At 38.5% G+C, this 72,089-nt stretch overlaps 1 protein-coding gene across 2 annotated transcripts; it reads right to left on the bottom strand.

Moving 5' to 3' along the window:
• Positions 1-35,700: 35,700 nt before the first annotated feature.
• Positions 35,701-48,557, bottom strand: KBTBD8 (kelch repeat and BTB domain containing 8). 2 transcript variants are annotated; one of them, XM_005547558.4, is made up of 4 exons: positions 48,493-48,557; positions 47,673-47,883; positions 42,591-43,705; positions 35,701-38,990 (listed from the first exon to the last, which is right to left on the bottom strand). In XM_005547558.4, exons 1-4 carry the CDS (start codon positions 48,506-48,508, stop codon positions 38,527-38,529), a joined length of 1,806 nt encoding a protein of 601 aa, XP_005547615.1. In that variant the 5' UTR covers positions 48,509-48,557; the 3' UTR covers positions 35,701-38,526. The 2 variants fall into 2 exon arrangements, with proteins under 2 accessions (XP_005547615.1, XP_005547618.1); XM_005547561.4 differs by lacking the exon at positions 47,673-47,883.
• Between the last annotated feature and the right edge of the window lie 23,532 nt (positions 48,558-72,089).

The raw sequence follows: 72,089 nt of genomic DNA, 5'->3' as shown, positions 1-72,089 counted from the left end.
AATGGGGTGGGAGCAATGTTCCAGACTCTTTTTTATTTTTATTTTTATTTTATTTTTTCACTAGGCTCTTTTTTGTTCTTATGGGAACTAATAGAACAAGAATTCACACATTATCTCAAGGATAACACCAAGCCATTCATGAGGGATCCACTCCCATGACTCAAACACCTTATTAGGAATCACATTTAATATGAGATTTGGAGGGGGTCAAACATCCAAACCATAGTGAATGACACAAAAATATTCCCCTAACTTCTTTTTTAAAAAACTGCTTAGAAGCTTTGCTTTTCATATGCAGGTCTTTCACCCACCTGAATCATTTTTTTGTATATTGTGTGAAGCAAAATGAGGGAGAAAGAACGGATAAAATCATTAGTGCTCTATACTTCCTGTCAAAGATGAGACAGCCTATGTGCCTTACCTTTGAATAGAATGTCTGATTAACCATGCTAACTCATACCTTCAAATTTTGTGACAGTTTCACCTGCTTCACTTATTTCAGGGCTTTCTAATGTAAATAAATAAGATTTTGTTTTTCTGGAAGTTGCAATATATGGCAAAGTACTTCATTTTTCTTATGTGATAAGTAAGATGGAAAATAGTAAATGGAAGGAAAAAATCAACTCTATCAAGGCTGTTGCTTTGCTGCAGTCAATGGGGAGCTATATTGGAACTGAAGAATTGATCAGCAGAGAAAGAATGGGAAACAGATAAACGTGTTGTCACTTGAGTCAGATAATCATAGTTTGATTACTATTTAAATTCAGTTTAATGTGGCTTAATTTTTTCAAGCAATGTGAGTTTTCAGAATGAAAGTCACACTCAAGTATTTATGTATAAGTATGCTCCAAAAACAAGAATAAATAATTATTTCAATTTTTCCCACTTGGGTAAATGGGCATTCTTCTTACCCTTTATTAGGATAGCACTAAGTAATAATTAGCTCTTCAGCAGAGTCTTCTATTTGTACATTGGTGAAAAATGGGGTTTCTACAATACCAGGAACATGCTAATACAGCTTTTTCCCATATCTGGTTATGTGGATGGATTTACTTAACAGATATTTCATAAGTGTTTTATATCCAGCTAAAATATATCTGAACAAGAAGGCAGAACTTGCCTGACTGAATCTGGCTGTCCAGCAAACCCTTTAGTTGTACGCAACTTTAATGCAGCAGTGTATCACCCTCGCACCTAAGCTAAAGAGTCATCTGAACTACCCTCTTTCTGAAGTCATTTTTGCCTTCCCATGTCACTACCCACCATGCCAGATAGTGCTACACCACTTCAGGAGCCTAGCTTGGTCACTAGAATACAGAAACAAAAAAAAAAAAAAAGAAAAGAAAAGAAAAGAGAAAATACAACATCGTACCTATTGTAACTATAATTGTACACTTAAAATTTTGTTAAGAGGGTAGATCTCATGTGAAGTATTTTTACCAGAATTAAATAAAATTTTTAAAGGATTTATGCCCATTAGTTCTTTCACAGATTAACATAAGGACAAAACAGGAAGAAGGTGGGAGAGTGCAAATACAGCTCTCACAACAAGCCTATAATTAGGGGAAGTGAGAGTTGTGATATTATCTTTCACAGATTGCTTGAAAAATTATCATAATGAGGAAAACCTAAGTAAAGGTCAAGATGAGGAAGGCTAAAATCATTTATATGAATGCTTTAGAAGAAGCTGACTTATTTTACATTGCCTACTTTTGGAAAGGAGTTGCTAACTAGAGTTTATTGTTCTTCTAAAGTACAGTAACAGGAAGTAGAACAAACAGATATGAAGACAATTTTTTCAAATGGATTTCATTTCATGAAATTGACACAGGAAGTGAAAGCTGTAATCAGGCTATGATTATAGACCCTGGTAATTTGCCTATTAAGTGAATTCAGTAATGTAAAGGATACATGTGTTAATGTTTTTTATGCTTCTGACAGATTACCAGCCTCCTAAGGTACTATATCTTTTTCAGTAATTATTACTATTCATGACATCTTAAATAAAATACCTTTAGTTGATACAGACCAAAGGTTAAATTAACTAAAGACCAAACCAGAAAAATACACTGTGAGACAGCTTTAGAAAATGCCCTATTATTTACTTATAGAAGGTTTACCTTTACTTTTTTTTTTAGAAAAGAAATTCAGCCTTTTTGTGATAACAATATGAAGACATAATGTCATAGCATGGCATTCTGAAGAAATGAATTTAGCACAATTATAATATTATACAAGCTTGAGATTCATATTGATTTATTAGAAGTATATGAAACCTATCCTCTGAAGAGCTCCAACATGCCCTAATTGAACTCCAAGAATTACTTTGATAACTCTCTCTTGGGGAAATTAGATGAAAGCTTGCTCTAGGAGTGATTAAGAGATTTATGGGATTTATAAACCAACATGAAAGCTCAAGATTTTAGGCTTGTAGTAATTGTTTCCAACCTAAGTCCCAAAACTCTGACCCTACTATTGAGATATCTTAAAAGCTATTTCAAAATGTGCTTCAGGAGTCATACAATTGTTTAATTCAAACATTACTTTATACTTTTTTAGATGTGATTTATACTGTAACACACAAACACACAAACTAATTTGTTCAAAAGTGCTAAATACAAAATGTTAACACATTAGAAAGCATTAACGCCTGATCTTTTGCTGTCAGGTGAAATCAGTTAGGCACAAATTTCAAAATAGTATTTGCTTGGACATCTCTTTCCATATAATTGAACCTCTTATAAATGCAATATTAATTTCTTAAAATACATGTAGCTTTTCATACATGGCTTTTTACTGATTATTCAGGAGTGTGATGTCTGTCACATTTGATTATACATTTTACATCAGTTTCTGTGTCATGTCAGTAATTTTTACAACATAAATAACATTTATAAGGCTGTTCAGGTTGTAGTTATACCATCCTTAGTAATGAATCAAAATTTTGGAATTAATATGCAAAGCAAAATCTATTTTACTATTTGAAATTTTAAGTGACTCTATATTCTATAGACAAACATTGAAGTATACAAAAGATTTTTGTCTGTTTGTTTGTTTGTTTGTTTGAGACGGAGTCTCGCTCTGTAGCCCATGCTGGAGTGCAGTGGCCGGATCTCAGCTCACTGTAAGCTCCGCCTCCCGGGTTTACGCCATTCTCCTGCCTCAGCCTCCAGAGTAGCTGAGACTACAGGCGCCCGCCACCTTGCCAGCTAGTTTTTTGTATTTTTTAGTAGAGACGGGATTTCACTGGGTTAGCCAGGATGGTCTCGATCTCCTGACCTCGTGATCCGCCCATCTCGGCCTCCCAAAGTGCTGGGATTACAGGCTTGAGCCACCGCGTCCGACCAAAAGATTTTTTTAAAACACCACCAAGCATCACATTATAAGATACAGTTTAAAAGCATTTTCTACCAAAAGAATTGATTATATCTTTTTATCATCTTCTCTGAAAATTTAACACTTACTCAATTATGTGAACAGTAGTTAGAAATATTAATGAATAAATGTAGGAAAACAATCTACCATTCTTTGTGGTGTTTCAAAATCAGTTTAATAATCCAGTACCCAACTAATGCAAAATGAGTGATTTACAATTTAGTGAATTAAGATTTTTCTCCTTATTGTGCAAACAAAATAACATACAAAAATCAGTTGCGTCTTGAAGCTAACAAAGGACTACAACTGTCGTAATTACTATTATAATGATAGCTTCTGTTTTCAAATTATCAACTTGTCAACAGTCTATTTTTAAGTAAAAATTGTAAAAAATGTGAATTTACAGGTTAAAACTAATACATTTCTAGTTTTTGGTTTGTTTTATGTATGTAAGATTCTACAGAAGATAAATTTGCAAACAGCTCCAATGTCATTTAAAACTTTTGAAAATTACTTTATTAAAATATGTAAAGACAAAAATCACTAGCTTTTGACCAGGCACAGTGGTTCACACATGTAATCCCAGCACTTTGGGAGGCCGAGACGGGCAGATTACCTGAGGTCAGGAGTTTGAGACCAGCCTAGCCCATATGGTGAAACCCCATCTCTACTAAAAATACAAGAATTAGTCGGGCATGGTGGGGCGTGCCTGTAACCCCGGCTACTCAAGAGGCTAAGGCAGGAAAATCGTCTGAACCCGGGAGGCCGAGATTGCAGTGAGCCGAGATTGCGCCACTGCACTCCAGCCTAGGCGACAGACGGAGACTCCATCTAAAGAAAAAAAAAAAATCACTAGCTTTCAAGTTGCACAAGTAAAACATTAAATATATTTCAACAATCATCTCTAAGTTTTGTTTGCTTTTCTTGTTTTTTAGACTCTGAAGACCTAAAATCTAATTCTTGTTTTGAAAGCTGCACCTGCCTGAAGAGCCAATTTTAGTGCTGTCCTCTGAGCAACAGATACAGGATGGTATATATCTGTTGCTTGCAAACATGCAAATCTGCAAAATAACCTTGGCAAAATACCAAGGTTATTTTGCAGATTTGCATGTTTATGCTAACACTTCAGTGGCCTTTAAGTTTCTCTCAATACTCTACCCACTATTTGAATTCTTTATTTGGGGGCAGATGCCGTCATCCTATTCATAATGATGTCTAAGTTATAGCTTCAAGGCCTGAATAGCTAGTCTTCCCAAAGGCATGATTAAGTCAGTCACCAAATTTAACAAAATTTTCTACTCAGGCTTCCTCCAAAGTAGAATTCTCCTTTAAGCAAAAAATCCAGAAATATGAAGAAATACCCTCTTTAAACAAGATACTAAATTTTAGAGAAAAACCTAGGGTAATTACGCGGTAAAATCGGGTATTTTTCTTTTTCTTTTTTTTGAGACGGAGTCTCCCTCTGTCGCCCAGGCTGGAGTGCGGTGGCGCCATCTCAGCTCGCTGCAAGTTCCGCCTCCCGGGTTCATGCCATTCTCCTGCCTCAGCCTCCCGAGTAGCTGGGACTACAGGCGCCCGCCACCACGCCCTGCTAATTTTTTGTACTTTTAGTAGAGATGGGGTTTCACTGTGTTAGCCAGGATGGTCTCAAACTCCTGACCTCATGATCCGCCTGCCTCGGCCTCCCAAAGTGCTGGGATTACAGGCATGAGCCACCACGCCCGGCCGAATCGGGTATTTTCCTAACTCATTATCAAGCTCTTAATGTGCCTTGTTAATTTTAACCTTAGGTTTCCTTTCAAAGCTTGAGTGATTCTCTTTCCACCTGATTCTTTTTTAAGGTTTTCTAGGATTTCTTTAAAGAATTAAAATCTTATCCACCATGGTCAGTTATCAAAACCACTGTTGCCTTTGTTCTTTTCAGGCCATTTATATAGTAATCTCATCTCAATTTCAGCCAGCCTCTTTATGCTTAAAAATTATAAAGAAAAAAGAAAGCTTTATGTGGTTTCTCAAGTAACTGGCCTTCCTTATTTCTCTGATTTCTTTATGTGCCTCTCACCCAATAGAAAAGAAGAGATTAAAACATCAACAGGCATCACAGTAATTCTAGCTTGCTGGAGGTGCTTCTGAGACTCCTCGTTTAATTGGAATGGAATCTCATTTATTCTAAGCTTGCCTGCCCCCTTCCGTTTTCTGCCCTCTGCATGCAGGTAATTGGTCTTCATCCACAACTTGCCCTATTTGAAAGGATCTGGGCCTCTTTTCCTAGAATTTAACTTTTCAAAGAAAGATAAACCTAAAAATAAAAAAATGGTTTTAATGAAAGTGTCTCCAAAACATATCATTAATTAAAAATACCACTCATGTATGTAGTATCTGCAAATGGCAATTTTCTCTCTCTCAGTCTGACTTCCTCCCTATTTCTCTCTTTTGACCCTTACACGATGTCAGCGCTCATAGAAGTCTAGAGAGGTAAGCGGTCAGGGTAGATCATCAAGGACAGGGGAAGAGAGAAAGAAATTCAGAGTGGGAATCCTGGCCAATCCCTTATTTGCTAACTCTGTATCCTAGTCATGGATGACTTGCCCAATTCTTGACCCCGAGTAGCCTGGCTCACCAGATCCCTGGAGTTTCATAGCCTAGTACGTGGATTCAGAGAGTTACAAGGTTATAACTGACTATTCTGAAGTGGCTATGAGAGCCAGAGAGGCCCAAAACCCAAAAGGACTTTACCTTTGTCAAACTGAGTATTACCTAGACCCTTTTGTATTTTGGCACCATGTGGGACCATATTCTAGGCCAATTACTTTTAAGTCAATATTGTACAATTCTGATGCCAGAAAAGAATTCTGGGCTTGGCACATAGTCCCTATGATGACTTAATAAAACAAGAACTGATGGAATGAATTACAGCTGCCTAGAAAAAGCGAGGTATTTGCCAGATCTTATTTCGGGGGTAAGTTTTTGAATCAGTAGTATAAAATAAAATAATATGAAAAGGGATTCAGAGAAAAATCTTACTCTCACCTGTGACCATCCGTACTCACTTTCCCAACCTTTGTGAACAAATAAGCACTATTACTGGTTTCTTAGGTACACTTCCAAAGTGTCTGCATCCATACACTGTCAGGCCTCTGAATCCAAGCTAAGCCATTGTGTCATCCCCTGTGTCCAGCACGTATACATCCAGATGGCTGGAAGCAAGTGAAGAATTACAAAAGAAGTGAAAATGGCCGGTTCCTGCCTTAACTGATGACATTCCACCATTGTGATTTGTTTCTGCCCCACCTTAACTAAAGAGATTAACCTTGTGAAATTCCTTCTCCTGGCTCAGAAGCTCCACTACTGAGCACCTTGTCCCTGCCTGCAAGAGAACAACCCCCTTTGACTGTAATTTTCCACTACCCACCCAACTCCTATAAAACAGCCCCACCCCATCTCCCTTCGCTGACTCTCTTTTCAGACTCAGCCTTCCTGCACCCAGGTGATTAAAAAGCTTTATTGCTCACACAAAGCTTGTTTGGTGGTCTCTTCACACGGACGCATGTGACATTCAGTGCCGTGATTTGGACCTCCCTTGGAGATCAATCCCCTGTCCTCCTGCTCTTTGCTCTGTCAGAAACATCCACCTACAACCTCTGGTCCTCAGACCAACCAGCCCAAGGAACATCCCACCAACTTTAAATCGGGTAAACGGCCTCTTTTTACTCTCTTCTCCAACCTCTCTCACTATCCCTCAGTCTCTTTCTCCTTTCAATCTTGGAGCCATCCTTCAATCTCTCCCTTCTCTTAATTTCAGTTCCTTTCCTTTTCTGGTAGAGATGGAGGAGACACCTTTTATCCATGACCCCAAAACTCCGGCACTGGTCATGGACTCAGGAAAACAGTCTTCCCTTGGTGTTTAATCACTGCAGGGATGCCTACCTGATTATTCATCCAAATTTCAGAGGTGTCCGATCACTGTGGGGATGCCTGCCTTGATCCTTCACCCTTAGTGGCAAGCACCACTTTCCTGGGGGGCAAGCACCCCCCACGCCTTCTCTCCGTGCCTCTACCCTCTCTTTTCTCTGGGCTTGCCTCCTTCACTATAGGCAACCTTTCACCCTCTATTCCTCCTTCTTCTCCCTTAGCCTGTGTTCTCAAGAACTTAAAACCTCTTCAATTCACACCAGACCTAAAACCTAAATGCCTTATTTTCTTCTGTAATGCCGCTTAACCCCAATACAAACTCGACAGTGGTTCCAAATAGCCAGAAAACGGCACTTTTGATTTTTTCCATCCTACAAGATCTAGATAATTCCTGTCATAAAATGGGCAAATAGTCTGAGGTGCCTGACGTCCAGGCATTCTTTTACACATCAGTCCCTCCCTAGTATCTATTCCCAATGCAACTCGTCCCAAAACCTCCTTCTTTCCCTCCTGCCTATCCCCTCAGTCCCAACCCCAAGCATCACTGAGTCCTTTCAATCTTCCTTTTCTACCAACCCATCTGACCTCTCCCCTCGTCCCCAGACTGCTCCTCCTCAGGTTGCTCCCTGCCAGGCTGAATCAGCCTCCAATTCTTCCTCAGCCTCTGCTCCCCAACCTTATACTCCTTCTATCACCTCACCTCCTCACACCTGGTCTGGCTTACAGGTTCATGCTGTGACTAGCCCTTCCCAATCTGCCCAACAATTTCCTCTTAAAGAGGTGACTGGAGCTAAAGGTATAGTCAAGGTTAATGCTCCTTTTTCTTTATCCAACCTCTCCCAAATCGGTTAGCGTTTAGGCTCTTTTTCATCAAATATAAAAACCCAGCCCAGTTCATGACTCATTTGGCAGCAACCCTGAGATGCTTTACAGCCCTAGACCCTGAAAGGTCAGAAGGCCGTCTTATTCTCAATATGAATTTTATTACCCAATCCACTCCCAACATTAAATACAGCTCCAAATATTAGATTCTGGCCCTCAAACCCCACAACAGGACTTAATTAACCTTGCCTTCAAGGTGTACAATAATAGAGTAGAGGCAGCCAAGTAGCAACATATTTCTGAGTTGCAATTCCTTGCCTCCACTGTGAGAAAAACCCCAGCCATATCTCCAGCACACAAGAACTTCAAAATGCCTAAGCCACAGTGGTCAAGCATTCCTTCAGGACCTCCTCCCCCAGGATCTTACTTCAGTGTTGGAAATCTGGCCACTGGGCCAAGGAATGCCTGTAGCCTGGGATTCCTCCTAAGCTGTGTCCCATCTGAGCAGGACCCCACTGGAATCTAAAATGCCTTCTGGTCTTGGTAGACACTTTCACTGGACGGGTAGAAGCCTTTCCCACAGGGTCTGAGAAGGCCACCATGGTCATTTCTTCCCTTCTGTCAGACATAATTCCTCGGTTTGGCCTTCCCACCTCTACACAGTCCAATAATGGACAGGACTTTACTAGTCAAATCCGCCAAGCAGTTTCTCAGGCTCTTGGTATTCAGTGGAATCTTCAGACCCCTTACTGTCCTCAATCTTCAGGAAGGTAAAACAGACTAATGGTCTTTTAAAAACATAGCCTCCAACTAAACGGACTGGACAATACTTTTACCACTTGACCTTCCCAGAATTCGGGCCTGCCCTCAGGATGCTGCAGGGTACAGTGCATTTGAGCTCCTGTATGGACGCTCCTTTTTATTAGGCCCCAGTCTCATTCCAGACACCAGCCCAACTTGGACTGCACCCCAAAAACTTGTCATCCCTACTATCTTCTGTCTAGTCATACTCCTATTCACCATTCTCAACTACTCATAAATGCCCTGCTCTTGTTTACACTGCCAGTTTACACTGTTTCTCCAAGCCATCACTGCTAATATCTCCTGAGCTATCCCCAAACCGCCACTCTTAACTCCCTCTTAGAGTGGATAGATGATCTTTGCTGACAGGGTACACTCCAATACTTTCACCCTGATGAAATCCTATTCTTTACTTTTATACTCACTCTTATTCTCTTTCCTGTTCTTATACCACCCTCTACCTCTCCCCAGCTATCTCCACCACACTATCAATCTCACTCACTGTCTCCTAGCTGTTTCTCATCCTTCTTTAATAGACAATCGCTGGCTTTGCATTTATCTTTCCTCCAAAATCGCCAAGGCCTTGACTTACTCACTGCTAAATAAAAAAGGGGGGCTCTGTATATTTTTAAATGAAAAGTGTTGTTTTTACCTAAATCAATCTGGCCTGGTCTATGACAACATAAAAAAAGTCAAGGATAGAGCCCAAAAACTCACCAACCAAGCAAGTAATTACACTGAACCTCCTTGGGCACTCTCTTATTGGATGTCCTGGGAACTCTCAAATCTTAGTCCTTTAATACCTGTTTTTCTCCTTCTCTTATTCAGACCTTGTGTCTTCCATTTAGTTTCTCAATTCATACAAAACCGTATCCAGGCCATCACCAATCATTCTATATGACAAATGCTCCTTCTAACAACCCTACAATATCACCCCTTGCCACAAAATCTTCCTTCAGCTTAATCTCTCCCATTCTAGGTTCCCACGCCGCCCCTAATCCTGCTTGAAGCAGCCCTGAGAAACATCGCCCATTATCTCTCCATACCACTCCCCAAAAATGTTCGCTGCCCCAACACTTCAATACTATTTTATGTTACTTTTCTTATTAATATAAGAAGACAGGAATGTCAGGCCTCTGAGCCCTAGCTAAGCCATTGTATCGCCTGTGATCTGCACATATACATCTAGATGGCCTAAAGCAAGTGAAGAATCACAAAAGAAGTGACAATGGCCAGTTCCTACCTTAACTGATGACATTCCACCATTGTGATTTGTTTCTGCCCCACCTTAACTAAAGAGATTAACCTTGTGAAATTCCTTCTCCTGGCTCAGAAGCTCCCCTACTGAGCACCTTGTGACCCCCGCCCCTGCCCACCAGAGAACAACCCCCTTTGACTTTAACTTTCCACTACCCACCCAAATCCTATAAAACGGCCCCACCCCTATTTCCCTCCGTTGACTCTCTTTTCAGACTCAGCCCGACTGCACCCAGGTGATTAAAAAGCTTTGTTGCTCACACAAAGCCTGTTTGGTGGTCTCTTCATACAGATGCACGTGACATATAGAAGCACATATAAATATGTCTTTAATGTCCTCCTTTTTATACACAAGGTGGCATACTAAGACAATATTTTACGCTTTGCTGTTTTCACTCCATAACATATCTTAGAGTTCTTCCTATGTCAATACAAAGGGAACTCCCTTATTTTTTTTCATAGCATCATAGCATTTCATTATATGATTCAAACATGATTTATCAACTAACTGATCCCTACAGATGAAATTTAAAGTGTTCCTTTTTTTTTTTTTTGCTATTTCAAATATTGCTTTAAATATTTTCATCAATGTGTTAGCCTATTTTGACTTAGCTTATGTTGCTTTTAGTCATGAAAAAATTGTTAAAATCATTATATATACCTTTGGTTTTATCGCTTCTGATCTTCTAAGATCATAAAGGAATTTTCTTTTTTATTCTTCTAATGTTTTTATGATTTTACTTTTTACATTGATATTTTCGATCCACTTGGAGTTTATTCTGTAGACTGGAATTCTGTATTCTGTAGATACAATTTTTTTTCTAGATAGCTAGCCAGTTGTCCCAGTACCATTTAGTGACTAATTCATATTTTTTCCATTGACATAAGATGGCTTCTTTATAATATAGCATGTGTTTGGGTCTATTTTGGGATTGTGCTGTTCCATTGGATTCCCTGTCTAGTCTTGAACTGCTACCATAGTGTTTAAATTATTGAAACACTTAGGTGTAGTTTACCATCTGATGGGGCTAGTCCCACCTATCAGCTTTCCTTGTTTAGAATTTTTATTTTTGAATATTCTCATTTTTTTCAAACAAATTTTTATGTAGTTTTTCCAGTAAAAATGAAAGAAAACTACTTTATTGACATCATAACATATTAAATTTTGAATTAACATAGGAAAATTGATGCCTTTCTATTTAGTCTTCTTGATCTAAGAACATAATAATACATATTTCCATTAATTTGAGTCTTTTTTAAATCTGTTGACAGCATTTTGAAGTATTCTTCATATAAGTCTTGCATGTTTCTTAAGTTTATTTCCTTTTATCTTTTCAGCTGCTAATGTAAACAGGAATTTTCCTTCTATTATATCTTTTGTATTTTTTTTTCATCTCTAGACTTTCAAGTCATAATACAATGGATTATTTTCAGGAGTGAAAGAGGAAAGAGATAACCTGCAAGACATTTCCACATTTATGGTGGAAACAGGCTCTTACAATAGTGTAAAATCTGAGGCATCACCTCGTAGAAAATATCAAACCTTAATCGGAAGTCCTTACATAGCAGTTGACAAAAGGAACCATTTCTGTAGTTGGCTTCATCAAATCTCAGACCTTTCCCACAACCCACATCATACTAGTAACATTATTCTTTCTGCTGCTAAATGTATCCAACTATTGCAAACTGACTTTTCTCAGAATTCACTGGTAGCCATTAAAGGATGTTTCTGTTTAATATTTAATTTTAAGACTTATTTTTACTTAAGGTGTAGTTTATATGTTTAGTACGAGTAAACTGTTGACCCATAATTTAAGGTCTTCTACTCCTTGACTCCAACCTCCTTTGTCCTCCTCCCTACTCCAAGTTTGACTTCTCATCATTTCCTCTAAACACCTTAATCTAAAATGCATCCCCCAACTTCATCTCCACCAACCAAAATTCTATCTATACCTCGAAGTCCAGCTAAAATGGTTCTACTTCTCATAGTTCTAATTGACTAGCTCGTTCACATTCCTAATTAAAACCCTTCTCTCTCTCTCTCTCTCTCTCTCTTAATGTCCATGCCACTTTACCTGTAGGTTTCTGTGGTAGGAAGAACGCTCCTGAAAGATGTCCACATCTTTTTTTTTTTTTTTTTTTTTTTTTTGGGACGGAGTCTTGCTCTGTCTCCCAGGCTGGAGTCCAGTGATGCCATCTTGGCTCACTGCAAGCTCCACCCCCCAGGTTCATGCCATTCTCCTGCCTCAGCCTCCCGAGTAGCTGAGACTACAGGTGCCCACCACCATGCCCGGCTAATTTTTTGTATTTTTAGTAGAGACAGAGTTTCACCGTATTAGCCAGGTTGGTCTTGATCTCCTGACCTCATGATCTTCCCGCCTCAGCCTCCCAAAGTGTTGGGATTACAGGCCTGAGCCACTGCACCCAGCCTGATGTCCACATCTTAATCCTTGAGACCTATGAGCATATTATGCTACATGGCAAAGGGACTGTGCAAAAGTAACTAAGATGGAAGGAATATCTTGGGTTATGCAGGTTGGCCCAATCTAGTCATATGAGCCCTTAAAAGCAGAGAACTTTCCCAAGCTGGTGTCAGGGCTATGTGGCAGAACATGAAGTCAGAGAGATGGGAAGCATGAGACCTCTCCCTGCCATTGCGGGTCTGAAGGTAGAGGCAGTAACATAAAAAGTATGAGAGGGAAATGAGTTCTGCAAATAAGCAAGAAGCTCTTAAGAAGACCCTGAGTCCCCGAGGGGGAACTGCAGCCCCCACCCCCACTGATACCTTGATTTTGACTTATTTTATTTTATTTTTTGAGGCAGGGTCTTACTCTGTTGCCCAGGTTGGAGTACAGTGGCACAATCACAGCTCACTGCAGCCATGACCTCCCGGACTCAAGTGATCCTTCCATCTCAGCCTTCCCAGTAGCTGGAACTACAGGCATATGCCACCGCACCCAGCTAACTTTTAAACTTTTTTTTTTTTTTGGTAGATACAGGGTCTCCCTATGTTGCCTCAGCTGGTCTTGAACTCCTGGGATCAAGCAATCCTCCTGCCTTGGCCTTCCAAAGTGCTGGGATTACAGGCATGAGCCATTGCACCTGGCCTATGACTAATATTTATAGTACACAAAATCCCAAAATAATGGAATCAGGTTCAAGTGGTTCAGATTACTAAAAATCACAGTGAGAATTGGAGTTAAAGCTGACACAGATGCTCTGAACAGAACTAGCAAGTGAGAAAAATGATAGGGCACATTGGCAAATCAAGAAGTAGAATTGAGTTAAAGGTGATGGCATCAAAATAGATAGAAACCTTTATATAAGCATGCATTATACCCTCCAAAGAACTGAAGAGGGTGTCTGTGTGTGTCCATATGTGTGTGTGTGTGTGCGCATGTGTGTATATAAGATGTGGGTGTTTGGGGGCAACTTTGTCATGACTTAGACCATTGGGACATCTGCAGTCAAAGAAGGTAAAAGGAATTCAGTCTGGCACTTGATTTTAGAACAAAAAAACTGTGATGAACTCAAGCACATATCAGTTCACCCTTTTCCACCTTTGTAAAATAGGAAGATGTCATTTGTAGTAGGCACAATGATTAGCCCACATGAGTGAGACTTAGTATAGATTTTTAAATACTGAGGTTCAGTCATGATAATAATTTGCAAGACACAGAGCCTATAATCAATCACTATTTTTAGAGAAAGTAATGATTAAATGGAAAGGAATCAGCAGAAAGCACATGGTTTACAGAATTGTTTCTCACAGAGGTTACTGTAACCAGAGCAACACATTGTCTTCATTAAGGATCATAAAAAAATTGCTCATTTCCCTAGACTTTTTTTGCTGTGATGCAACATTATTTATATTTTACAAGATGACATAAACGGTATCTTGATGAGCATTTTTGGAAAGAGTTGCTCCTTGATTAAGAAATGCTAAGCTTTCTCTGATTGATTCTTAATTATGCTATCCCTTTTTTTTTTTTTTTGGCAAATGTCTATTGCTATAAATCTGGCCATTAGATATTCCTAGGGCCATCAGTATCAAGCGAGAAGCCACTGTATCTCTCTAGGGTCTGTGAGCCTCTGAAGTTAAACATTTGGAGCGTAAGTGCCTATTTCTTTAAAAAAAAAAAAAAAAGAGAGATCCTAGTGTCATCAGATGTTCAAAGGAGTCTGGAACTAAGTTTTTTCGTTTTTGTTTTTTGTTTTGTTTTGTTTTGTTTTTTGAGATGGAGTCTCGCTCTGTTGCCCAGGCTGGAGTGCAGTGGCTGGATCTCAGCTCACTGCAAGCTCTGCCTCCTGGGTTCACGCCATTCTCCTGCCTCAGCCTCCCGAGTAACTGGGACTACAGGCGCCCGCCACCACGCCTGGCTACTTTTTTTTTTTTTTTTTTTTTTTTTTTTTAGTAGAGACGGGGTTTCACCGTGTTAGCCAGGATGGTCTCAATCTCCTGACCTCGTGATCCGCCCGTCTCGGCCTCCCAAAGTGCTGGGATTACAGGCTTGAGCCACTGTGCCCGGCCCTAAGTTTTTTGTAAATTAAGAAACTCTTTGCTCTGAATGTACAAGCTTACTTACTTATTTCAGGTTGTAACCTTGCCTTGGCCCAGTGTATTTCCCATTAATCTCCAGAAGTGCGTTAGATTCATGAGATAGACCCCCCACACTCAATCCTGTGTGACAGGAAGGAGCCCAATTAAATAAATACACATGTTTCTGAAATAATTATGTTGTGACTGGTGAGGATCAAAGAATTAATTCATCTTCTTTTTTAAACTTTTAGCGAACTTTTCACAATAATGCTCTTTCCACTTTTGTAAAATAGGGAGATGTCATGTGTAGTAGGCACAATGATTAGCCCACATGAGTGAGACTTAGCGTAGATTTTTAAATGCTGAGGTTCAGCCATAATAATAAAGTGGTTCTCAGAGTGACAAACAATATGTGCTTAAAATCTTTCAGTGGTGCCCCCAGATTCCTAGAATAAATCCCAAATTCCTTCAATAGCTTTGTAATCTAACCCCGATTTAAGTGTACACGTTTATCTTTTAATATTACAGAGTTTCTTAGCTTAAGCACTACTGACCTTGAGAGCTAGTCTTTGTTGTGAAGGCTGTCCTGTGCACTGTAGAATGTTTAGCAGCTTCCCTGGCCTCTACCCACTACAGGCTAATAGCAGTCCCCACTGCCACTTGTGACAACCAAAAGCACCAGGAATTGACAAATGTTCCCTGGGGCCAAAGTCTCCCTTGATTAAGAACCACTAACTTATAGTCCTTTATTCTCTCAAACTCGACTCCACCGTGATGAACTTCTTTCCATTTCGGAATGCACATTTCTTTCTTCTCTGTACCTTTGTACCTCTGTGCCTTTTATGTATGCACCACACTTCCCACTCTGTTATGCCTAGCAAACTCCTCCGTCTTATCTTCAGGGCTCAACTTAGCAGCCTGGGTTAGATAGGTCCAGCTTCCACCTGCATTTCCTCTTTCGCAGAATGGGTCTGTTGTATGAAGTAGTTGAATGTTTATCTGTATCTCCTATTAAACCATAAGTGGCAAGAGATCAAGATCATTACTGAGGTCTTCACTGCTGTATTCCATTGCCTGGCACATATTGGGAGCCCAATAAAGAGTTGCCGAATAAACGAACATTTGAGTCCCACGAAGATTAGTCAACACCACTATAGTGTTACTTTTTTAAAAAATTGCATTTCCTTGTACAGTTATTAAACTTTAAAAGTTCAAAAATAACCTTGGGAAAAAACTGGCGCAACGTGTGTTAAACACAAATCACTGTTTCAACTGAATTCCTTCCATGCATTTGACCTTTACAAGTCTTTTTAGCTTAATTTATTTTATATTTAAAACTTATATTTTATCACAATTTGGCAGATTTTTGTTTGCTGTCTATTAGCACGGTAAAGGTCACATCACTAGATGAAGCCTGGTGGCAGAAAAAACACAGTAATTTGCCAATGGGAAACACAGAAAAACTGGCTTCATTTTTTATGTTGTGCTGTAACTTTTACCTTGGGGTTGATTTAAAATGTTATTATTCAAAATTGAAAATTATATCTGAAATGAATTATGTAAAGTACACAAAAGAGAAAAATTATCTAAATGGCTAAATCTAAAACCATGGTTATGTTACACAATTAAATATTAGAAAGTGCTTAAAATATCTTGGCTAACAAAGGGATTTAAAGATCTATTAAATAAAAACTACTAAAGCGTATAGACCCCCTAGACTATGTGTTTCTCTTTGGTTCTTGTCATTTAACATTTTTTAATGATAAAAGAAAATAATTTCCAACAATACTTATATGTCAGCTAGATAATTATTTGATGTGTACTCAATTGGATATAAAATACAGTCCATTGTTGATAGTGTTATATAGGACCCAGGGCAATGTTCACAGTAATTATCTAGGCACTATTTCTCATTTCAAGGACTTTCAATACAACATAAAGCAAGGTAACTTGTCAAAATGATTTACTGAGTGTCCACTCTATGCACACACTAGAATTGATAACAAGAGGTAACTGAGACACAGCACTTGCCTCAAGAAACCATCAGTCTGGCAAAGGACAAAAGACATGTACACAAAGAACTGTAGTTTTGTAAAGAAAGCCCCATGCATTAAAATAAACAGAATGTTATATGTCTTCAAAGACAAGAGAGATAATATCTGTGTGTGTGGGTGGGGGTGTGTGTAATGGGGTTGTCTCCAAAAGCAGGGCATTCTAGATAAATTAATTTGCTTAAAAACAGAATTTACATAAGACTTTTTTTTCTACTTTTGTGTTAGGTTCTGGGGGTACGTGTGCAGGTTTGTTATATGGGTAAATTGCTTGGTGTATGAATGATCTCGTCACTAAGATAGTGAGCATAGTAACTGATAGGTAGCCTTCCAACCCATACCCTCCCTCCCACCTCCCCCCTCCCCCCTCAGGTAGACCCCATTGTTGATTGTTCCCATCTTTGTGTATATAAGACGTATTTTGATAACAGTGAGCAGAGTATGGAAGTATTTGGAGGTAAGGGCTAGAATGGTTGGTGACTTATACATCACAGTGAAGAACATGCTTTCACCTTGGCTGAAAGGAGCCACATTTCAACAATTTTTGTCTCTACCCCACTAGTGTTGAGTAAAATGCTTGTCCCTTCATTGGTAATGCTGGTGGTAGTACAGCATGTGTGACGGAAGGGAAGGGAGAAAGGAAGAGAGAGAGGAGGAAGAGGGAAGGAGAAGGAAAGGGAAAGGAAAAGGGGTCCATTATTGATAGTGTTGTGTAGAAGTAAGGGCATTGTTCACAGTAATTATCTAGGCACTATTTCTCATTTTAAAGGATTTTCAATATAATGTAAAGCAAAGTAATCTGTCAAAATGATTTACTCTATGCAAATGCTAGCGTTGATAACAAGAAGTAACTGAGATACAGCACTTGCCTGGAGAATATATACAAGGGACTGTATTAGATTCACTTATTAGTGAGCCATTGAAGATTTTTAAATCAGAATACTATAATTTCAGCTCTACTGTATAATCATCTGACCATGGGCATAGAATACACTGTGAGGAAAGAGGCATGTGGTAAGTTACCAGCTGAAACTACCTAGATAAGAGAAATTGAGGCCCTGACTCTGGGGTTAACCATGGCGATAAAAAGGAAGAGATCAATGAGATATTTCATAAGGAGGATTTCAGGGACATGATAAGCAATGAATTAGGTACAAGCAAGAAAGACTTGATACCACTCTGAAGTTTCATGAGTAAACAACTTAGCAATTAAAGAAGCTATTAATAGAAACGGAGAGGGGAAGAAAAGGAAGAGTTCAGTTCTTGGAAGGTAGAACTGTCACATGCTTGCAGGCCTCTGAGCAGAGATAATTAGTCTCGGGCCTCACAAGAAAGCCTTAGTGAAGGTTATGCCTTTGAGAGTCTCTAGCATGGAGGAAAAGACAGAGAAGCCACTGGCATGGATGAGATGGTCTAGGGAGTGGGGAAAGGAGATACGACTAAGGACATTTGGTTAGACCTCTATTTAGAATATCTAAGTGATAAGGAGAAAATCAAGCAAGGTCATGCTCTGTGAGAAAACTCAAGGCAGGCGATTTAAAAGAGAATGCAGGAAAAGCAAAACTCCCCACTCCCTAAGCGTGGGCTGCACTTAGTGACTTGCTTCCAAAGAGGACAGCATAAAAAAAGGAAGGGAGGCCAGCCGTGGTGGCTCACACCTGTAATCCCAGCACTATGGGAAGCCGAGGCAGCCAGATCACAAGGTCAAGAGGTTGAGACCATCCTGGCCAACATGGTGAAACCCCGTCTCTACTAAAAATACAAAAAAAAAAATAATAATAATAATTAGCTGGGCATGGTGGCACGTGCCTATAATCCCAGCTACTCAGAAGGCTGAGGCAGGAGAATTGCTTGAACCCGGGAGGTAGAGGTTGCAGTGAACTGAGATCATACCACTGTACTCCAGGCTGGTGACAGACCGAGACGCCATCTCAAAAAAAGAAAAAGGGAAAGAAGAACTTGGCAGAACAGTAACCTGGCAAACACTGCCTCAGTCAAGTAGTGGCAAGTCTTTTAATCTTCCTGCAAGTCTGTCCTTATCTGTAATAATAATAATGTACCTACCCCATAAGGGTTGTTGTAAAATTTAGATGAATTCATTATTTTAACGTTTTAAAATAGCATCTGGCACATGGTGTTCAGTAAATGTTAGATATTTGTTCTTATGTTTCTGGCATGAACTGAATGAAGCAAATTAGGATGTGTAGTTTGTAAATGACATCAAACTAATGTGAATTACAATGCTCTGGGTAACAGTAATACATTTTTAAATTCTCTTAATTTCTTTCCACAAACATTGGTATTGTTTTTTAGAGTTAGGGTCACACTCTGTCACACAAGCTGGAGTGCAGTGGTGTGATCATAGCTCACTACAGCCTTAAACTCCTGGGCTTAACTGATCATCCTGCCTCAGCTTCTAGAAAAGCTAGGACTACAGGTTCATGCCATCATACCTGGCTACTTATTTTAAAAAAAAAACCTTTTTAAGAGAGGGTCTCACAGTGTTGCCCAGGCTGGTCTCAAACTCCTGGCCTCGAATGATCCTCCCCCCTCAGCCTCCCAAAACGCTAAGATTATAGGCATGAGCCACAGTGCCCAGCCTCACATACATTTTTGACACTCTACTGTGTAACCAGGTGCTAGAAGTTGTAAGGAGAGATAGGAGTAGGTCATAGTCACTACCCACAAAGTGGTCTTTATCACTGTCCTTAGATGTCACAGAGATGGACTCATAAACCAACAAGTGGTAAGATAGAGGATCCATATGACGTTCTATGGGAGCACAAAGGGGTGGTACTTAGGCTGGGGAGGATGTGAGGAAGGCCTCCTAAATACAGTGACCTTTGAGGTTTGCCTTAAATGACAAACACAAGTACCCAGGTAGAGAAGAGGAAAGAGGATGCTTAGGTATTCAGACATGAAAAAGCATGACAGGTTTACAGGAATGTGAGTCATTTGTTGTGGCTGGAACTTAGAGTGCTTGTGTGGAACTTGGTGGGCAAAGGCACTAGCAACTAAGAAAAGAAAAGCTTGCCTATAAAAATAAAATGAAATGCAATAGGAACAAGTGTAGAATACACTTACTTTTAGGGAAAAATTAAAGTGTGGAATACACTTACTTTTAGGGAAAAATTAAAATAAAGGAAGTAGAAGTGCTAAAAGTTAGCTAGAGAAGAAAAAATATATAAGTGAATAGAAATTCATAAAGTCATCTCGTAAACAGGAAAGACCAACATGATACCAGGTTTTATTAAAAGACATAAAAATACTGATGAGCTCTCCTTCTGTGGTCTATGATATTTGGCATTGGTCAAATACTCAGTTTAAGATCAGCACACTTTTCAATCAACTTGGAGACGATCCAGCATGAGTGGAAAATTATTCAAAGGGGTCAAATATAGGAAAAGAACAAAGAAATGGCATAGTTATCCTTTTCAATTATGTGAAGGGGTCATAGAAAAGATATACTGATTAGATATTCTCCATGTCCACAAAGTCGTCAATGAGAGAAAACAGTCTTCTTGTCAAGGAGACCAGAATGTCACGCACATAGAGGGGACTTGGGTTCCAGGTGACGAGACTTAGGAATGGACTGCTAGGGCATGACTATGCACTGGCCTTCCCCAGAGACCTTCAGCAGGAGAGGGCAACACTCTTTCTCCTAATTAGATGTTAATTTACCTGAAGACTTTCAGCGCCTCTCTCAAAGACTATGCAAAGAGTCATGATTTGCTGATCAAAGACCAAAGTACACTTTCAAAATCATGCCTTTGTCACTAATGTAAAATCTGGTAAAATACAGAAAAAGTAGTAGAAACTTTATCATCCCATTTTAAATGAATATAGGTCAACTGCTATATAATTGCAACAAAAAGGTTTGAAAGGCATCTCTGAAACAAAGTTCACAGGGGGAAAAAAGTGAGAAGCCATTAACCAGAATTCTTCACATATTTTACTCAATTTTTCAACATTTTCTAACTCTAAAAAATTCCAATTAGAGTAAGTTTGATTCTGCACTAAACATTTCTGAAACGGAGATATTTAATAAAATTCCCTGTTCTATTCATGCAGCTAGAATGGCTTCATTTTAGCCTGACCTCCTGGCACAGAAAGAACATAGATTACATACATATACTTCTAAGTTAGAAAAAAATTAAAGATTGTTTTAAAAATCTCTTCAGGATATATAGTACATTCTGGAAATATGAGACATTCATTTGCCAATGAGTTTTCTATCTGCTACCAAATTAGTTATGAATTATAATCACTAGAGTTATATCCAATTCTACCAAAAAGCTAATTGTAGAATTTTAATATGTTTAAGCCCTGAAAGAGGAGAACGATAACCTAGATGAACCAAAATAACCAAGAACAGATACCTATCACAGAGTTGTTGACAAAGTTTTATTTCCTAATTAAAACAAGCATCTCAAATCCTCTTGAGATTCCACAATATAGTTACTCAAAGATTTAAAGTGATACTAAGATCTAACTTGAAAAGAGCTATTAGAGTATTCGTTAACACTAACTTGCCTTTTCTCAGAATTCTTACCCTATAATGTGATGAAAACACAGCATTTTTTTCTAACCTAGATAGAAAGCGCCATGCTAGAAGGACCCAAATTCAAATTTCAGGTTCACACCATCCTAGAGGTAGAGGAGAAACTGTTTTTGTTTTGTTTTGTTTTTGTTTTTGTTTTAAGTTACCAGCTAACATGGTGATAAAAATATAACCACAAAATATCTGTTACCTTCTCTACTTAGATGTATGCTTAAGAAGTTCAAAGTAAGTTTTTGATTTTTGTTTTGTTTTGTTTTTTGTTTTTCGTTTCTTGTTTTTTTACGGTTTGTTTGTTTTTTGTTTGTTTTTTGTGAGACGGAGTCCCACTCTGCCACTAGGCTGGAGTGCAGTGGCACAGTCTCAGCTCACTGCCACCTCCACCTCCCAGGTTCAAGCAATTCTCCTGCCTCAGCCTCCCGAGTAGCTGGGACTACAGGAGCATGCCACCATGCCCCAGCTAATTTTTGTATTTTTAGTAGAGACAGAGTTTCAGCATGTTGGCCAGGATGGTCTCAATCTCTTAATCTCATGATCCGCCCGCCTCAGCCTCCCAAAGTGCTGAGAATTACAGGTGCGAACCACCGCACCTGGCCTAGTACTTTTTTTTAATAAAAGATAAATGTACTCTTTTCTTACTACGGTCTCCTGAAAGAACTTGTTGAAGGTTCTATAGCCTTCTGGCAGTGAGAGACTGTATACAATTAAAGAGTAATGAAATTTGAAGGGGTGGGGGTGGGAGGGGATAAAATGGATAAAAAGCTAAAAGTGAGATAAAAGTTCTATATTTATTTTTAAAAAACAAGGCCAGTCATGGTGGCTCAAACCTGTAATCCCAGCACTTTGGGAGACCAAAGTGGAAGGATCACTTGAGTCCAGGAGCTTGAGACCAGCCTGGGCAACATGGTGAAACCCATCTCTACAAAAATTACAAAAAGTTGGACGTGGTGCTGTTTGCCTGTAGTCTCAGCTAATAGGGAGGCTGAGGTGGGAGGATCACCTGAACCTAGAAGGTCAAGGCTACAGTAACAGTGTGACAGTGACAGTGAAATCCTGTCTAAAAATAAAAAACAAAAAACCAGATCAGTATGTCAATACACAACATTTGCTTCATTAAATTTGAAGGAAAGGAAAGATGATAAAATTGATATGGAAATAAATTTATTCACTTGAGCAGTAGAGAAGTATAATTTTATAAAACATAAGTTGGTAATGACTTATAAAAATATATCAAAGTTTTATTTAATATGATATTCCTAAAAATTAACTAGCAATAATAAAGTAATCTAGGGCAAATAATTCACAACTATTCAACATGCACTTCTAAACTATACCTAACACTTACAGAGCACTTGCTATGTGCCAGGAACTTTTTAAATGTTTTACGTGTATTATCTTATTAATTATCTAACAGTACTATGTGGCAGGTACTATTATTAGCCCCATGTTAAAACTGTGGAAACCAAAACACTGGAAACTCAAGTAATTTGCCAAAGATCACACAAACCAGTGAGTAGGAGAGCTGAAGTTCAAATTCAAGGACTTTCAGTGTTAGCTTCATTTAATTTATGTAATAAGTCATATATTATCTTTGCTTAAAACAAACAAAAATGAGGCCAAGCGCAGTGGCTTATGCCTGTAATCCCAGCACTTTGGGAGATGGAGGTAGGTGGATCACAAGGTCAAGAGTTCGAGACCAGCCTGGTCATCATGGTGAAACCCTGTCTCTACTAAAAATACAAAAATTAGCTGGGCATGGTGGTGTACACCTGTAATACCAGCTACTTGAGAGGCTGAAACAGGAGAATTGCTTGAACCCGGGAGGCGGAGGTTGCAGTGAGCCGAGATCATGCCACTGCACTCCAGCCTGGGTGACAGAGTGAGACTTTGTCTCAAAATAAGTAAATAAATAAAAATTAAAATTAAAAAAAACACTCAGAAACAAAGCCATATAAAATGAAGAAATGAAGCAATAAGAGCACTTCTCTACCCTAGGCTCTGAAATTAAACACTATTGAGAATTTAGTGTAGGTACACAGATAGACTTAAGATACACATGTGCACACACAGCATTTCTATAAAAATGGGATACACTTATACGATGCATATTTTTTCTTAATATCAAAAATACATGTTTAGAACACATCTATGTACTATTTAAACACATCTATGTACAATTACAAATGATACAACAGTTATTTGTATTTTAAACACATCTTTCTATATACTAATTAAAATAATCTTTCTATTTAAAACACATCTTTTTATGTGCTATTACGAATAATACAACAGTTACTATTTGTATGCCTGTAAATGTTTTCACATGTGCTGAATTTCTCCAGGACAAATTATAGGACAAGTGATAAACTATCCTCCAAAAGGATGAATTTATTTGTTAATTGTCACTGTGAGTATAACTTTAAAATGAGATATTTTGTTGGCATGCCCGTTTTGATTCCTGTATTAACAATCATCTACTGTCTCTGCCTAACCCACAGAACTGTATAATTAGTTCTACCCTTTTCTGTTTGATTCTTTTAGATTTCTAGGTAGGCAAACCAATTATTCACACCTACACTTGTCTCTCTTTTGTCCACAAAAATCTATTCTCATTTTGCTAACTTGTCTAATTTTTCAATCATTAGCATTACCAGAGCAGGGATAAATAACAGTACCCCTTCTTCTGACTTTAATAGGACTACCATACAGTTATTCCAATACATATGTTTGGATACGTTTCCACTAAGATATTGTTCATTAACAGAGCAAATGTATTTATGTTTCTGGCTTATTGAGTGATTTTATTCACTTTAGTTGTTGAACTTTACGTCTATCAGAATGAGACTATAGCTTTTGTTCTGGTGCAACTTTTTTTTTCAATTTTTTCTCATGTCCCTGGCTCAGTTTTCAGCTGTCATTTTTACTTGAGCTTCTATTAACAAATACTGATTTCCGCAATGAATTGATTAGCTCTCATTTCTTTAGAGAGTTCTCCAGATCCATCTTGATCTTCTTTTTTGTCTCCTTATCAATTCTTTGATCTCTTTTTCTATATAATATCTATCTTCTTTGATATGAGAATGTCAACTGTGTGCTCCTGAAAAATAGCTAACACAGAGAGTGTACTATTATGTGCCAAAAGCTTTACGAACGTTTTGCAAATATTATCTTACCAATTCTCTCACAAACCTGTGATGAAGGCACTATTATTATTTCTTGTTAAAAATGTGGAGACACTGAAAACTGAAGTAATTTGCCAAAGATCCCACAAGCCAGGGAGTGTAGAGCAAGGGTTCAGATTCAGGGAGGTTTAGTATTAGTGATGTTTAGCATGTGTCTGAAATTTTCTTTTGTTTCCTGGAGTAATTCTTTTAACATGTTTTTGTCTCTCTCTCTCTCTCTTCCTTCCCCACGCCCCCAACTCTGTCTCTCTCCTTATATTATCAATGTATAGATCCCCTGGATATTTCTTTCTGCATGTTACTCTTTTTTGTATATGTACAGTTTATCCTGACAACTGTTTGACTCAAGAACAGAGTAGGGATGGATTTGGGGGAGCAATTATCTGTCAGTAGCTTTAATCCGGATAACTTGTTTTCAAGTACTTTCTCATCAAATCAGCTGTATCTTCTGACGTGGAGGAAACATCATTCCTCAGTTTCTGGCATTTTTCACTTAGGAGTAAGTATGACGTTAGAGTAGCTTCCTATGTTACAAGCCCCTCTGTGATTCAGGGTTTACCTCTGCTCAGTTGACTTGGTCAACACATATAAAGATGATCATTGCTGCTTTTCTCCCCCACCAACCCACTTGCACTTTTAGGCATTTTTCCTGGGAAAGGCATCCAGTTCAGAATAAATACAAATGGCAAGCCTATGCATTTTCTTTTCTTTTTTTAAAATGTAATTTAATTTGAAGTTTCAGGATACATGTGCAGGACGTGCAGGTTTGTTACATAGGAAAACGTGTCCCATGGTGGTTTGCTGCACCTATCAATCTGTCACCTAGGTATTAAGCCCTGCATGCATTAGCTATTTATCCTGATGTCCTTCCTCCCCTTGCCCCGCTGACAGGCCCCAGTGTGAGTCGTTCCCCTCCCTGTGACCATGCGCTCTCAGTGTTCAGCTCCCACTTATAAGTGACAACACGTGGTGTTTGGTTTTCTGTTCCTGTGTTAGTTATGCCTATGTATTTTCTTTCCCTACCTTTTATTCTCTATCTGCAGTGGGAGTCCCATGATGATGTTTCCTTCTTATATCCCACCTGGCTTCCTTCTTATATCCCACCCTACACATCATCACTCCTTTAGAGGATCTTTCAAGCTACTTTCACTTACTGTTGAAGAAAATGTAAATATATCCAGCTAATGTTAGCAAGGGATATTTCCTGGCAAGGTGAGACCCAGAAGACATTTTCTGGCACACAAGGATTCAAAGAGTTTACTATCCAAAAACCTGTGTGAACACATTGCTTGAAGACACAGTTGTCCCTTGGTATCCATTGGGGAATGGTTCTAAGACCCCAGAGATATCAAAATCCACTAATGCTCAAGTACCTTAATAGTAGCATATAAGCTATGTACACCCTCCTGTATACTTGAAATCATCTCTAGATTACTTATTATATCTAAAACAATACAGTAAGACACATGAGTTGCCATTCTAATCCAACTTCTTACCAAAGTGGCCTCCTGATCCTCAAATTTCAGGAGTTTCCCTAGCACAGGTTCTAAACAGTACCCAATCTGGCAGAGCTGACTTGTAGTACGGGATCCAACACATTCAAAGACCAGTGCAACTGCATTATTGTTTGAATGAAACAGAAGCCTAAATTTTCCAGAGAGATTTGATAAGCCTGTCAGAAAAGTGTATGAAAACTTCACACTGATAAATATTCCACATTTACACCCAGTCCCCTTTCAGCAGGAGATGGTATTTCTATGTCCTGACTGAGTGCTCATGCTCCAAAACAAAAGACAATACTCCTCCTAAAATCTGGTAGAACAGAGTCCAAGTGTAGCACAATAAGCAATGGTCTGATTATGTGCATAGCCCATGTGCAGAAAACCACCAGATATTTCCATCTGTCCATCTTTATCTGCAGCTAATTGATTTCACAACTCTTCCAGATGTTAAAATGCCAGGCCCCATATAAAAATGTTAGCCAATCACGGCTAAGCCTGCAAATGTATCTTTCCAAACAACGGGAAATGTGGAGTCAGAGAGTCCCGGAGAGGAAAACTAAACCGCCGGAAAGCGGAATAGGGATATTCATGTCATTGTTCCTTTAATTGGTTGAAGGACCTCTGTCTGCCAAGCACCATGATCCGTGCTCAGGACACACTTGAGACTAAGGGTCCCTGCCCTTGGGGAGCTTCAAATTCAAGCAGATGCAGACACAGAAGAGGAGCAGTGTCCCATGTCAAGGTGCAGAAGGGTGAGCGGAGAAGGATGCCACACTCATTAACAGAGGAAAGTTCCTCTGAGTCACTGGTTAGGCGGTGAGATGTTCCAGTGAATGAAATCATTCATATTGCTATTCTATATGAAGAAACCATTTTTCAGAGTCAAAATTTAAAACCTGCACTTAACAGTGAACATTTGATGAACAAAAAGTTGAACTGAGTTTTCAGGAGCCATCGTCATTCTGAAAACACCAAGTTTTGCCTTCACATGCAGCCTCTTTCCTTTCTCAAGGCTATGCTCCTGCTTCTCCCAGGACCTCTCTGTCCTTGGCTCTTTGAAATGCACTCTTCCCCTTCCTTGTGGCCTCACATGGGCCCTCCGACGCTTCGCTCTCACCGGGCCCTTCTCTCCTCCTTCCCTCTGTAAGTGCCTTGAGCACTGACCAGTATTTGGGTGACTGCCAACTCCACATCTTCGCCTGACCTATCACCTTCGTTCAGTTTCCTGTCTCCACACCCATCCTGGCTGTTTCTCCACACAGCGATCTATACATAGTGATCCTCTGTCACTTGAAACTCAGCTCTTCCAAAAGTGAGCTCACTCACTTTACATCCCGGACTGGCTCCTTGACCAACGGTCTGCAGTCCCAGCACCTCCACGTTCTGCCTTTGAATATAACCATTCCAGCCATCTTCCTGGGTCCCTGCTCACTAGGGAGTGGGAGGAAATTAACAGGTCTGCTTTCATTTACAGTTAAGTTTGATCCCTAAGTTTAACAACTCCTTTTCTGTTTCTTTGTTCCTTCGAAAGTAAAAGGGGGACATGACAGATGACTGCAGGACCAGTAGTAGGAACCAACAAGATAACAGATACCAAAGCATTTCAAAAACTAGAAAGTGATATGCAAGAATAAGATATTAGTCAGTGGCTCATAGATGTTATTTTTCGCATGGGATGTTGTTATCATATATATAAGTATGATAGATATATTTTGTCATGCTCAACAGGATAAATATATTTTTTCATGCTAACATGGAAATCAACCTGACACAATTCAGTGCCCAGTAAATTGTGGATAGCATTTTATTTTTTGGACTAGTAAAATGTAGATTAAAAAGAAAATTATAACCAATTTCTTAGAAACCTTCAAGAAAGACACACAGATATTGATGCAAGTATTTTGCTCTATATCACATTTATATATGAATATAAAAACCTTGTGTATCCCGGAACTTAAAATAAAATTAAATGAAATTTAAAGAAAGAAAAATAAGGAAAAGCTATGAATAAACAATTCATATAAAGTGAAAAAAAACAGCCTACATACACATATCAAAATTACTCTCCTCTTTTTTCTACCCATGGCTATAGGATATAATTATAAAATTATAAAATCCTACTGTGATTTTATAAATTGTGAATCAAAATTGCCCCAGGACATATACTTGTACAACTTGAGTTGAGATCCATGAAACTCCCCACTCACTGAGGCAGGCTCCTAGGTGATAGGTGTCATCTCCCTGTCATCTCCAGCTACACGAACACCATGTGAGAGGACCCTTGACCTCTTCACCTTCATGTATGCACGCTCCGATTAGCTCATCCATTCTTCTGCCTGTGACTCCTGCCATCACCACACCCACCACATACTTTAGAAAGCACAGGATATTTGAGCACTTATCACAAACCAGATGTTTTGGGTCGGGGTGGGAACCATATTTGGCTCTGGGGCAAAGTAGCAAGAAGTTTCAAAAACTTAATATTTTCATTCTCTTTCAGAAATGTAAGAGGCTATAGAAAGTGTGTCTACCTCTCTCTGGGTCAGGATTTTCTCTTTTTTCACTCTGCTCCTATTTCTAGGGGTTTGTCTCTCATCAGTCCTGCCCCTTTGACTGCACATTTTTGCATATCCCTAATCTCTTTCACTTTTGGGGTTAACAGGGATACTGCAGAACTCTCAACTGGGAATAGTCTAGAAATGGAAGAGGTTTTGACTTTTTGCGGGGATATTTCTCATTTCCTGTTTTTACTGAAAAGGTCTGAGTGTTCTGATTTTTTGAAAAATATTATTTCTCCAGCACCTCCACATCTCGGAATCTCCTCACCTGCAGGCTTCCTGGGGAAGCACCTGCACTCTCACCCACTGACGCCCACTTACATCCTCCACCTGCACCTTAATTCACAGAGACTGATTTTCATCCCTTGCACTTGGTTGAAACCACTCTCTCCTTTCAGATCTTCACATGGCTAGACCAGGAGCTTCACATGGCTAGACCAGGAGCTTCTTACTGTCTGCATTTCTTCTCTTTGGATCTCATTCCTGAAGCTCTCTTCTGCATTACTGCTCCTTTGTGAGTCTCCCTTCTTCTCTGATAACTTTTCAGTTGCCTTCTGCTCCTTCAGCTGAATTTCTTACATTTTATTCTTAGCTACTTTCACTTCTCATTTTGCAATTTATCTTTGCACTAACTCATCTATTCACTCAAATTCAACTAAAAGCGACTCTGTGGATATGCCAGACTCCTAAGTTCCATCGCTAACCTTGACCAAGCTCTTGAGCTTTAAGAACAGTTGTCAGAGAGCACCGTGGATTTCTTACCGTCTCAGGTTCTCACCGATTACAAAGAAATACTCCCCTGCATTGTGTATGTTCCTGTTGGCATTTGCTCCTCAAGACTTAACTTTGGCTACTTGACATCCTAATCTAAGTGTTGGGATAAGATGTTTTGACCTTATCTTTTTATCCTTAAAGGATTTTGCGAGCATATGTTTCAAGAACTGAACTATGGGACCAGAACTCTGTTAAATCCTGCTATGGACTGAATGTTTCTGTCAATTCCACCAAATTCATATGCTGGAATCCTAACCCCCAATGTGATGGTATTAGGAGGCAGGGCCGTTGGGGGTGGTTAGGTCATGAGGGCTCTGGGATTAGTACCTTTGTAAAAAGACACTAGAGAGCTTGCTTTCTCTGCTCTTCACGATGAGAGGATGCAATGAGAAGAGGGCCCTCACCAGACACAGGATCTGCTAGCACCTTGATCTTAAACTTCCAGTCTCCAGGACTGGGAGAAATAGATGTTTGTTATTTAAGCCATGCAGCCTATGGCAATTTGTTATGGCAGCCTGAACTGACTAGGACAGGTCCTTATCTCTGAATGGGAACAGAGAACAAGATAAACTCTAAGGACTGAGACCCTTGTCAGTTCGTAAAAATAGACAAGCCAAAAAGCATTATTTTTATTTTGCAGACAGAGGTTACAAGTCTTGTATAAATTGCTTTAAATACCATTGGTTTAATTTCAATCCTTTAGAAATGCACAGTCCAGAAATGAAAGTGAGAACTGTGTGACTGTAAAACTGTAAAAATTGTTTTCATGCATGGCTTATGAGCACAATCAGAGTCCAAATGGCTACACTTCTCTTTAATATATACTTTATATTAGCTATTAAGGAATATTGCTCTACAAAGGTTGTTTTAAGTATATCTAAAAGACAGCAGAATAGTCGGTAATAATTTCAACAAATTAATATTTAGGAAGTGTTCATTATGTGCTGTGATAAGGCACTGTGATAAGTGTTTTACATGCTTATTTGATCCTCAAAAAAACTCGATAATATGTGGTAGATTATTAACCTGTTTTATGCACGAAAAAACTAAAGCTCAGAAAAGGTAAGTAATCTACCCATGGTAACCGAAAACACTGTAATTCATGTTCATCAGACCAATAGAAAATATTTAGAAAACATATTCCACATTTTTTACTTAATATTATAGTGTTTGATTCGCCAAATCATACCATTGTGCATATACTTGCGGAAGAGGAAAGAGAGGACAAAAAGGATCTATTAAATCTCATTTCTAAAAAACTAGCCAATAGAAAATGTTCTGTCTAAGGCCGGGCGCGGTGGCTCAAGCCTGTAATCCCAGCACTTTGGGAGGCCGAGACGGGTGGATCACGAGGTCAGGAGATCGAGACCATCCTGGCCAACACGGTGAAACCCCGTCTCTACTAAAAAATACAAAAAAAAAAAAAAAACTAGCCGGGCGAGATGGCGGGCGCCTGTAATCCCAGTTACTTGGGAGGCTGAGGCAGGAGAATGGCGTAAACCCCGGAGGCGGAGCTTGCAGTGAGCTGAGATCCGGCCACTGCACTCCAGCCCGGGCGACAGAGCGAGACTCCGTCTCAAAAAAAAAAAAAAAAAAAAAAAAAGAAAATGTTCTGTCTATTCATGGTAAGGATAATTTAAAATTATTACATTGTAATTTTCAATTTAGTTTTAGTAGCCTAGGAAAACAAAATCTCAAAATGATTGATATTGTTAACTTACATAAGTTAATTATGTAATTTATATAAGTTAATTATATAATTTATATAAGTTAATTATATAACTTTAATTTGGTCCAAGAAATATGGATTATTAGGTACTCAAGAGTCAATATTCACTGAACTACATGTGAAATAATCCCATGGCCATATAAATTATAAATAAAAGATAAATAAAAGATACCTAAATATGATTAAGTGTACAGGTTTTTAAAAGGGAGACTAACTCTTTAGCTTATTTTTTGTGAAATACATTACACATATAAAAGATGGCACAAGATATTTATGTATAACTGAAGAATCATTCAATCAAAAATATGTATTAGAAGCTTATTATAGGGGATTCCAGATTTAGCACTGAAAATGTAAAGATCCTGGATATTGTCATTACTGTCATTCCTAACCTTGGAAGAAAAAGGTATTCAAACTGACAATCAATGACTTTTATTAGATCCATCAGAGAAATCAGGCTGCAGGGCAAATGTTACCCTGGAGTAGAGGTGAATTCAGAGTCACAGTCCACATCTGCTAACCTTGACCAGAAGTAACCAGAGCCATAAACTGTAAGAACACTTAAATGGTCATTTTTGGTGAATCACTGAGGATGAACATGGACTCCCATGAAAGTGGAAAACTCCTGGGAACTTCAGTCTTATGGGGCCCTTATGCTTCTGTGGATTTTACCAACAGGCACTCCACCAGGTTCTTATGGCAAAGATCTGAGACAGACCCCCTAGTGGCTCTGACTAGGGGACAGGAAGAGTAATGATCATAGAATACACCCAGAGCCTTTTCCATTTTAAAAGCGTACTCTCCACGGAAAAACATTTTGGCGGAGCTTGATAAAAGCTGAGGGATGAGCATTCCCCCCATCCCAAACCTCTCTAACCTTCTCTTCTCACCTAAAGGGAAAAGAATTTAATCAACATGGGTCAGGGCTTCAAAGAAATACAATTGGGAATGGTGCAGTCAGAGAGAGGATGGAGAGGGGAAAACCAAAAGCTGTACCAATAGAGAAACACCTGTGAAGATCACAGCCCCAAGACACAGGCCCACTGAACAACTGATATCTAATTAGAAGATACTCACCTTACAAAGTTGAAGCAAAACACCCACAAACCTAGATCCAGCAAAATTATCCTTGAAACATGAAAAAGAAAGACTTTTTCAAACAAAAATCTGAAGGAATTCATGACCTGCAGACCTGTCTTGCAAGCAATGTCCAATAAAAGAAGTTATTTGGGCAGAAGGAAATTGAAACAGAACAGAAACTTAGATCTACCTAAATAAATGAATACTGAAGGAATAAGTGAAGATGAAGTAAAATATCTTATGTTTTAAATATCAATTGATCTAAAATATGACATAACAATGTATTGCGTGGTTATAGCATATGGATAACTAAAATGAATGACAGCGATGTCATAAGGGATCAGAGGGGAGAATTGGGAACTTTGTTGTAAGGTACCTACACTACACATGAAGCACTATAGTGTTATTTAAAGGTGGACTTAGATTAGTTTTGAAATGTATATTGTAAGTCTAATGCAACCACTGAAAAAAATTAAAGTATAATTGAAGGGCTAGGAGGAGATAAAATACAATCCTATAAGATGCTCAGTCAAAACCAGAGACAGGTATAACTCCCAATGCAATCCCTCCCCCCTCCCTCCTCCCCATGATAGGCCCCGGTGTGTGATGTCCCCCTTCCCAAGTCCAAGTGATCTCATTGTTCAGTTCCCACCTATGAGTGAGAACATGTGGTGTTTGGTTTTCTGTTCTTGTGATAGTTTGCTAAGAATGATGGTTTCCAGCTGCATCCATGTCCCTACAAACTCATCCTTTTTTATGGCTGCATAGTATTCCATGGTGTATATGTGCCACATTTTCTTAATCCAGTCTGTCACTGATAGACATTTGGGTTGATTCCAAGTCTTTGCTATTGTGAATAGTGCCGCAATAAACATACGTGTGCATGTGTCTTTATAGCAGCATGATTTATAATACTTTGGGTATATACCTAGTAATGGGATGGCTGGGTCATATGGTACATCTAGTTCTAGATCCTTGAGGAATTGCCATACTGTTTTCCATAATGGTTGAACCAGTTTACAATCCCACCAACAGTGTAAAAGTGTTCCTATTTCTCCACATCCTCTCCAGCACCTGTTGTTTCCTGACTTTTTAATGATCGCCATTCTAACTGGTGTGAGATGGTATCTCATTGTGGTTTTGATTTGCATTTCTCTGATGGCTGACGAGTTGATGGGTGCAGCACACCAACATGGCACAAGTATACATATGTAATAAACCTGCACGTTATGCACATGTACCCTAGAACTTAAAGTATAATAATAATAAAAAATAAATAAATAAATAAATGAAAGTTAAAAAAAAAAGAGAAAGCAGGAAAATAGGTGAAAAAAAGAAACAAAGAAGAAGGGCAACAAATAGAAAACAATAACCAATATGGTAGATATTAACCCAACTCTATCAGTACTCACTTTAAATGCAATGCTGGTCTAAACATACCAGCATTCTCACAGTGGATATTAAAATAAGTCCCAACTGTAAGTTGTCTACAAGAAACCCCTTTTAAGTATAAAAATTAGGATAGGTTAAAAGAAAAGGGATGGAGAAAGATAAATGAAGCAAACACTAATTAAAAGAAAACTTGAGTGGCTATATTAATTTCAAACAGAGAAGACTTCAGAAAAAAGATTATCAGGGATAAAGAGAAGCATTACATAATTATGAAAGGGTATATTCCCCAAGAAGATATGATAAAAATATTTTGTACTAAGAAAATGAAAATGCTACATAAAATTTGTGGGATGCTACAAAAGAAAGAGGGAAATTTATAGCATTCAATGCATATATTAGGAAAAGGCGGCTGGTCACAGTGGCTCATGCCTGTAATCCCAGCACTTCAGAAGACTGAGACAGGCAGAACACTTGAGCCCAGGAGTTTGAGATCAGCTTGGGCAACATGGTGAAACCCCGTATCTACCAAAAAAAAAAAAAAAAGGAAGAAACAAAAATTAGCTGGTCACAGTGGCATGTGCCTGTAGTCCCAGCTACTCGGGAGGCTGAAGTGGGAGGCTCTCTTGAGCCCTGAAGGCGACTGCAGTGAGCCAGGATTGTGTCACTGCACTCCAGCCTGGGCAGAGTAAGGACCTATCTCAAAAAAAAAAAGAAAAGAAAGAGAAAGATGAGTTATTAATACTTAAAGCAACCAGAAGAAAAAAAAACTATAAAAATTAGAAATCGATGAAACTGAAAACACAAAACAATAGAGAAAATTCATTAGAACTAAACCTTTTTTTTTTTTAAGACCAATAAAATTGATAATCCTTTAGGCTCCAAGACTTTACTGAAAATTCATTTCTTCCTACAAACATTTATTGAGTGCCTACTATGTGCTAGGCATCAATCTAAAGTGCAACAGTGAATTAAAATACATTTCTTGTTGCCTTTGTGGAGTGTACATTTCAATGGGGGAAGACACTCACGGAAAATAAAGCAGAAAAATAAAGCAGGAGGTATGATGGGGGTAGGGTTGGATGATCTCATCTTACAAAATGTGATCAGAGAAGGCCTCTCCAGTAAGGTGATGTTTTAATAAAAAAGAAAGTGAGTGAGTTGTCAATATCTATCTGGCAAGAGATAGCAAGGGCAAAGTCGCTGTGGAGGTACTCAGCAGGTCTAAGGAACAGCAAGGTCAGTGTGGCTAAAATAGAGCAAGCCAAACGAATGGCATTGAGGTTGGGAGGCATGGATCATGTAAGTGTGGAATTTGGCTGTCATATGAAGGGAGATGGGAAGCCATTGGAAGGATCTGAGCAGAAGAGAAACATGATCTGACTTGTGTTTTAAGACGATCACTCCGACTACTGTGTGGAGAAAAGAATAGCATATGAGGGATCAAGGGTGATAGAAGGAAGACCAGTCAGTGGAAACTGCATTAAGTCAGGTAAGATAGACTGGCTTAGACTAGGGTGACAGTGGTGCAAATGATATGTGGTCTGAGTCTAGGTGTATTATGAAGGAGGAAGCAACAGGACTTTCTGATGAATTAAACATGAAATATGTAAGAGATTATATAGTTTGGGTATTTGTCCCCTCCAAATCTCATGTCAAAATGTGATCCCCAATGTTGGAGGTGGGGCCTAGTGGAAGGTATCTGGATCATGGGGGTGGATCCTTCATCAATGGCTTGGTGCCCTCCCCATGGTAACGAGCTCATGTAAGATCTGGTTGTTAAAGAGACAGGGACCTTCCCCAACTCTCTCTGGCCCCCTGTCTTTCCTGCTCCCGCTTCACCCTCTGCCATGAGCTAAAGCCTCTTGAGGCCTCACTCTCAGGTATTCCTTTATGGTAATGCAAAGTGGACCAACACAAAAGAGTCAAACATAACAAGATTTTAGGCCAGAACAAACAGAACAAAGAATTTACCAATGTAAGTGAGCTTGCTTTAGAATTTAAGAAAGTATTATATATATTAACTAGTTCATTTTTTACCAGAGAACAGGTATTCGATAGATTAGAATCTCATTCCATTCTATCAGGACATAAGGTAGTTCATGATTTTTTTACCAGATTTTAATTCTGCAACACTCACTAGTCAGACATCACTTTGCAACACTGGAAGTTTTCAATCAGAAAAGGTTTTATTATAAGAAACAATGACATCAGGTAAAAATGCAAAAAATTGTGCAATTATGGCAAAATGTTTAAAAATATCTACACATTTGCCCCCACAGGACTACAGTACTTACTACATACCTGAGCACTGAACATTGAATTCCATTTTAAACTGCTTTACATAGGGAATCTGATTCCTTGATGATCACATCCATTTGTTCTCATGACCAATGAAATCAGCTTGATGCTTAAGCATCAACTTTGTAGAACAGAAAACGAAGATGGAAAATAAAGAATACAATTTCTACTTTCCTATAACATAGTTATACCAAGTCCAGTTTTCAATGTGTAAAAAATATATAGGAAAGTGCTACATACATTCTTCAAATGCAAAAACAAAGTTAAAGTGGAACTGGCATATGTTAGACCTACATTTTAATTCTGTAGTACCCATTGTGCCTTTTACTTAAAGTCTTATCACACTATGAAAATGCACCTTAAATATCTAAACATAAACCCACACATGTCACTAATCTTAGTTTCCTAGGACCTCTTCTGAATCCATTTTAAAAGTGGCAAAATATCCCAGCTATATAATTTAAACAAATAGTTCTTCATACAAAATTCAATATATATTCTACTCCCATAACAAATCCTAAGCCTTGCTTTTGACACACTTAACTTAGATCGTACCCTCAATATAAATTGTTATAGCCAAAAGATCAACTGTTGTGCCGACAAAGAGAATAAATCTACTGTTGAATTAGCCATAGTATGTCATTCTTTTATATAACATACAGCACATGTAAATTGCTAACTCAACGTTCTATGTCATGTTTTCAAGTAATGCATTTTTCTAAATACACAAGATTGTCAAAAAGCGGCAGGAAATCTTATTCAACAAAGCTTTCAAAAATAAATTACATGAACATCTCTTGCAAAAAAAAAAATTGTTTTTTCTCTCAGCAATGCAAAACTGTAAAGAATGATTTTTAAAATGCACAGTAATAACTCCAAAACAGCATGACAATAAAAAACAAAAACAAAACAGTAGAAGATAAAACTGGGGAGGTAAAAATATTGACAAAGTTTATACAGAGATTACAGACATACTATCAACGCCGATGAGAAGAAACCATGTATCTAGCTAAGACTAGATTTTAAAATGTTAATTCTAGAAATGCTGTCCATTTTAACTTCTGCTTCAGAAAACATTCCCTACTTGTAGAGGTCTATGTAAAGCAGTTTGGAAAGTTTCTGAAAAACGAGGTATGTGATGCAAAGAGGCGATGTTTTCCATTTGTTTCACAGTATCACATTACAAGTTGTGCAAAATTTTTAAAATACGAACCATGCCAGTTTGCTTTCAAGTGAATAAAAATATTGTGATTGAGGGCAGAATCTGTCCTATGCTTATACCCTTTATGAATTATGCTAGGCTTAGTAAAATATGTTACTGATCCAAATGCCTGCCTTAGGTACACACATAAGTTGGTTTGTCCTTCATGTTAATATTCCTAACTGATTGTTAGAAATTCATCAGTTAAATACAAAAAATGCTTTAGTATCTAGAAAGCTATGGTACTGTTCACTCACTCTTTTCCTTTTCAATCACCTTCAGCTAGAAGGAGGATTCCAATGTAAAAGTATTCATCACTGTTAAGTGCAAAAATTGAAAAAAAAAAAAAAATGAGGTTTTAATTGTAATATGAAACTTAAAAGAAATTAAATTAGACCACTGCAGGAATTTTATGTTTCTGGAAAGCAGAATTTTAAAAGTAGGTATAAAACTTCACATTATGCTCTGCACAGAAGAGAAATAAGTTACCTTTCCTTGTACCAATAATGAATGGACAGGTAGATGGAAGAGACGGTTGGGCTACAAATGGCCCATGTTAGTGCAAACTGGGTATAATGTTCCTACTATTCTAAGATTGAGTCCAGTTAGATGAATAACTGGTCATATCTTCCTATCACATAAGTAGACAATCTTGTGAAATCACAAGAGTTCAACAGGTAAAGAACTGTGGCCATGAAATGCACACCAATTTGAAAGATAGGCATAGGCTCAGACCATTTAAATCTATCTAGTTATACACATGAATTAAGTTAGACTAGCACCAGCCACCTGTGAATATGAGCACTTTTCCAGATTTTCACAAATGAGACAGTGTTAGCACTTGAAAGTTATCGACAGAAAACTGCCACTTTAAAACTTTAGCTTAACTTAAAGTTACATGGCAAATGGAAACAATCAGACTAAAAGCTCTTTCTGAGACTAATTTTTCCTTCAATCTACTCTAATAACAGAACATATTTAAATCTCAGTACACTTGAAAACAGTACACAAAAATAGATACACATAAATATTCAGAATGAGGATCTAAGTTAGTGCTTCTCTGTGTTAGAGAGGTCACAGCTAAAGTCCTAGTGATATTGCCTCAGATTGTTACCCGTATTTAAAATTAAAAGTCACATCAAACGAGTTTAGGTGTCTTTACCCAATAATACCCTAAATGCTCTTATAAGAGTGCATAGTTGTCCTGATTCTTCTGGTACCTCAGTTACTATTTATCACAAAATTATAAAATGAAATGATTGATTTTATGCCAGGAAAAAAAATGCTGATAATTGCACTTCGTTGTCTTTTCCTTACTGAAATGAAATGTCACAAGGATGAAGGAAAATCCCTCGCTACCCTGCGATCTTTAAGCATACCCATTTTCCACATATAAAACTCTCAGCTTTCTGAAATACTGTCAGCACTCTTTTGTATCAAAGACAAGTTTCCTAAGAATGAGATGCCAGTGATGCACTAAGGCCTGCTACTCATTTAGAGTACTTTCTGAAGACACTGAGGATACAGTTTAGCAACAGCACATTCAAAATGCCGGCCAAGGTCCCAGAGCCGATCTGGGGTCTCATACACTTTCATCCACTGGTCAGCAATGTCATCATACTGGTAAAGGGAATTTTTTCTGCTGGTTCTGAAGACGTGTTCTTCGACAGTCACTTGAGTAGCTCGAACAAATAAATGGAGTTTGTTCTGGAAAAGTACCAGTTTAAGGTATGGATTTATGGACTGATCACATGGAAAGTCTTTCTTACGAGTCCATTTATTTAGCTCAATATCATAGGCTTCTACAGTAAACATACGTTGATGATTTCCACAGGTTCCAGCTATGTAGTAGATAGAGTCCTTGTATACAGCTGCTAAGCCCTGGATTCTAGGCACAGTCATGGGGGTCAGGAAACCCCAGTAGTCTTTTTGAGGCTCATAGAAGAGGAAAAATTCTCCTAAAAAAAGAAAACAAGAATATGTATATTTTTATGTTTGGTTTTTGGTTATATGTTGTAACTACAACCTCTAAAGATTAAAGGGCATAATTTTCTATATATTTCACTTTCTAAAACATTTTCTTTATAATCTCTGGAGATACATTCATATGGGTTACGAAATACCTTAAAACTTTGTCATTCCATGACACAATATAACCGATAATATTATAATCAACCTGAATTGGGAGGTTTGTATTGGGAAGGTATAAGGAGTTACTTGGGTTTGATCATAGAATTGTTAAGAGCTTGATTCTGGCTGGGCACCATGGCTCATGCCTGTAATCCCAGCACTTTGGGAGGCTCAGACAGGTGAATCACTTGAGGTGAGGAGTTCAGAGACCAGCCTGGCCAACATGATGAAACCCCACCTTCATTAAAAATACAAAAATTAGCCAGGTGCGGTGGCAGGCACCTGTAATTCCAGCTACTCAAGAGGCTAAGGCAGGAGAATCGCTTGAACCTGGGAGGTGAAGGATGCAGTGAGCCAAGATCACGCCACTGCACTCCAGGCTGGGTAACAATGTGAGACTCCAGCTCAAAAAAAAAAAAAAAAAAATTATTCTATTTGCTCTATCCAATTTGTGTGTTTATAGAAAACTCATTTCACTCTAACTCTAAAAAAGCATTATTAGTAGTGTTCAGCCGGTAAGACCAAAATGCATACATACAACATCACCATAAATATGCCATGATAAATGTATATGCTATTTCATTAGAAGACAGCAGATGGAATTATACAGATTTATGCTTATGGGTCACTGATGTGCTTACCTGAATGTTGCTATAATGCAAAGACAAATATTCAGCAGGAGAAAACATGCCTTTAATAAGATAGAAAACACATACATGGTTTGTGATGTTGACTCTGAGTCAGTTTCTATTTTGATTTGACAATAAAAAGGTATGCTGAGTCAGACTGCCAATATGAAAATGTCTGAAAGAATTAAAGTAGTGAAGATTTACAAGAGTTTTGCTAATTATAGCATCTGTATAAAATCTTTGTAATAAAAATCTGAACCCTTTATGAACAGATTAAATGATACTTCAATAGCCACAGATAGTACAACATAAGCTTCTGACTATGCATGTCAGGTTTATTTATGTAAAGAGGCTTTGTTTAGATTAGAAATACCAGATTCTAAATTGAGCTTCCCCTTGAAAACTGTTTTGAACTAGGGTTACTCTTATCTACAGATTCGACTACCTACTTCATAACAGTGATGCTTTGCCTTCAACTGACTTAAAATAGCTTGTTAAGCTCCCAGATTTGCTTGCACATCATCTGCCCTTATTGCCTAACTTGTAACAGGATTCTTGATAAAGAAGGTAGGAAATTTAAACTTTGTAATGTGTGCTACTTCTCTATAAATTTCTTATAGATAAGAAAGTAAAGACGACAAACCAAAGAAGTTGAATTTTAAAATCTAAAGTACTCTTTAATAAGTTAAAGCTAATAATATGCAATTAAGAAACCCTTAGGGCTTCAGAATCCTCTTATGTAAAATATAACCTCAAATTAAATGATGTTAATAATTCCAGCCCTGAAATTCTATTAATTCATTGCTAGTTTGCTTTAGTATTTGCATTAATATACAACCTTTACATTCCAAATAGGAATCTAATTCTACCTCTATCAACTAACAGTTAGGCAGTAAGACCAAAATACACACATACACAGCTTCATCATACTGGATGACATAACCTATCCAACTATACTGGACAGATTATACATCCATTCCTATATTCCATTTTTCTGCAAGACAGCAAACCCAAATCATGCCCGGTGCTTCTATTTAACTAAAATAATGAACCAGAGACTACAACTCCTTCTGAGGAATTAACTTGACACTGAACTTAAACAAATGGGCTCGGACATTACTAGGAAGTTTTTAGTTAAATAAAGGATTAGAGCAAGGAACACAATTTTTAAAAGAAAACAATGGTGGGAGGCCAAGGTGGGTGGATCACTGGAGGTCAGGAGTTCAAGACCAGCCTGGTCAACATAGTGAAACCCCGTCTCTACCAAAAACTCAAAAATTAGCCAGGCATGGTGGCGGGTGCCTGAGACTGAGGTGGGAGAATCATGTGAACCCAGGAGGCGGAAGTTGCAGTCAGCCAAGATCATGCCACTGCACACCAGCCTGGGTGTCAGAGTGAGACCCTGTCTCAAAACAAAACAGAAAGAAATAAATGAAAGAAAAGAAGGGAAGGGGAAGGGGAAAGAAGAAAGAAAGAAAACAATGGGATAAGGGCAGTCATGCATCAATTAATGACAGGGACATATTCTGAGAAATGCATGGTTAAGTGATACTTGTCCTTGTGCAAAGAACTTCATAGAGCATACTTACACAAACCTAGATGGGAGCTTACCACACACCTAGGCTACACTGTAGCCTATTGCTCCTAGGCTACAAAACTGTACAGCATGTGACTGTACTGAGTACTCTAGGCAACTATAACACAATGGGAAGCGTTTTTTGTATCTAAACGTATCTAAACATGGAACAAGTACAGTAAAATTATGCTATCATAATCTTATAGGACCACCATTGTGTATGTGATCCATCACAGACCAAAACATTACATGGCACATGACTGTATATCTTCATAGAAGCTGCTCCTTTTCCTTAAGTAGTAGTGTGAGAAAAACATCAATTGAAGGACACATATGAAGAATAAGGATGTTGCTATTATCTACACTGCATTAAACATTCAAGCAACTAAAATATGTAAGAAACCAAATAAAAGGAAAATACTAGTTATCACAAATCAGAGCCTTGAATCAAATGTCTTATTTACTCTGACTCAGTCACTCTACCTCTACTGTATTTTTGTCAAAGTAGTCCTTAACAGTTAAAAAAACAAACAAACAAAAAACACTACATATATCAGACAGTCCTATTAAAATGGCAAACCAAAAAAAAGTGACATCTCAAAGTTTTCCGGTGAAAACAATTGAAAATGTATTATGAAAGGCAACATAAACAGCAGTGAAGGTGAAACTTAAAGACTATACTTCCAAACTCTTTGTAATTAAGTTTCATAACTTTTGCAATAATAAGGCTTATATAAAACTCTTTGGTAACTAAATAGTATAACTTAATTAATGCTTTGTTCCTTTTTCTCTTTCAAACTAATCCAGTAAATTCCATCAACACCAGTTGCTACATCTCAATGTAACTCAAGAGCAAAAACAGCCATGTAACAACCTTGCTATTTATTTCAAGTCCTACAAAGTACTCTGAAATAGTTATCCCAAACTGCCGAACTACTATTTATTAAAGAATGTTTTCAAAAATAGTTATTCTACATGATATCAAGACACAAAATCATTAAAAAGTATAGGATTATTTTAGTAACTTAACAATACCTGCCTTTTTTAAATTCAAGAGTTTATTTTCTTTATAGCTCTTTACAGAACAGACTGTTCCAATAGTTTGATAAGGAAGCTGGAGGTATTCCTCAATTAACAGGAACACAACTGTTTCAGTATAATTAAGTAAACCACCGCTTGATGTGTTACCCTTCCATGAAAAACTGAATCACTCAGGCACCTACCCTGTAAAACATAGATCTTCTCTTTGTACTCCACAGCATTATGAAATTCCATTGCAACTGGCATTGCGCAAACAGTCGTCCAGCAATTCTCTCTACTGTCGTAGCACTCAACAGATTTTAGTGAGTTTCTCCCATCACCTTCATAAACACGACCTCCGATTGCATACATTTTACCACAGCAGTAGACAAGTTTGCAGCCTATTCTAGCTCGAAGCAAGGATGGTTTGGATAGCCATCTATTGGTGGAATGATCATACATCCAGAAATCATTTTCTGCCTTATGGTCGATGGAGACCTCACTGCTGCTTGGCCTGTACCCTCCTGCAATGTAAATGTCATTATCTGGTGATACAAGAATCCCAACTTCTCTCAGGTCATTTGGTGGTTTGCATAGTTTAAACACCTTTCCTGTGACTATATCTAGACAAGGCACTGTTTGCTTCTTTCCTGAGTGTTTGTGGGCAGCATCAAAACATATGATCATTTCAGAAGCAGTCATTCCAAGCCTCTGTGTACAACCATTGGTGTTGGATGGTCCCTTTTCTACACAGCTTTTGGCTACAGCCTGTGCAAACTGAGGTGGAATTTTCTCTATGAAGGTATCTTCCATCAGAGGAAAACGTATGCATTTAGCAAAAATTTCTGGAAGGTGCACTTCTCGTTCATTTTGTTCATGTTCAAACCACCTTATAATGCTTTCATAAACATGCTCTTCTCGGTCTACATTTAAATCATCACTGTCTAATATACTTATCAGCTGGTCTTTTGTCAACTGGAGAAACTCTTGTTCTTTGGTGACACACAGAAACTTTTTACGGATGTATTCTTTTGATCGATCTCCGAGTTCCTGATGACCATAATGATCAGCAAAGATAAAGACCCCAATAGAATTCTGTGGGTCCAAATGACTGATCATATACTGAGCACATTGGTCTTGGATGGAAGGAATCTGGAAGATGCTAGCTGCAGTGAACAAGGCTTGAACATTGGCCTCTGTGAGAATAACTCTGGAGGTATAGGCATAGTTCAACACTAAATCCATCGATTCAGCTTCAACACCGACTATTCGAACTTCTTTTTGAGTACTTTCTGTAAGGCCGCTAGTGAACATGGATCTAAGAAGGAAAGAGTGGTTAATATTACATGTGTGCTATAAATCAAAATTATTGTGGCAAGATTTTAAAAGTACAAAGTTACCACAAAGATAACCTTTTGAAACTGAATATTTCCTAAAATAGTCCCTGATATTCTGAATAGGAGTAAAAATTGATAATGTATCAGAAAGATTTAGTCTGGCTAACCTCAAAACCCGTACTCTCAGGGCTAGCCCGCTTTGTGCCAACTATGAAAAAAGGAGAGTCACCTAAGTAAATGCAAATCAAAAGGTGACACACATATTCCAGGTCACTTTATTTTCCTAGAAGCCCCTATCCAGAGTTGCCTTAGGGACATCAGATCTTAAATTGTGCCATGCCAGTCAGAAAGCTTAAGAATACTGGCCCGGTATGGTGGCTCACGCCTGTAATCCCAGTACTTCAGGGGGCCCAGGTGGGTGGATCACAAGAGGTCAGGAGTTCAAAACCTGCCCGGCCAAGGTGATGAAACCCCATCTCTACTAAACTAAAAAATTAGCCGGGCGTGGTGGCACACACTGTAATCCCAGCTACTCAAGAGGCAGGCGGAGGTTGCGGTGAGCTGAGTGCCAGCCTGGAAGACAGAATGAGACTCCATCTCAAAAAAAAAAAAAAAAAAAAAAAAAAAAAAAAAAAAAACCTATAAAGGTATCATCATGATACATTAGTATACAAAGAAACAACCTAATAAAACTTTTCGTGTCCTGGTGAAAATTACAAGGCAACTTGTATCCAAAATATATCTTTAAAATGTTCATCTTAAAAAAGCAAGAAGTTCTTTAAAAGTACATATTCTCCACCTACTCTTTTTTAAAACTGTTATCTTTTGAATGCTTCCTTAACCATTATAAGTAATATAATAATCACTTCACTTACCCTTGGAAATTTTGAGAACATTTGCTTAAAAGGAAATACTTCATTTTCTCAAAGATACCGTATTTTACCTATCTAAATCTAGACATAAATAAAGATTATGGTAGAGTCAATATATAATGCCTCTTTTAAACAGAGTTTAATAGTTAACCGATTATTTGAAGATAATGGTTTTTAAAACCCCAAACTTTTACCTTTGAGACCAAGTTGGTTTTTTCTATTATTAAAATATTATTGCATTTATGGGATTTTCTTGACTGAAACATTACACAGCCTGGCTCTTTAAGTATTAGTCACTTGCAAACATCATTTGCCTTTATTTTCCCTCCTTTAAAGTTTCATTCTAGATGATCCAGACCCATCCTATTTAATTTTTGTGATGTTATAAAAAATGAATTGCAAAGATTTCCAGTCACTTAAAAAATATGTCTCAAATTCACGGAATTTATTTTAAAATGCAGTATGAGAAACACTGGAGGTACAAGGATTCAACTTGCTGCCCAGGTTAATCATCTTCGAGTCCTGGTTTTACTTCTACAATGTACCTTTTAATTTAGTATCACACAGGCTTTTTTGATGACTAAAAACTAGATGTTCCTATGTATGTGCTGGTTTTCAATTCAGGTGCTGCAAGACTCACCTATACAGCTACCAATTAAAAAGAAAAATAAAGCCCTGTGTTAGGGAGAGATGAACTCCCAAAGGAGGATATACCACATATCCCTTTATCATGGGAACGACTGTTGACTTGAATAGGCTCGTCTTACACACAGGAGTGGTCTGACACTTCATGAGTTTTCCTCTGCTCTAGAGTAAGTTCTTCATGTAAACTCAACATAAATGAAGCCAGGGCACTTCCTTACACAAAATCCAGAGTAGCAAAAAATTTCTAATGATCATACAAATTTCAGTTCTGATGAGTTACTGGTATCATGAAACAGCCATTCCAGATTTCCAGCTATTCTAATTCTTCCACTAGTGATGCAAGACATAGAAACATTAAGTATGACTTTCTACATCCCACACAGGAAGCAGCGCTGGTACCAAGAAACTTCGGTACAAAAACCTCTAGCAAGAGATCAAATTCTAATCCATGAGTTTTCCAGCCAAATATCTTTATTTCAATGCACATATCGTACCGCAGAAAATTTCTCAAGTATTTTTTACTCCTTTTAAAAATTAACTTAATAAAATTAAAGAATTTAAGATGTTAAGGAATCAAGAAAATCAGGAATCTATCATAGCATACCTCTTTTACAGTAAAATTTTTTTCTAGGTCTTCAAAAATGAAAAATGAAACTTCAAAGTGAAAATGTCATACTTATGTAAACTTACTAAGTATACTTATTAAGTACAGTGCTTAATAAGTATACTTAATATGTATACATATGTCATACTTATGTATGCTTACTAAGTATTATACTTAATAAGTATTCTATCATTTTAATGTCATACATACATTAAGTATAACACTTAGTAAGCATACATAAGTATGACATTTAAATGATAGAATCCAGATTATTAAATTTCAGTAAGATACAGACATTTTTACTTTGTATTTTTTGTTTTGTTTTGTTGGCTTTTTTTTACTATTCAAATGCAATATACAATAAAAATGTTTTAAAGGAAACTTTAAAAAGGACCTAGTGTACCCACTCTTGTTCCTTAAGAGTCATATGGCGACCAATAAGCCTGGCTCTGGAATCAAATGTAGCCTCTGCCATTTACTTGTTGGATAGATGATTTAGGCAGGTTATTAAAACATAATCTCACGGAGCCTCAGCTTCTTCATAAGTAAAATGGCACAACAACTATGCAGAGATAGGATTATAAAGATTATATAAGGCAATACATGACCTAACCATATCTAATAGATAATCTGGGTAAGTGAATCTCACCGAAGTTTCCATTACCAGGCCAAACTTCATACCTTCTGCATATGTGAAGTTGTTTTGTTTTGTTTTGTTTTGTTTTTTCCAGCTCACTGTCTTGCGATGATTAATACTTAGTAGTCCAATGACCTACCCTAGGCAAGTCTAAATGGTTACATCAGAAGCATCAGACTGAAGTGACTATATTTAACCCAGTATTCTGAGAAAGAGGAACCAGAAACTACTGTTGGAACATTACACAGTTATGTGCCCTATAAACATAAGCACCTTCAAAAGGAAAAATCACATTCAGGGTGTGGTTGATAACTTGACTATTATTTATGCACCACTTGTGAATACTGAAAGGCTTAAAGTGAGCATTAGACACAAAAGAAGTTAACCCCAAGCAGAAAGTTGCCTTTTCCACGAATCTTAAAGTAGGAAGTTATTTTTCAGACCCAAGTTTTTAAATTTTACTTTTAAAAGTTTTTTAGTAAACAATATAAGTAAAAATAAAAACTTCGTTTAACGCACTTCTAGAAATCTTGGAAATTATTAATTTGGGGCCTTAGGCACATAGAAACTATATTCATTCTTGCTTTGACCCCCATAGCATTTAAACAATCTATTGAGTGGTAATTTGTTTTTGAAGGAACATGCTACATGTTTTAAACTCTTTTATAAAAGAGTCCCATGCACTAAAGAAACATGCATTATGGATAACTTTTTGAAAGAAATTCTAGGTCAGCACTGTCCAATAAAATTACCAATGATGAAAATGTTGTATCTCCGTGCTGCCCAATATGGCAGCCACTAGCTACAGGTGACCACCAAGCACTCAAAAGGTGTTTAGTGTACCTGGGGAACTAAATGTTTTATTTTATTTAATTTATAATTTAAGTTTAAACAACCACACATAGCTACTGGCTGCCATACTGACCAGCACAAGTCTAGATTTTCTGGTCATTTACCTCAAACATACACACACAGGCCCACTAACTTAAAAACCAATCACCCGAAATCTAGAAGAATCCCTCAAGTCAAAAGAAGGTCTTAATAAGAGAGGACCTGTTTTCTAGTCTCAAGAAACAAAGTCATTGGTTTCATTTCATTATCGCATCTCAATATAAACATCAAGTGGACAATACTGAGGGGGAAAGGGAGCTTGGTGCAGATACCAACAGAAGTTCCTACCATCATCATACCTGAAGTAAGGGCTGATTGCAGCAAGAACGTTTCTATGACAGGAAAATGTTTTCCCGTGATCCACTTCCACTACAATGTCTGTCAACTGTCCTTCATCGTACATTGTTTTGAGTTGCTTAAGAATACTGCAAGCATGGAAGGGGTCCATGGCATCGCTGGCTGGGTCTGAAGATGGAATCCCATTCGGTGTTGGGGAAGACTTACTTAAATCTAGGAGGAGAAAAATCGTACAACCACAAGAAGTGCCGAGCCAGTTACGGCGTCGCGGGATTTTTTTTGTTTGTGTGTCTGCTTGCTAGGCTTTTTCCCCCTACAAATATATACAAATGTCTGTGGATATATGCACGACCTCGTGGGACCGCGAGTTTAGGATCTGGGAGACAGAGGGCGGAGCGCGATCGGCGGAACAAGTTCAAAGGCCAGCCTGCTCCTGCGGAGCCCGGCGAGCCCGGCACCCGTGCTCGCGGAGGGAACGCGCTCGCAGCCCAGGCGAGGCGTCTGCGCGGACTCCGCCGAGAGCCGAGGGCAGAGCCTCACGAGGGAAGCTCGACCAACGGCGGCCGACGGTGCCCCCTCAAGCCGCCTCCCGCTGCCTCCTGGGGCGCAGCGCCGGCGGGTACCCAGCCTCCCCATCCCAGTCCCGCCGGACCGCCCACCGCCCTCCGCACCATTCATCCTCCCTCCCCTCATTCCCCTCCACCGCCTCATCCTTCCCTCTAGCTCCGCACCGCTAAGTCCTCATCCCACTGCCTGTGGCCGGCCCCGGCCCACCTTCCCCCTCACCTCCCTCCACGCCGCCCTGGCCACCACACGACCCACCTGCCGACGCGGCCATTTCTCGATGGGGCCCCGGCTCCAGCTATTTAAAAAGGAAATGTCATTTCGCTTCTCTAGCTCCCGGGTTCCGGCTCTTCTAAGCTTCCCCTGGCCAATGGGATGTCCTGTGCATCTGGCTCCGCCCCTAGCCACCAAATTCCTGGCGCTGATTGGCCGCGACGCGAGCACATGCGTGTCGGGAAATGTAGTTTGGTTGCCCCGGCTCCCGCGTGGTCCGGGTCGGGCGGAGGCCCAAGCCGGGAATTTCTATTGGCTGATTCGGGCGGAGGTGGAGAGCAGGGAGCTGGCCAGCCTGTGGCCGTCGAGCGCGCAGTGCCTGCCGGGAGAGGTAGTCTTCTGGCGGAGGAGAACTGTCATTCTGAGGGGCTGGGGTAGGGAAAGCTCTTCAAGTGCGAATTTCCCCATTTTAGGCCTCTCTCCTGGCCCCCGGCACATTTTTTTACCTTTTTCTTCTTCTGTAAACTTCCTGCCAGTGACTATCTTCCGGTATGAAATCAAGCTCTGCGTGAGAGCTGTAAAACCAGAAAAATTTGGAAATGGACAGGAGGGCTGTTGTCCAAAAATGCAAAGGAAATCTGACGTCCCACCCTGAAGAAAAATATCAGAAGGCCCAAAAGCAAGGCGTCTCTAATGAGTCACCTATGACACCCAATTGAAATAGCATCGCCTTGGCCGGGTGCTCTGGTTTCCACAGATTAACTTGGTCTGGTTACAGCGGCTGCTTAGGATCTCTAACTCCCACTGGTGCCTTGGTTTTCTAGCACATCCAGAGAACACCTGTTCCGCACGTAAACATTATGGAGGGATCCAAGATGCTTTACTTTTTGCTCTTGGGAAATGGAGGGGATACAATACTAAGTATTCCGGGATTTCCTTTGAAAAAATACCGGAGTGCCCTGAGCCCGGAGCCAGGGATGATTACTGAAGCCCTGGCTCTTTAGTTACTATATGTGAGAACTGACATAAGACCTTTCAACTCCTGAGCACTTAGATCCTTCACTTGTAACGTGAAGTAATAGTAATCCGTATTCCATCGACTTCATAGGCTGCAACCCTTTGGAAAGAAAATCAAAATTTTACTGTTGACGAATTTTTATTTACTCATCTTGTGTTTCTAACATCTAACGGGGTGCCTGGCACATTATAGATGTTTAATATTTTAAAAATAAATGTAAGATGCAAATGAGCTACCATTGGGAATGCTATTTCTAGAATGTTAAAATGTAAGGAAGTATTAGCGAATGGGAAGAATTTCAGTAGACGTATAGTTAGCCCGTGTGCATAACTTTTCTAGCAATGAAAAGATCAAACAGTTGAACTTCTTGATAAAGAAAGGATCTTGGAATTTAAATTGTGATTGAGAAAAAGAAAGAATTATGAAAAACAATTCAGTTCCGTCCCTTAGGTCTGCTGAGAAATTTAGAACTCAAAATACTGTAATCCCATGCAAGTTAACAGGAAGTGGTGGTGTTTCCTCATGACTAGGGTTTATGCATATCCATATGGACTTATAATTTCCTCTTTGTGAATTTCCTGTGTGCACATTTCTGGATGGATGAAATTGACTTAATTTTTGTTACTCATAACTTTACTTTTTCATTTTTATGGTGTTGCTTTCTAATTTATTAAAATGGTAACATTTTATGACAATATGGATAGTATCGAGGAAAAAACTGGCATTAATCCTTGGGGTTTGACAACATCTGACGATATTGCAAATAAAAATACAGGGCATGCGTTATTTGAGACATATTTAAACTAAAATATCATTTGTTGTTTATCTGAAATTCAAATTTAATTGGGTGTTCTGTATTTTATCTGGCAACCTTTTCAAATCTCTTAAAGTTGAGGAGTTTTGTTTGTGCTTCGTTGTTGTTTTGTAGCCATCTATCTACTTAAGCCTTAAGAAACTTGGCCAATTAAGAAAAAATTCAGTTCTCAACTTTGTAACAAACAGACTTGACAATATTGTTTGATTAGTTAAAAGACAGTGTTCTGATTCTTTGACCCACAAAGATTTATAAATTGGAGATGGAGCAGAATACAAAGCACAAAAGCCAATCTAAAAATAAATAGGAAAAAATTATAGGTACAAAGTTGCCATTTATATGACACTGTAAATGGACTCCATTCTACTGGGCAGATGGCATTACATATTAGAAAAACACAGAATAAGTAGCAGGATCTGGAAAAATTGAGTCAGTTGTACCACAACTATTCTTTCTCAATGATCCATAAGAATATTGGGGAGATTCCTTTTCAGGATTGATACTAAATAGTCAAAGATTACAGCTTTCCTTTCAAACAGCTCTAATTTGAATTTTAGTAAGAACCTCCTGAATCTACTGCACATCTGGAAAGAGCAGCAAAAGTAAACCAGTTTTCATCTTAAGGTATTAAGTACTATATTGCAATTTTCTCCTATATTTAAAGTTTAAAGTAAAATCAATTAAGGATGGAAATTGAAAAACTGAACTAGAATATTTGAAGGTCTTATATTTAGTTCAAATTAGACACTTAGAGCTCTATTATTTTAATATTTTTTTTTACCTAGGAATCACAAGCAAAGAGAATCACTATAATCATGGTTGCTTGAAAGAAGAAAAGTCTTTACATTTAAATTCTAGCAAAGATGAAGGATTATGAAAGCATCAAATTTGGAAAATGAGAAATTGAAGGCTCCTTGTTTTTTTCTGCTTTCATTTCAAGAGAATGACTTTTAGCAATTATCAGCTATACCCAGGCTACTCTCAATAATACCACACAACATGAGAATGATAGCAACTCTGATGAAGAAGGTGTAAAAGAAAATAGAACTTCACTTCTGCAAATCGATTCTGCAGTTTTCCAATTTCCCTGTTCAGTACTGGTTGGGGCTGTGAAATTGACCAGGGCTATATAAAATGAAAGTAAAGAGAGAATACTTGAAACTCGTACCTTTTAGCAAATGACAATCTTATATATTTATCCTTCTCAGCCTACAGCTACAACCTTCTTGATATTTTCAACGTGACTTTTTTTCTTGCTAAAAATTTCTACATTGGCTAGATAAAAGAAACAACAAAAGTGATTATTCAATATAAATTTAATATGACATCAGATACACAAAGTATTTTCAAATTTCTAAAACCTTATATATTGCCCATGATTTAGTCTCTTTAAATACAAAACTCTAAATAGATACTAATATCAGGTTTACTGATTGGGCAGCGCTGGGCTTTGTTGTATTTTTAATTTTTTATTCCCTTTGAGGTTACGTGAGGATTCAACATGGTAATAACTAGAAGATTGCATTTCATGAATCACTGAATTTGATCGTACTGGAGGATATTAACGTGCCTTAATTTTTTTTTTTTTTTTTTTTTTTTTTTTTTTTTTTTTTTTTTGAGACGGAGTCTCGCTCTGTCACCCAGGCTGGAGTGCAGTGGCCGGATCTCAGCTCACTGCAAGCTCCGCCTCCCGGGTTCACGCCATTCTCCTGCCTCAGCCTCCCGAGTAGCTGGGACTATAGGCGCCCGCCACCTCGCCCGGCTAGTTTTTTGTATTTTTTAGTAGAGACGGGGTTTCACCGTGTTAGCCAGGATGGTCTCGATCTCCTGACCTCGTGATCCACCCGTCTCGGCCTCCCAAAGTGCTGGGATTACAGGCGTGAGCCACCGCGCCCGGCCAAACGTGCATTAATTTTTAAGTATTTGGAATTTAATATATACATGAAAAAAAGACTGTGAAACTAGTGGCAGTAATATTCAGTTCCTCAGAAATATTGATTGCCTCCTCCCACTACCTGCATTCTAAGAAGGCACTGTTTGAATCAATGTTTCCTGTAAAAAACTAGATAGATATATAGATAGATAGATAGATAGGTAGGTAGATAGATAGATAGATAGATAGACAGACAGACAGACAGATAGATCGATAAATATTAGATGGATGTAGAGATATGAGATTCCTAATCTCAAGGATCTTATAGTTTATCTGTGAAAATAAAACTTATTCCCATGAAAATCAACTAGAAAAGGAGAACTAAGGGCAACCCCTAGTTAGCATAAAATAAATATTTCAAACAATTAATGTTAGGGATTTCGAAAGAGATAAGGAATTCTGTTTAGCTGGTGTGGGATTTAAGAGCATCTGAAGAGGATACACCGTAGAACTATTTGCAAAAGTGATGGAATACTTTCTTGCCTAATTGTTTTATCTTGGCTTGACCCAAAAGGTAAAGCATTCACTTTAATATTGATAGGGCTTAATTTAGGAATAGAACAACGAAAAGGAATTAAAGAGTGTTACCTACTTTGTAGCGCTTAATTTCACCTTTTAATTAAATTTTCTAAGAACATTGTTACAAATGAAGTGACCAAAGCCTGGAGAATTTCAGTAACCTGCCCATAGTCTTTTAGGGGTCTTTGGCTCCAAAACCAACTCTCTTTTGATAACAGCATATAAAGGTCTGGGAATAAAATGGAATATTGAAATTGAGGTGTAGGATTTTCTCCCTGTTGAACATATCCAGTTCTGTGTCAGACACAAGGTCAGTCAATATCTGTCATGAATGGACAGAATTATTGGTATAGGTTTGAGATGGTTTCATGCCCCAAGAAATTGAAAAAAAGAAAAAAAAAAGAAAGACTAGAGAGATATAAGTCATACCATTAAACTAATTTGACTTTATCAGATCAAATTTATAATTTTAGAGGTATAGTGATTTAGGACTTTTTATCTGTTCACTAAATAATGAAAAGAAATGGCTAAAATATATATGTGTGTGATTAGCCATTAATATTTATTAAGTTGACACTTCTTCACTGTTCTACTGAAAGATTGAATTATTGTACAAGATTGGAGATCCTGAATAGAATTACTCTACGGTACCCTTAATTTATTCAATAATATTCAAACTTAGAATGATTGCATGAGCCAAAGCCACTGTCAAAATGTGAGACATCAGCACTCTTCTTTGTTTGAAGATTAGCTTATAACCCAAATAGAACTAATGGAATTAAACAATGATTGTTGATTCTTCCTAACCCCAATTATGATTTGATTTTTTGTTTAAGTTCATGGAATCGCTAAAAACTCTAAATGTAAGGAGAATCAGGGGCCAGTAATCTTCAGTGTGTAGATACAGGAACTGAAATTCATGAAGAATAGGTATCAGGTGTTTGGAAAGAAGTTCCTTAAACCCAGCAGAGAGAACATAGAGGATGAGTAGTTGATTATATTTTAATCCCCCAAATAATCAAATATTTGTAAGTCAAATCTATTGACATATCACAATAATTTCAGGGATTTTTTTTCTGGTTGTTCTACACATGGTTTTCTTTATCTCAGCACTATTGGCGTTTTCAGCTAGATGATTCTTTGTTGTGGGGGCTGCCCTGGGAATTGTCAGATACTTAGCAGCATTTCTGTCCTCCACCCACTAGGTGCCAGTAGCACCCCCCCTCAGTTATGAAAATGAAAATGGCCCCAGATATTGTCTAATGTCTTCTGGGGAAAAATCATCGCAGTTGAGAACAAGTATTCTACAGCATGCTCCTCCTACCTGTTCTGTGGTCCTCTGTGCTGTATGTTCTCCCACTTTGTTAACAGCACTATTAAAGTTTACATAAGTGTACTTTGTTTATTATTTAAAAGTAGTTTGTTTTCATTTCAATATCCATTTCACAGTGTAGAGTTGTACTCCTTGGTTCACAACACAATATTATCTTTGGTCCATATACCCCATCTCTTTTGCTACATATGTGCTATTGCCTTCAATCCCTGTTCTTTACTTCCATCATCTTCCAGCTTCAAATGCAACCATTTTAATGGGTTTGATGTGGATCCTGTGTTTCTGTTCTCGTAAAATATGTATTAATGTATTGAATATGTGTTGATTATGTGCTCTTATGATTTATATAATGGTATCATGCTATGGATCTGTTTGTTTCTAACTTTTTCACTTAGTACCATGTATTTCAGGCCTATGCATGCTGCTTTGAGTGCATGTAGTCAATTCTTTATATTCTTTACATTCCTATCAACTAGCTTATTGTTTGATATGTATCACTAAATGCTTACATAATTAATTACATAAATGAATATATTGAATGGGAATGGATGTAGTGAACAGAATAATGGCTGTCCAAAGAAGGGCACTCTAATCTCCAGAACCTGTGACCATGTTATCTCACATGGCAGATGAGACTTTGAAGATGTGATTAAATTAAGGATTTCAAGATTTAGGGGTTTTCCAGGTGGGCTCATTGTGATCACATGGTCCTTATAAGAAGAGATGTGATTACAGAAGCAGAGGTTGAGTGACATGCTTTGAAGATGAAATAAGGGGGCGTGAGACAAGGAATGTAGGCAGCCTCTGAATGCTAGAAAAGGCAAGGGAATGGATTCTGCCCTAGAACTTGCATGAGGAAGGCAGTCCTGCCACCATCGTGGTTTTGGACTTCTGACAACCAGAACTGTAGGATAATTTGGATTGTGTTAAACCACTAAGATTGTGGTAATTTGTTACAGTAGCAAAAGGAAAGTAGTACAATGGATAAACAGTAAACTGTTTTACATAATTCATCCATCGTAGTAGTACTATATTACTGCATGAAGAGTCATTCATTCATCGTGCTATTACCATGGATGAATTACTGCATAAAGAGTTTACTGAGTTTTCCAACCATTGAACTCTAAGTTTCATGGCCTCACTTTTACTTCTCTCTGTTCTCTCCTCCCTGTCTCTCCATCAAATGTTTAATACTAATAAAAATGGAGAGAATCTTAACATTTAAAAGAACTCAAATAAATAATACTTTAACGGGAAAATTGCAAGGTAAACAGTCACCCTAAATCTATATGTAAAGCATATATTTTTATTGCAGCAGGGGCTCCCTGGGTCATCTTGTGAGAAGAGTGAGATTCAACATGGGAGGGAATTGCAAAAGGGCCTGAATACCAGGAAGTATGGTTGCGTGTGAGCCATATTTGGAGATGAGCCACCTTACTGGCTGTAAGACTTAAAGATGGCAGGTTAATATGATAGAGACTTCAAGCCTTAGTCATAATTGTGGCTGAATGCTGTATATATATCTGGAAACAAAATTATAACACTAAGTAGATTAGTTGTGACCCAAGGCCAAAGAAGCATCTTAAGAACAGATGTTTTACATGTTTCTCTCTTGCATACCCAGTTTAATCCCTAAGAAAGAAATATATTCACTTAATTACAGTAGATTTGAGCAACTCGCTTTACCATAATCCGTGGAGAAGAACCAGCCTTTAACTGATCTTGTGCCAATTCAAATATATGGCTGTTTTCTCCAACCTTTCTCAAGACCTCTTTGTTAGAGAACACAGAGCTCTAACTTGTGTCTGTGTCTGCACAATACATAGGTATCTGCTTTTCTGGGGTATCAGAGTGAGAATCACTCTTTAGGAGGTAGATTCTCATAGTTGTGAAGAGGCACACATTCTGGAGTCAGGCTTCCTAAGTTCAAATCTCACTGAAACACTTTCTAGCTATGATGCAGAGGAAGCTAATAATTTCTTCATGCCTCAAGTTTCTCAGTTTTAAAATTAGGTTATAAGAGCATTAACCTTAGAGAACTATTATAAGGAGTAAAGGAGATAATCTATGCAAATATATGCAGAGTGTTTCGCTCAGCCACTGGTACAGAGAAAGTACTCAGTAAATTTTAGTTATTATTACTTGTGGTAGTACTTGAATAGTAAAGTGAAAATTCCATTTGATTTTTCAGGTTATTACAGCAATTAATTTGTTGTTCTTCATGGTAAATTAACCAGTTTACGGATTAATTACAGTTAAGCTGGAGCAGGAACCTGAGATGCAACTGTCTTCCCAGCTCAATATGGTGGCATAGGCTCATCATCACTGGTGATCCCTAACCTTTCTAAAGTGTGGAAGAAAAGGAACCAAACCCCTCATAGGTGCTCTGAATTCAAAAGCCTGTGACACTAAAAACATATACTAGCCTACCATAGCTAACACATACTGTTAGTTGTAACAAACAACCCCATACTTTCAGCAGCTTATATCAACAAAATTTTATTTTTCACTTATGCTTATATCCAAGTCAGATCAGCAGGGGGCTCTACTCATTGCAATAACTCAGAGGACAGACTGAGAGAGCAGCTATCTTGGCAAATGTGCTTGGTCACCATGCCAGAAAAAAAGCAAACATGTGGTAAATTGTGCATTGGCTCTTAATGTTTCCACCTGGAGAAACACACATCACTTCCAGTCCCATTTCATTGGCCATAACAAGTCATGTGGCCATTTTAAGTGAAAATATAATAGGAAGTCCAATTCTACCATTCCCAGAAGGATAATAACTAGAAACATCTGGGAACCAGCACCAATCACAGACATATTATAAGAGGACTGTGCTAGACACTTTTAGTGATGCAGAGATAAAGAAAACCTTGTGACCGTGCAGGTAAGTAGGCACTCTGTGGCATATTCACAAATGACTAAGACAAACCAGCACTTTCTAAGATTGGTTTACTTTAGCCAAGTGGGAAAATAAACCAAAACAATTTATTGCAGGGATTCTCCCCAAGGGTGATTTTTGTGCCCTGGGGAATATTTGGGAATATCTAGAGACATTTTTGGTTGTCTCGTTTTGGGGTATGAATGTTGATATTGGCATCTGGTGGATAGAGGCTAGGATGGCTGTACCTCAGCAGAGAATTATCTGGCCTCAAATGTCAATAGTTAAGAACTCCGGTCTCTTATAATTTTCATGCTTCTCTTACACACATGCCTTAATCTATTGAAATGAAAATTATGCCTTCGAAATGTCTATAGTTGAGACTATATACACCAATACTTATGAAATCCCAGTATGCTCTGTCACTGCACATTTTATGCCCAGGCATATGGACTTCTATTCAGAAGTGCAGATTTAGTATATTCATTTTGAGCTCCAAATGAAAGAGTTGACTATATTTTCAAAAATATCTTGTGATTCAAATTTAAAACACTGCCCTTCAAATATATACCATAAATATATCCTCCAACTTGATGTAAGCAGCATTCGGTCCCATTGGAAAAACAACATGGCATGACATAATTAGACACTGACCATTGATGATAAGCTTTATATGAGAGCTATTGTGAGATCTTTTTGACAGGAGCACATTTTTCTAAGGACAGTCTCTGCCACGATAGGAGCAGTCAGGAAATGATCCACTGTGAGTGACCAAGGAAAGGGGTGTGTTTAAGCTCAGCAGTTCTAATTGAGTTTGTGAGACAGGCTTTGTCAAACACAGTTGAATGCAGAGGCGAAAGGCATGTGGAAGGAATTTTTTATACTTAACGGTGGGGAGCTATTAGTAAACTACACTGAGGAATCTTTGATCTTTCAGCATCAAATTGTGTTAGAATTTAGGTTTAAAGTTATTTCCCAGATGGCAAGTTTTGTTTCCTAGTCTGAGCATCAAGCCTTGCAGTACAACTGACTCCAGAATGTCAGATACGATACCTGGCAGAAGGATATTTACGGGTTGTTAACTTGTGAATCAGAAGGCAAACCCTGGCCCAGCAGTATGTTAATCCCGATGACTGAGAGGGAGCCAATGTGATCACAAGAATGCACACAGCTTGGGGTCTTAGAAACAGCTTAAGAAAGCTTCAACTATGTTTGGAATGTACCAAATCAATAAATTGCTAATTTTTCCACCTGTGTGTTAGCCTACTTACTCTTCAGGGAGTTGAGACTTGTAGTGCAAATACAATCCAAACACTTTATTAATTGCTCAGGCTAAAACAGGTCAAAGGAGCACGCCTAAGCTCAGTTTGAAATTCTTTTACTTACGAAGTTCCTGCAGTCACAGGGGAAATTTAATTGCTCTGCAAATTCTTCGTCAAAAAAAAATTGGTCCCTTTTATATCTGTCCTTGGTGAATACCAGCCATTTCTTCCTTTCACCCTCTAGACCCTGTTTATTAGGTAAATGCCTTTGTTCTAAAAGAATACAAGCTAAAGTGAAGGGCCATGATTTCTCCTACTTATTGTCAAGTGGTTTGGCACTAATAATAAGCATAAAAGTACATACGCAGAAAAGAATAAAGCAAAAGTGGTAAAATGTCAACCTTTTGGTAAATTAAAGACTTTATGGGAATTCACTGTACTCTTGCAGGTTTAAACATTTTCAAATGAAAAAGTAAAGAAACAAAACTAGTAGAAACGAGGTTCTACAAAGCTTGAACCGTTGCAATGAGATGACAATAAAAATTATTTCATTTTTTTCCTTAAAGAAAATATGGCAGAAGTATGAATGTTTGGTTTTTTGTTTGTTTGTTTGTTTGTTTGTTTTGAGGCAGGGTCTTACTCTGTTGCCCACGCTGGAGTGCAATGGTAAGAGCACGGCTCACTGCAGCTTCAACCTTTTAGGTTCAACTGATCCTCCCACCCCAGCCTCCCAAGTGGATAAAATTAGCCTAATTTTAAATCATTTGTAGACACAGGGTCTCACTATGTTGCCCAGGCTGGCCTCGAACTACTGAGTTCAAGCAATGCTACCCCCTCGGCCTCCCAAAGTGGGGGAATTACAGGTGTGAGCCACCCCACATGGCCAGAGTGAGTATTTGGATATGATGGAAAGCAGTACAAGGTGAGTATTCCTTATCACAAATGTTTGGGACCCATGTATCTGACTTTGAAATGTTTTGGATTTTAGAAAACTTGTACATATATAGTGAGATATCTTGGGGATGGGACCCAAGTCTAAACACGGAATTCATTTATGTTTCACATATACCTTATATACATAACCTGAAGATAATTTCATATAATACTTCTAATAATTTTTGTGCATGAAACAAAAGTATGACTGTGTGTTTGACTGCAACCTGGCACATGAGTTCAGATGTGGAATTTTCTTTTTTTTTTTTTTCCTTTTTTTTTAAAATTATACTTTAAGTTTTGGGATACATGTGCAGAACGTGCCGGTCTGTTACATAGATATACACTTGCCATGGTGGTTTGCTGCACCCATCAACCCGTCATCTACATTAGGTATTTCTCCTAATGCTATCCCTCCCCTAGCCCCCCACCCCTCAACAGATATGGAATTTTCTACTTGTGGCATCATGTTGGCACTCAAAAAATATGGTATTTTGAAGGGTTTCGGATGAAGGATGCTCAACTATATTTAGATCTTTGCTAATGAATACAAGTTGATGCTGCTGCTCCCTTGGATGTTTTTCCAATAGTGATGATAGATGATTCCAGATTTTGCCACACAGTGTCAACTGGTTTATCTCCTTAACGAAAAAAAAAAAAAAACAAGAAAAAGAAAGGCGTATGGATGAAGGTGAAAATAATAAAGGTATACTTTTTTTTTTCTTTTTTTGGAGACGGAGTCTCACTCTGTCATCCAGGCTGGATGGAGTGGAATGGCACAATCTCGGCTCACCACAACCTCCGCCTCCTGGGTTCAAGCAATCCTCCTGCCTCAGCCTCAGCCTTCTGAGTAGCTGGAACTATAGGCGTGCACCACCACGCCCGGCTAATTTTTGTATTTTTGGTAGAGACGGGGTTTCACCATGTTGGTCAGGCTGGCCTCGAACTCCCGACCTCGTGATCTGCCTGCCTCGGCCTTCCAAAGTCCTGGGATTACAGGTGTGAGCCATCGCGCCCGGCAAAGGTATGCTTTTTTATGATGATTTAGTCTGAAATGACTTTGATTCATCAGCACCGGGCCCTAGGCTGCCAGACTCACTCGCTATACATTGTGCTGAAAGAAAAAGTGCTGAATTAGCACTTGGGTACATATGAGGCCTAACACTTTGTTGTAACAGATTGCACCCTTGGTGACATCCTTGTTGATTGCTACTCTGTACTGAATTGTATCTCTCCCAAATTCATATGTTGAAACTCTAAACCCGCATGTAATGATATTTGGAGATGGGACCTTTGGGAGATAGTTAGGTTTGCATGAGGTCATAAAGATGAGGCCCTTATGGTGGGACTGGTACCCTCATAAGAAGAGACACCAAGGCAAATTGAAACCAAAATGAGGTATAACATACTTCTGGGCCAGGGTTTGCCTTCTGATTCACAAGTTAACAACCTACAAATATCCTTTTGCCAGGTATCATATCTGACATTCTAGAGTCAGTTGTTCTGCAAGGCTTGAGGCTCAAACTAGGAAACAAAATTTGCCATCTGGGATATAACTTTAAAGCTAAATTCCACATTTTTTCACTGGACTAGCTTCATACCTGTTGGGATATCTATTATCAAAAAGACAAAAGATAGTGTTGGCAAGGATATGGAGAAGAAGGAACCTTACACACTGTCGGTAGGAATGTAAATTAGTACGACCATTATGGAAAACAGTATGGTGGTTCCTCAAAAAATTAAAAATAGAACTCCCATATGACCCATCAGTCTCACTACTGGGCATATATCCTAAGGAATTGAAATCAGTATGTCAAACAGATATCTGCACTTCCATGTTTATTGCAGCACTATTCACAATTGCCAAGATATGGAATCAGCCTACATGTCCATCAACAGATGAGTGGATAAAAAAAAAAATGCAATATACTCTCACTGCTTCAGTGGACTAACCTGAAAAAAAAAAAAAAGAAGGAAAAATGTGGTATATAAACACAATGGGAACTATTCAGCCATAGAAAAGGAGGAAATCCTGGCATTTTCAACAACATGGATGAACCTGGAAAACATTTAGTGAAATAAGCCAGACACAGAAAGACAAATATCACATGTTCTCACTCAAATGTGGAATCTAAAAATGTTGATCTCATAGACAGAGCAGACTGGTAGTCATCAGGGACTGGGGTATTTGGGTGGGGCAGGGTAAGAAGATGTTGCTCAAAGGATACAAAATTTCAGTTACACAGGAGGAATAAGTTCAAGAAATCTATTACACAACATGTTGACTATGGTTAATAATATACTGCATTCTTGAAAAATGCTAACAGAGTCAATATAAAGTGTCCTCACCACAAAAATGGTAACTTTGAGGCAAGGCATATGTTAATTGGCCATATTTAGTCCTTTCACAATGTATGTATACTTCAAATCATCATGTTGTACACAGTAAATACATACAATTTTATCTGTCAATGTAAACAATAAAATAAATAAAATAAAATACTGTAAAATAACCCCCATCCCCAAGAAGAGATACTAGACAACTCTCTCTCCCTCCTTTTCGCTTTTTCTCCCTCTTTCTCTTCCTTTCTCTCTTTCCTTGCCAAGGGAGGACTCAGCAAGAAAGGAACTGTCTGTCTACAAGCCATGAAGAGAGCCCTCAACAGAACCCAACAGTCCTGACACCCTAGATCTTTGTTAATGAATGCATTAACATTCATTAAAATCCATTGATCTTGGATCTCTAAGCCTCTGGGATTGTGAGAAAATACATTTCTGTTGTTTAAGCCACTCGGTATACAGTGTTTTGTCATGGCAGCCCAAGAGGCCTGAAACAATTGTCAAACATTTTGTTACGAGGGAGAGCTGACAGGAACTGCAGGAGAGAAGTTCTGTTGTTTGTTTGTTTGTTTGTTTTAATTTTCCTTACCTTGTTCTTACACCTAGCCCATGTCCATTTATATTAAACAAACTGTACTAATTGCTGTTTTTGTACATCTTTATATGGCAAAATTTAGGGAGTCTAACATTTCTGCCACAGAAATGTTGCCACAATTGTATTATAAATATCTGGGAAAGTTGATGTCCCAGCCAAGATCCAGGACAGAGGAATCAGTATTACGGGACTCTCCCATTTCTTTAAGGCTCTCCATACCATTTCAGTCTGTTTTCATACAAAAGAAAGTCAAAATAGAGCTCTCTCACTTTAGTAAAAAGTCTGTTAAAACACAGTGGAACAATAGACATTGGAGACTCCAAAAGGTGCAAGGGCAGGAGGGGGACGACGGTTGAACATTTGGTACAGTATTCACTATTCAGGTGGTGGGTACACTGAAAACCCAGACTTCACCACTACTCAATACATCCATGTAGGAAAACTAGACTTGTACCCTCTAAATCTATGAAAAAATTTAAAAAGAACAACAACAAAAAAGAGGAGGAAAAATTCCTGTTAAAAATCAAGAATAATTATAAGAAAAGATACAGAGTTTGGACTTTTAATTTGAATTCAAAACATAAATGATCATTTTCATCAGTATTTTGGTGTAAGACCAAGATGTCACCTTGGACTGAATCTGCTGGTTAGAATCCTGCACTATTTTCCTTCCTTATATAGTGTCTGTGATTGCATAGTCTATGCTTTCTACTTTTAATATCTTTAAAATAGAATGAGAATTTTAAGAGTTTTGAAAAGATCTGTGTATAGAATCAGTCTAGACTTTTAGTCTCCCATAATATTTTATCTTTGTTTTACTTATACCTAATGTGACAGGGTGTTTTTTTTTTTTAAGCATCTTTGTGAGAAATGCTGTTGCACCATCACCCATATCATGCCAGCAGGGGTTGGCAATCTACTGCCCATGAGCCAAATCTAGCCCATGGTGTTTTATACAATCCACAAGCTAAGAACTTTTTACATTTTTCAAAAACTGTTTTTTCAACAATAAGATGGAAAGCTGAAAATGTTTACTATCGGACCCTTTAAAGAAAGTCTATCAATCCCTGCCTTAGGCCATCAGAAACCTCTTCTGGATTCTTTACAGAAGCAGCAAGAGAGAACAAGGAGAATTTTAAGTGCTAAACCTCAAAATGGTGTTCATTTTGGCCCACTTTTCATTGCCCAGAATTCAATCACATAGATTTCACCTAACTGCAGGAAAGACTGGTAATTGTTTCATTGTATATCCAGAAGAAAAAAAAGATATGGTAAAGAAATAATTTGTCTCTGCCATATAGAGTCTCTTCTAATCATTTGACTTCAAAAAAAAAAAAATACTTTCTTTGCTCTCACATTTCATTCGATTGCATGATATTTATATGAACTACATAATTACAAGTGCAAGTGACATTAATAGCTTTGATGTACAACTGACACTTGATAAGCCCATATCTCAACTAATGGGGATCAGGAGGGCATGGGCATCTTGGAGGGTTCAGCAGGCCGTGGTTATCAGGCATTCTGTGTTGCTGATGGATGAGAGCAACAGTTCTCCACTAGGGGCAATTTTGCACTCGGAGGGACATTTGGCAAAATCTGGAAACAAGTTTGCTTGTCACAACTAGGCAAATGCTGCTGGTATATTATAGGTAGAGGTCAGGTATGCTGCTAAACAACCTACATTACAAGGGACAGCCCCCACAACAAAGAATTATCTGGCTCTAAATGTCAATAGTGCTGTTAATAGGAAAACCTGCAATAGGGGGTAATAAATGATCCGGCAAGTTGCTAAGTCTGAGATTTGTCAAGGGAGCTTCTAATATATGTATGTAAGAATTAAGTTTGGCCAAACTTTAAAAGAAGTCTCAGAAATTGTGGAGGTTTCTAAGGAAGCAAATTAATTCAGTTACTCGCCCCCTGTCTGGATCCTAAACCAACTGAAAATTAGGCGTAGAAAGTAGACAGGGATCAATACAATAGTTTTATATCTGCCCAAGCCTGATTGGAAAGAATGACATGGACAAATGGCCAAAGGGGAATTCTAAATGCTTTCCCTCAAATCTGGGTGTAGAAAGAACTGTGTCTGCCCAGCACAACCAGAAGTTCAGGTATGTGGAGAGAACAGAGCCATAGGAGCAAAACAATGTTAAACCCATTGATAGTTTCTAATAGAGAAATACAGATCAGAGTTTTTGCCATCTCATCAGCCAGATAGTTCTTTTCTCTTCCTCTGAGAAGTGTTGAAGAGGTGATAGTTGCAACCTTTCAACTAGGATGGAATTTCTATTTTATTGGCTGAAAGGTCTATTGACAAAAGGAAACGTTGGTTCTCCCTCAGTCATAGTGGAAAAAACCCCTTCCCTGCAGGAGGCTCCTTTCCCCTCCTCTTCTACCTTTCCCAAATGTAGGACCCTGAGCAAGTCACAACCTCTCCAGGCCTCAGTTCCCTCATGTGGAAAATGACTCAGATTTGTCAGAAGGCTGAGGCCTGGCTCAGATAATCTATGGAAGTCTCTTAAAATCTTAAGAATATTCCAAAGGTCACACTGATGATTTACAGACAGCACAAAACGTATGCGTTTATGAAATCTTGATTGTGAGGTCAAGTGTATAATCTCCGTCTTCTGAATGATGAGAAATTGGGCATGGGGTAAGGCTGTTTGTTTCCAGTGTGAATCGAAAAGACATGGGTATTTTAGGGCATGATTCTGAGCATTTCTAGGCACAGTGTCTTCCCTGGCTGACGTGGGAACTGCACCTGTGTTTGGGAACTTGTTTATTCTGTTCCTCCATTTTTTTTCTGATGCCTTGGAGTTTGTGACAGTTCTGACATAGTTTTTGTCATTTATTTGCATCTTCCATCCATTGTAACTCTCATGTTCACAGAATCTTTGAAATGGCACTCAGATTTTTAACAGTCACCTTACATATTTCTGTGATTCATCTTTATGGCAATGGGGTTAATAAGCATACAGGGTTTGAGATCCAAAATGAGAATTTTAGTTCTGATACAATCCCTTGCTGACCCAGTGACTAAAGAGAAATCACCCGATGCTTCTGAGCCTTCACTGTTTTATCTGTAAAATGGGGATAAAAACAGTACTTAACTCTCAAGGATCTTCTGAAGTTAATGTGTATGAAAACAGAAGCATGCTCAAGCGCTAGGTGGTGTTTTTAATTCTTCATCCATTTCCAGCCACCCTTGGAGACATTGCCTTGAGGAATAAATGTGAAGGAAAGAAAGTGTCTATTTACCCAATAATTAGGTTGTACGGTGAAGAACAGATGGGGGTCCCTTTCTACTGAATGAAGCATCAAAATGTGGTTGCTTAACTTATCCAGATGTGTTCCTGAGGGTTCCATCTCAGCATGACCACATGAATACAGCAAAGAAATCCTGAGTCCCACGTCACAGTGTACTGAGGGGTAAACCCAGGCCCCTAAGGACACTGTTGGATTAGTGGCCTCTTTCTACGCCATAGTGGTTTCTGACAAAAAAAAATTTAATGTTGCAGAAATGTTCAATGCTGTAATACTCTACCTCTTTAAGCCTTGGCTTCAGAACCTGTTTGACCTTGTTAGAAAAAAATGGCATGAAAATGTGTTTCCCCAAAAAGTTTTCTTTCTCTCGTTTATTAGAAAACTATCACAGATCAAAGACAGTTGTAAGAAGTGGCAACACTAAGGTTTAGCTAGCATTTCTAAAGCAGATCTCTAAGATATAACTTCTCGATCTAGGGGAATTCTGAGTCTCCAGAATTCTTTGGGAATCTAGCCTAAGGAAACAATCCAAATGTGGAGAAAGCTAGACCCCAAATGCTCATTCCTTCTTGCTTTAAAATATTGAATGAGTGGAAAGAGCCTTCTGGTTCACCTTTAGGAAAATGGTTGTCAGTTGTGGTGTATGCATTCAATGGAATATTGTACAATCAACAAACATTATAGTTATGAAAGCTATGTTGAAACATAGAAATGTTTATCATATAGGCCGGGAGTGGTGACTCATGCCTATAATCCCAGCACTTTGGGAAGCAGCACTTGAGGTCAGGAGTTCAAGACCAGCATGGCCAACATGGTGAAACCCCATCTCTACTAAAAATACAAAAATTAGCCGGGCGTGGTGGTTCACACCTGTAATCCTAGCTACTCAGGAGACTGAGGCAGGAGAATTACTTGAACCCAGGAAGTGGAGGTTGCAGTGAGCCAAGATCACACCATTGCATTCCAGCCTGCGCAATAGAGTGAATGAGACTCCATCTCAAGAAAAAAAAAAAGAAAGAAATGCTTATCATATAATATTAAGAGAAAAAGAATATGCAGATGTTGGTGCATTTTTATTATAACTATAGAAAAATATGCCTGACAGAAAAGACTAGAAAGAAATTTCCCCAGAATGTTATTATCATGCTATTGTCCTCCCATTATCATGTTATAGTCATGAGATCATAGATGCTTTAAAAAATCTTGTCTTTCAAATAATGAATAATATTTTTTAAAATAAGATGGATTTTTAGATATTTCCAGCCCTCAGACTTGCTCTTGTCCTCATTTCTCGGTCTAGTGCATGATGTACACCTACTTCATATTTGTGGAATTAATAGATAATGAGAGTAATCTTGGAGCCATAAGGAATGATTACTGAAGAAATGCTATACATCCTACAAATAAAAGGAAGTTTCACAAAGACATGAAAGGGAAAACAATGTGGAGATGAGTAGGCCACATTAACATTATTTTATGGGTTTTAAGGGCTCGTTTTACTTCCAGGCTTGGAGAAACAAATATCTTTAGGGGAATGAACTTGCTGGGAAGGATGGCTGCCATGCAATGCTCTGAGCACATTTGCCTGGGTCCTTGAAGTGCAGCAGGTTGCAGTGCTCCTTTGGTGGGAAGGGTCCTTGCAGGAGAGTTTGGAGACTTGGATCCTTATCTGACTCAGAGCTCTGCAACTTCCCACATATACTTCAATCTCTCTGAATACTGTTTTAGAATTAGGGCAGTATAATCTCTAACCTCCTTTCCAGCTCTGAACTTTATTCAGTCATTTATTCAGCACATATTTATTGAGCACTCACTGCATTCCAGACACTGTGCTAAGTACTTGTGTAGGTATTAATAAAAACAAAACAAACTCAGAGTAGGATATAGTTCCTGATCTCAAAATAAACTTTTGAATCCTATTGGGGGTGAGGAAGGGGTAGGAGCAGGACACTGTTTAGGAAGCCTTTGTTTTGAATCTACCTTTACAAATAGGTATATAAATGTGTGTGTGTGTGTGTGTGTGTGTGTGTGTGTGTGTTAAAATCACCTTTCACCTAAGACAGCCAAAGGAATATTATCACTTTATTCATTGTGCTGATACTATGTTTAGTACATTAAAACGCAGTTAGAGAGGCCGGGCACAGTGGCTCATGCCTGTAATCCCAGCACTTTGGAAGACCGGGGCAGGCGGATCACTTGAGGTCAGGAGTTTGAGACCAGCCTAGTCAATATGATGAAACCTCGTCCCTACTAATAATACAAAAATTAGTCAGGCATGGTGGTGTGTGCCTGTAATCCCAGCTACTTAGAAGGCTGAAGCAGGAGAATTGCTTGAACCCGGGAGGCGAGAGGTTGCAGTGAGCTGAGATCACACCACTGAACTCCAGCCTGGGTGACAGAGTAAGACTCTGTCTCAAAAATAAATAAATAAATAAATAAATAAATAAATAAATAAATAATAAATGAATAAAAAATCATGTAGAGAAATATAGTATCTGTCTATGAGAACTCACAAGAATTTGAGTGAAATAATGAATATTTTTACATGTGTAGGGATGAGGACCCAGTTGGGGAATAAATATCCTGTGTCTCATATTTGAATCCTTTATTATATCTTGGTCTCTGTCCTTTTCTTGCTATGATTGTTTACGTTTTTATTCCCCAAATGGACAGAGTGTAATTCTAGGATTCTTAAATTCCCTTGTAATAAGAGGGAGAGAAGAATGTTCACAGTCTCGCCGAGGCTTCCCACCAGGTGCCAAAACCCAAACCTCCAATTAATGTTGACATAAAACTAGACCGAGACACCCACTAGTCAAATACCATAATGTAAACTTTGCCAGTGCTTTAAATCAGTCTGTAAATTTTTAAATCCTAACATAGTTTCCTTTCCTTCATTTATTACTAAGTCCTTCTGTATTCATAGACCTTCTCTTAATAAAAACAGTTAACACACGCCAGACATTTGCTGCATGCCAGGAACTTTGTAAAGCACCTTCTATACATTACATAACTTGTAATCCTCACCAAATCACTAAGAGAGAGGCACCATTAAATAAATCAGAAATTAATTATCTAGGGTAACATGATAATAGTAATAGGGCACATAACCAGGGAGGTGGCAAAGTCTGTCCTTTTGAAATTACGTAACAATAAAATATAAAGTTTCACTTTATGTACATCTGAAGTCACAACAACCTGGCTTGCAGTGGACAGGGTATCATTCTGCTGCGATGCCCTCCCTCAGGCCTTATTTACCCACTTGCTGGAAGTAAAATGGACTGACTAATCTCAGGTCAGTGTCTCTTCAGATTTTGTGTCAGCTGAAGAGAGCTGCTCTGCTCAAGACCATATCTCCTTCCCTTCAAGAACTGGAAGAACTGGTCAAAATCGGTATGAAAAACCAGTGCCTTTGCCGTAACATTGGACATTCCTATATACCGAATTTAAATGACGAGTTAATGGGTGCAGCACACCAACATGGCACATGTATACATATGTAACAAACCTGCACGTTGTGCACATGTACCATAGAACTTAAAGTATAATAAAAAAAATTGGACATCCTAAAAGAGATATCTCAGCTTCAGAGCATCCTTCAGGGTTGACTGGAGACTTTGTTTTAACTGCATCCTTTCTCCCACCTGTAAATATACCAACACCACTCCTTCATAAGCCCTTTTTTTTTTTTTTTGGAGAGGGAGTCTCACTCACTCGGTCACCCAGGCTGGAGTGCAGTGGTGCAATCTCTGCTCACTGCAACTTCTGCTCACTGCAACCTCTGTCTCCCGGTTTCAAGTGATTCTCCTGCCTCAGCCTCCCAAGTAGCTGGGATCACAGGTGCACACCACCACGCCCAGCTAATTTTTTGTATTTTTAGTAGAGACAGGGTTTCACCGTGTTGGCCAGGCTGGTCTCAAATTCCTGACCTCAAATGATCCACCTGCCTCTGCTGCCCAAAGTGCCAAGATTACAGGAGTGAGCCACCATACCTAGCCCTTAATAAACCTCTTGAATGCTCATCTCTCGGTAGTATCTGCCTCCCAGGAACCCAAGCAAACCCAGCCAGGAATCCAAAATTTGCCAAGAATCATGTAATTTCAAAGCTTGGTTAGCCAAGTGTTTATAAACTATGTGAATGAATGAGTGATTGAATCAGTGAACTGTCTATAAGCAAGTCTGTCTTTAGCCAGTAAATGAAACATGTTTCATCCTTTGCCCGGGGCAGTCTTAGAGTCTCTGAGGGCTTTAGGAACATATTTCTTGCATAAAATGTGTTCACAGTGTTAAGAGGTTATATACATTATCTCATTTTATTCTTATAACAATTCTATGAGGAAAGTACTATTTTTCCTCCATTTTGCACATAAAGAAACTGAGGCTAAGAGAGGTTAATATCTTATTAACGATAAGAAAGTAAAATCCAGAGCTGGAATTTGAACTCTAGTCATTTTGGCTTTAGAATCTTTGCTTTAAAACCACCATGCTAGGCCCAGTGTGGTGCCTCACACCTGTAATCCCAGCATTTTGGGAGACGAAGACAGGAGGATTGCTTGAGGCCAGGAGTTCAAGGCCAGCCTGGGCAACATAGAAAGACCCTGTCTCTACAATATTTTTTTTAATTAGCCAGGTGTGGTGGCACACACTTATAGTTCCAGCTCTTTGGGAGGCTGAGGCAGGAGGATTACTTGAGCCCAGGAATTTGAGGCTGCAGCAATCCATAATTGCATCACTACACTCCAGCCTGAGCAACAAAGATAGACCCTGTCTCAAATAAAACAAACAAACAAAACAACAACAACAACAACAACAAAAAACACCGTGCTATATTATCTCACAGACTAATATATCCTGGCTTCTTCCATAATCCTGTACATATAGAAATAAATATACATGCTCCTTGTCTTATGATGGGGTTATGTCCCGATAAACCCATCAAAAATAAAAAATATCGTAAATCAAAAATGCATTCAATACACCTAACCTACTGAACATCATAGCATAGCATAGCTTACCTTAAACATGCTCAGAACCCTTACAGTAGCCTACAGTTGGGCAACATTATCTAAGACAAAGCCGATTTTATAATAAAATATGAGTATCTTACATGATTTATTGACTACAGCAATGAAGTAAAAAATCAGAATGGTTGTGTGGGTACACGAAGTATAGTTTATACATAATGTTGCTCACTTTTACACCATTGTAAAGTCAAAAAATTGTCAGTCGAACCATTATAAGTTAGGGTCTGTGCCTAAATGCTTTTTACTTGATTCATTGACTTGACAGTGCCTGTATTAGTTCATTCACACATTGCTATAAAGAAATACCTGAGACTAGGTAATGTATAATGAAAAGAGGTTTAATCGGCTCATGGTTCTGCAGGCTGGATAGGAAGCATGGTGCTGGCATCTGCTCAGCCTCAGGAAGCTTACAATCATGTTGGAAGGTGAAGGAGAAGCGGGCATGTCACATGGCTGCAGTAGGATCAAGAGGGAGAGCCAATGGGGAGGTGCAACACACTTTTTAATAGCCAGACCTTGTGAGAACTCAGTCACTACTGTGAGAATAGCACCATGTGGAGAGTGCTAAACCATTCATGAAAAACACATCCATGATCCAATCACCTCCCACCACGCCCCATCTCCAACACTGGGGATTATAATTCAACATGAGATTTGGTGGGGATACAGATCCAAACTGTATCAGCACCTAAAACAAACTTTTCCCATAAGCATTCAAAAATGACCTTATGCCATCTGGAACCTTGCATGGAAACTCTACCAATTGCTCTGCTTTACCTGAGATACAGGTACAGTCGAGGTACCACCTTACAGTGGGGAACCTCGACTGTACCTGTATCTCAGGCCCAGATAGGGAACAGAATATCATACTACAAAGCATTTACCGGTCAATTGAGTGGGTAAGAACAGTTTCTTCAATTAAAAATGTTAATGGAAAGAGAAGAATACTTCCTTACATTTACAGAGGATTATTTTGTGTGTAGATTTCCCAATCAATATTTTAAAGATTGATTTTCCATGTCACTAGAAGAATAATTACTAGACACACTGACATCTGATGTTCAATTTTGAACTGAGATGAATTGTAAACATCAATTAATATTGTATTGTATAGAATCACAAGTTTTCTACTTATTTCAATACATATTGAGCTTATACAAGACATATGGAGATAAGATGGTGAAGACCCAATCTTGACATTGAGGAGATTATATTGTAAGATTATGAGGACACACACATACATTTTTAACACAGATACAGTGTGATAAACAGAGAGGGCAGATATAAATCGAAGACTGTGGAAGGAACAATGCAGAAGAGACTTATTGGGCAAGGATGAGAGAGAAAACCTTTGTTTTGTAGGCTGATTGCCTGAAACATACTTCTGAATAGTCACTCCCCACCTCAAGAACTTTCAAGAGCTTCCTATTGCCTACAAATAGAGCCTCAAACCCCTAACATGGCCTTCAAGACCCTTGTCTGTTGAACCACAATTCTTGAAGCATAGTGATATAGTTTTCATATTTGTCTCCGCCCAAATTTTATGTTAAAAATGTAATCCCCAGTGTTGGAAGTGTGGCCAGGGAGGTGATAGGGTCATGGGGGCAGATGCCTCATGAATGGATTAGTGCTGTCCTCATGATAGTGAGTTCTCAGGAGATCTGGTCATTTGAAAGTGTGTGGCACCCCCCTACATCCCACTCTCTCCTTCTCTCACCTTGTG

The sequence above is a fragment of the Macaca fascicularis genome, chromosome 2, assembly GCF_037993035.2.
Source record: "Macaca fascicularis isolate 582-1 chromosome 2, T2T-MFA8v1.1".
Classification (NCBI taxonomy): Eukaryota; Metazoa; Chordata; class Mammalia; order Primates; family Cercopithecidae; genus Macaca; species Macaca fascicularis.
Note: the sequence above shows the minus strand (reverse complement) of the source record. Positions and strands in the feature narration are given on the sequence as shown.

Excerpts from the sequence above, each read along its gene's own strand:
- KBTBD8 (XM_005547558.4), bottom strand. Across the intron at positions 43,706-47,672 it reads GCAATCAGCCCTTACTTCAG|ATCCATGTTCACTAGCGGCC; the intron begins GTATGATGATGG and ends TTTCCTTCTTAG. Across the intron at positions 38,991-42,590 it reads GAAGATCTATGTTTTACAGG|GAGAATTTTTCCTCTTCTAT; the intron begins GTAGGTGCCTGA and ends TTCTTTTTTTAG.